Source organism: Bombina bombina, chromosome 4, assembly GCF_027579735.1.
Source record: "Bombina bombina isolate aBomBom1 chromosome 4, aBomBom1.pri, whole genome shotgun sequence".
Classification (NCBI taxonomy): Eukaryota; Metazoa; Chordata; class Amphibia; order Anura; family Bombinatoridae; genus Bombina; species Bombina bombina.
In genome coordinates this window covers 1,238,560,550-1,238,632,638 of record NC_069502.1, presented here as the reverse complement: position 1 = coordinate 1,238,632,638, position 72,089 = coordinate 1,238,560,550, and the positions used below count along the sequence as shown (strand labels likewise).

At 40.9% G+C, this 72,089-nt stretch overlaps 1 protein-coding gene across 1 annotated transcript; it reads left to right on the top strand.

The window, feature by feature from the left end:
- Positions 1 to 16,792: 16,792 nt before the first annotated feature.
- On the top strand, positions 16,793 to 68,339 carry LOC128658294 (olfactory receptor 1361-like). The gene is made up of 2 exons (XM_053712828.1): positions 16,793 to 17,602; positions 67,407 to 68,339. Exons 1-2 carry the CDS (start codon positions 16,793 to 16,795, stop codon positions 68,337 to 68,339), a joined length of 1,743 nt encoding a protein of 580 aa, XP_053568803.1.
- Positions 68,340 to 72,089: the final 3,750 nt, after the last annotated feature.

Below are 72,089 nucleotides of genomic sequence, written 5' to 3'. Positions count from 1 at the left end.
TTAGGTTTTTTTAAGGGGGGATTGGGTGGGTTTTAGAATAGGGTTGGTTGTGTGGGTGGTGGGTTTTAATGTTGGGGGGGGGGGTATTTGTACTTTTTTACAGGTAAAAGACCTGATTACTTTGGGGCAATGCCCCGCAAAAGGCCCTTTTAAGGGCTATTTGTAATTTAGTGTAGGATAGGGCTTTTTTATTTTGGGGGGCTTTTTTATTTTGTTAGGGGGATTAAAGTAGGTGTAATTAGTTTATAAATCTTGTAATTTCTTTATTATTTTCTGTAATTTAGTGTTTTTTTCCGTACTTTAGATAATTTTATTTAATTGGAATTAATTGTATTTAATTTAGGTAATTAATTTAATTGTAGTGTAGTGTTAGGTGTAATTGTAACTTAGGTTAGGTTTTATTTTACAGGTCAATTTGTACTTATTTTAGCTAGGTAGTTATTAAATAGTTAATAACTATTTAATAACTATTCTACCTAGTTAAAATAAATACAAAGTTGCCTGTAAAATAAAAGTAAACCCTAAGCTAGATACATAGTAACTATTAGTTATATTGTAGCTAGTTTAGGGTTTATTTTACAGGTAAGTATTTAGTTTTAAATAGGAATAATTTAGTTAATGATAGTAGTTTTATTTAGATTTATTGTAATTATATTTAAGTTAAGGGGTGTTAGGGTTAGACTTAGGTTTAGGGGTTAATACATTTAATATAGTGGCGGCGACTTTGGGGTTGGCAGATTAGGGGTTAATAAATGTAGGTAGGTGTCGGCGATGTTAGGGCCGGCAGATTAGGTTAATACATTTAATATAGTGGTGGCGACGTTGGAGGTGGCAGATTAGGGGTTAATAAATGTAGGTAGGTGTCGGCGATGTTAGGGCCGGCAGATTAGGTTAATACATTTAATATAGTGGCGGCGACGTTGGGGGTGGCAGATTAGGGGTTAATAAATGTAGGTAGGTGTCGGCGATGTTAGGGCCAGCAGATTAGGGGTTAATAATATTTAACTAGTGTTTGCGATGCGGGAGTATGGCGGTTTAGGGGTTATTATCTTTATTATAGTGGCGGCAATGTCCGGTTCGGCAGATTAGGGGTTAAAATATTTATTTTAGTGTTTGCGATATGGGGGGGGCCTCGGTTTTGGGGTTAATATGTAGTTTGTGGGTGTTAGTGTACTTTTTAGCACTTTAGTTAAGAGTTTTATGCTACGGCATTGTAGTGTAAAACTCTTAACTACTGACTTTAAAATGCGGTACCAGGCTTGACAGGAGAGGGTTTACTGCTCACTTTTGGTCAGACTCATAATACCGGCGCTATGCAAGTCCCATTGAAAATATAGGATATGCAATTGATGTAAGTGGATTTGTGGTATTTCCGAGTCTGGCCAAAAAAGTGAGCGGTACACCTGTACCTGCAAGGATCGTAATACCAGAGGGCATTAAAAAGCAGCGTTAGGACCTCTTAACGCTGCTTTTTAACCCTAACGCACAACTCGTAATCTAGGCCTTTGTTTGCTATTTAGATAAAGGCTGTTCTAATTAAGCACGCTCTGAAAGTTTTGGTACCTGATTGTCTTTTTAAAAAAAAACTCTGAAGCACCTGGGGTTGAATAGTATCTGTTAGATCCAATGGATCGCAATATCCGTTCTGTAAGGAGTTTGGTTATCCATCCTGTATGGTATTAGGATATACCTAAGGAGAAATTTTCTGCTTTCAGCCTTGGGGTCCTTGAAGCTGTACACAAAAGAAAGCTGCCGAGCTTCTCTTTCCTGTCCACCTCTGGATCTGCTCTCTGCTGTCAGCTGTTTGATTCTCAGCTGTTTGATTCTCTGTATATCCAGGAGTATGGTGTCCTTGCTTATACACAAGAAAGATAATAGCAACGCGTTTCGGCTCTCTGCAGAGCCTTTGCCAAGCTTATTTTTCTCTGTCTGCTCCTGCTCCTTAAGTACTTTAGCCAAAGCTATTTTTTAAAGGGGCAACTGCTTTTTTTCTCATCCTGCATTCATCTAATTGAAAAGTCGTTCAATGTAAATTTACACCAAATAAAAAACTTAATGTGCCAGTTTGTTTTAATCATATTAGCCTTAAATAAGACATATCAAATTTATAACAACAAGCAATAATTTATTGGACTTATAAAACATACATTATAATATTAATACATCACTATTAATTTATAAAATCTTTAAAATATTAATAATTTACATATAAATTAAGCTCATACATAACCTCAATTGGATCATAGTTCCTATGGAATATTTCATTAGAAATTAAGCATCTTAAAAACAGTATAACTAAAAGTTTATCTTAAAAAACATGATAAGTACATTTCTAAATTTAAACCATTAGGGGTCAAGGTATCCAAAGTAAAAATCCATTTATATTCTAATTGTAACAACATTTTCTCCATACCCCCCCCCTCTACCCTTATACTTAAATGTAGCTATGCCTATATAATTAAAATCTTTAAGATTGCATCCATTACATATTTTAAAATGTTTAGGAACAGGAAATCCTGGTTCCTTTCTTTATCTGCATTTTAAATAGAAGAAATATGCTCCCTAATACGTTCTCTAAGGGGCCTTGTGGATTTACCCACATACTGTTTCCCACATTTGCACTGTATGAGATATATAATATTTTTGTCAGTGCATCTGATAAGCTAATTGTTTTTCCTGTAAAAGTAGAGGTAAAAGCTAAGGTTTTTGTGGAATATCTACATGATTTTCAGCAATTACATGGAAAGACAACTTTCAAATCATTTCCTAATAGGTCTTTATCTCATTGTTTATTTATTCTGGATACTGTTGGTGCTAGAATATTTTTTAAATTGTCAGTTTTCTTATAAACATAAAATGGATGGTCAGATATTAGCTCCCCTATTCTATTATCTTGCTTAAGAATATCCCAATGTTTATGAAAAATCTTTTCAAGTATTTTATGATTTGAATTATATTTGGGGACAAATGGAAATCAATTTATTACTTGATCTTGTTTCAATGGTTTTTGGAGTAGTGTTTCTCTTTTCACTCTAGAAGTATTTTGTCTTAGCATTTCTATTTTTTCATTTTTATAACCACGTTCAATAAATTTATTTTTTAGAATCTCAGATTGTTCCATAAAATCTTCATGTTTGCTACAATTGTTCTTTATCCTCAGCATCTGTCCCTTAGGGATATTATCCTTCCACTTAGTGTGGTGACAACTCGTTGAATGAATGAAATTATTACAGTCTACAGTTTTAAAAAAGGTTTTTGTGTGTATTTTATTATTTTCTATAAAAATATCAAAATCTAGGAAAGTTAGGCCTTTTTTTACTCATTTCTTTAGTTAACCTGATATTTAAATTATTTGAATTCATTCTTTCAAAGACTTCTAAGAAAGAAAATGCAGATAAAGGGGGTTAGTTATCAACGTGTCAACTTTCCTGCCTTCGCTGGCCCAATACGCCCGTCTAAGCTCGCCTACCATCGCCGCCGCGGACCTGAAAAAATTTGCCTAAGTTATCAATAAATCTGTCAAAAAGCTGCGCACCAAGTACGGGGCGATGAGCAGCGGACTGTGAGAGTTATCACTCATCCGATCTCGCTGCTCTTCGGCTTTTTGACAGATTTATTGCTAGCCTGTCACTAAGCACCCACACTAAACTACACTGTTCTACCCCCTATACCGGCATCCCCGGAGTCCCCCGCAACTCAATAAAGTTACTAACCCCTAAACCGCCGCTCCTAGACCCCGCCGCAAATCTTATAAATGTATTAACCCCTAAACCGCCGCTCCTGGACACCGCCGCAACCTACATTATACCTAGTAACCCCTATCCTGCCCCCCTATACCACCGCCCTCTATAATAAAGTTATTAACCCCTCTCCTGCTGATCCCGCACCTCGCGGCAACTAAATAAATAGTTTAACCCCTAAACCGCCGCTCCCGGACCCTGCCGCAACCTATATTAAATTTATTAACCCCTAATCTGCCCCCCCTACACTGTCGCCACCTATAATACATTTATTAACCCCCTATCCTGCCCCCCACTACACCGCCGCCACTGTAATAAATTTATTAACCCCTAAACCTAAGTCTAACACTAACCCTAACACCCCCCTAACTTAAATATTAATTAAATAAATCTAAATAATATTTCTATTATTAACTAAATGAATCCTATTTAAAACTAAATACTTACCTGTAAAATAAACCCTAATATAGCTACAATATAAATAATAATTATATTGTAGCTATCTTAGGATTTATTTTTATTTTATAGGTAACTTTCAATTTATTTTAACTAGGTACAATAGCTATTAAATAGTTATTAACTATTTAATAGCTACCTAGCTAAAATAAAGAGAAATTTACCTGTAAAATAAAAACTAACCTAAATTACAATTACACCTAACACTACACTATACTTAAATAAATTATTCCTATTTAAAACTAAATACTTACCTGTAAAATAAACCCTAAGATAGCTACAATGTAATTAATAATTACATTGTAGCTATTTTAGGATTTAAATTTATATTACAGGTAACTTTGTATTTATTTTAGCTAGTTAGAATAGTTATTAAATAGTTATTAACTATTTAATAACTACCTAGCTAAAAGAAATACAAAATTACCTGTAAAATAAATCCTAACCTAAGTTACAATTAAACCTAACACTACACTATCATTAAATTAATTAAATAAATTAAATACAAATAACTACAATTAAATACACTTACATAAACTAACTAAAGTACAAAAAATAAAAAAAGCTAAGTTACAAAAAATAAAAAAATAGGTTACAAACATTTGAAAAATATTACAACAATTTTAAGCTAATTAAACCTAATCTAAGCCCCCTAATAAAATAACAAAGCCCCCCAAAATAAAAAAATTCCCTACCCTATTCTACATTAAAAAAGTTCAAAGCTCTTTTACCTTACCAGCCCTTAAAAGGGCCTTTTGCGGGGCATGCCCCAAAGAAAACTACTCTTTTGCCTGTAAAAGAAAAATACAACCCCCCCCAACATTAAAACCCACCACCCACATACCCCTAATCTAACCCAAACCCCCCTTAAAATAACCTAACACTAATCCCCTGAAGATCATCCTACCTTGAGTCGTCTTCACTCAGCCGAGCGAGCCACCGATGGAACTGAAGAGGAGATCCGGAGCGGCAGAAGTGATCCTCCTAGGGGCACTGAAGAAATCTTCCATCCGATGAAGTGATCCTCCAGTCGGCGCTGAAGAAGTCTTCCATCCGGGCGATGTCATCTTCCAAGCAGCGCTGAAGAAGTCTTCTATCCGGGCGATGTCATCTTCCAAGCGGAGTCTTCAATCTTCGATCTTCATCCCACCGACGCGGAACATCCTTCTTTCCCGACGGACTACCGACGAATGAAGGCTCCTTTAAGGGACGTCATCCAAGATGGCGTCCCTTCAATTCCGATTGTCTGATAGGATTCTATCAGCCAATCGGAATTAAGGTAGGAAAAATCTGATTGGCTGATTGAATCAGCCAATCAGATTGAGCTCGCATTCCATTGGCTGATCGAATCAGCCAATAGAATGCAAGCTCAATCTGATTGGCTGATTGGATCAGGCAATCGGATTGAACTTCAATCTGATTGGCTGATTCAATCAGCCAATCAGATTTTTCCTACCTTAATTCCGATTGGCTGATAGAATCCTATCAGACAATCGGAATTGAAGGGACGCCATCTTGGATGACGTCCCTTAAAGGAGCCTTCATTCGTCGGTAGTCCGTCGGGAAAGAAGGATGTTCCGCGTCGGCAGGATGAAGATTGAAGATTGAAGACGCCGCTTGGAAGATGACATTGTCCGGATAGAAGACTTCTTCAGCGTCGCCTGGAGGATCACTTCATTGGATGGAAGACTTCTTCAGCACCCCTTGGAGGATCACTTCTTCCGCTCCAGATCTCCTCTTCAGTTCCATCGGTGGTTCGCTCGGCTGAGTGAAGACGACTCAAGGTAGGATGATCTTCAGGGGGGTAGTGTTAGGTTTATTTAAGGGGTGTTTGGGTTAGATTAGGGGTATGTGGGTGGTGGGTTTTAATGTTGGGGGTGGTTTGTATTTTTCTTTTACAGGCAAAAGAGCAGTTTTCTTTGGGGCATGCCCCCGCAAAAGGCCCTTTTAAGGGCTGTTAAGGTAAAAGAGCTTTGAACTTTTTTAATGTAGAATAGGGTAGGGATTTTTTTTATTTTGGGGGGCTTTGTTATTTTATTAGGGGGCTTAGATTAGGTGTAATTAGCTTAAAATTGTTGTAATATTTTTTAAATGTTTGTAACCTATTATTATTTTTTTGTAACTTAGATTTTTTTATTTTTTGTACTTTAGTTAGTTTATGTAATTGTATTTAATTGTAGTTATGTATATTTAATTTATTTAATTAATTTAATGATAGTGTAGTGTTAGGTTTAATTGTAAGTTAGGTTAGGATTTATTTTACAGGTAATTTTGTATTTCTTTTAGCTAGGTAGTTATTAAATAGTTAATAACTATTTAATAACTATTCTAACTAGCTAAAATAAATACAAAGTTGCCTGTAAAATAAATATAAATCCTAAAATAGCTACAATGTAATTATTAATTACATTGTAGCTATCTTAGGGTTTATTTTACAGGTAAGTATTTAGTTTTAAATAGGAATAATTTATTTAAGTATAGTGTAGTGTTAGGTGTAATTGTAATTTAGGTTAGTTTTTATTTTACAGGTAAATTTCTCTTTATTTTAACTAGGTAGCTATTAAATAGTTATTAACTATTTAATAGCTATTGTACCTAGTTAAAATAAATTGAAAGTTACCTATAAAATAAAAATAAATCCTAAGATAGCTACAATATAATTATTATTTATATTGTAGCTATATTAGGGTTTATTTTAAAGGTATTTAGTTTTAAATAGGATTCATTTAGTTAATAATAGAAATATTATTTAGATTTATTTAATTAATATTTAAGTTAGGGGGGTGTTAGGGTTAGTGTTAGACATAGGTTTAGGGGTTAATAAATTTATTACAGTGGCGGCGGTGTAGTGGGGGGCAGGATAGGGGTTAATAAATGTATTATAGGTGGCGACGGTGTAGGAAGGCAGATTAGGGGTTAATAAATTTAATATAGGTTGCGGCAGGGTCCGGGAGTGGTGGTTTAGGGGTTAAACTATTTATTTAGTTGCGGCGAGGTGCGGGATCAGCAGGATAGGGGTTAATAACTTTATTATAGAGGGCGTCGGTATAGGGGGGGCAGGATAGGGGTTACTAGGTATAATGTAGGTTGCGGCGGTGTCCGGGAGCGGCGGTTTAGGGGTTAATACATTTATTATAGTTGCGGTGGGGTCAGGGAGCGGCGGTTTAGGGGTTAATATGTATAGAGTAGCTTGCGGTGGGCTCCGGGAGCGGCGGTTTAGGGGGTAATAACTTTATTTAGTTGCGGCGGTGTAGGGGGGGACAGATTAGGGGTGTTTAGACTCGGGGTACATGTTAGGGTGTTAGGTGCAGACATCTCCCATAGAAATCAATGGGATGTCTGGCAGCAGCGAACTTGTACTTTCGCTATGGTCAGACTCCCATTGATTCCTATGGGATCCGCCGCCTCCAGGGCGGCGGATTGAAAACCAGGTACGCTGGGCCAGAAAAGTGCCGAGCGTACCTGCTAGTTTTTTGATAACTAGGAAAAGTAGTCAGATTGTGCCGCACTTGTGTGCGGAACATCTGGAGTGACGTAAGAATCGATCTGTATCAGACTGAGTCCGACGGATCGAAGCTTACGTCACAAAATTCTACTTTTGACGGTCTCTAGACTTTGATAACTAAGGCGAATCAGCCTCGCCACAAATACGCTGCGGAATTCCAGCATATTTGAGGTTGACGGCTTGATAACTACCCCCCAAAGAAAGGAACCAGGATTTACCTGTTCCTAAACATTTTAAAATATGTAATGGATGCAATCTTAAAGATTTTAATTATATAGGGATAGCTAAATTTAAGGATAAGGGTAGAGTGGGGGATATGGAGAAAATGTTGTTACAATTAGAATATAAATGGATTTTAATTTGGATACCCTGACCCCTAATGGTTTAAATTTAGAAATGGCTTATCATGTTTTTTAAGATAAACTTTTAGTTATACTGTTTTTAAGATGCTTATTTTCTAATGAAATATTCCATAGGAACTATGATCCAATTGAGGTTATGTATGAGCTTAATTTATATGTAAATGATTAATATTTTAAATATTTTATAAATTAATAGTGATGTACTAATATTATTATATATGTTTTATAAGTCCAATAAATTATTGCTTGTTGTTATAAATTTGATATGTCTTATTTAAGGCTAATATGATTAAAACAAACTGGCACATTAAGTTTCTTGGATCTAACAGATACTATTCCACACCCGGAGCTCCAGAGTTTTTTTTTTTAAAAGACAATCAGGTACCAAAACTTTCAGAGTGTGCTTAATTAGCACAGCCATTAACTAAATAGCAAACACACTTTCTTTCATTATTTAAAGAAATACCTGAGCACTTACAGATACCGGTCAGTTAGGATAATTGGGGGTACTTTACAACTAGTTTATAGGTTATAATCCAATCTTATAACATATTGTTTTATATTGTTATACATCTTTTAATGTTGAATGTGAAAATAATTTAATATAATCCCTATTAGCAATATACCTATATGTGCAATATTTTATTACAGAAGTTGAAGGTTTCTAATATCCCAATATATTGTGAGATAGTGATTTAAGAATCTTCATTTAGATCTATATCTTTAACGGTTTAACCGGATAGCCCTGACTGCAGCAGAGTTATTATCTGGTTATACTGTTACCTGAATTAATATCTGAGTATCATCTATAAGCATTATATTTATTTTTTATATTTATTGTCTCAGCTGAGTTACTTTTGAGTTTTTAAGATTTTAGATATCAATAGATACATTTATGTACCAAATTATATTGTATATCTTTTTGGTTTATATATTGATACATTTATTTATTAGTGTTTGAGTTTAGCTCTAGACCAGCCTACTGTGAGGCGCCCACAGTTTATTTTCGCATTTATTTAATCTTACTTAATAGGTGAAAGGGACCTATTTTTATTGTGGAGCAGGTTTATATATTTACAGGGCAATGGGTGTTAACTTTAGCTTATTAAGTATAGGCCTTGGAATATTATATTGGATACATCGGAATAGATAGGTTATTGCTTTGAGTCCCACTGGGAGAAAGACGCTATAAAAATGCTAGTTATTATTATTATTATTATTAATTTAGGAAGGAGAGGCATCTTGACGGGGGCTATGCTCCCTGTCCATGATATCTCTTTAAACTCCCATGACTTTAACAATTTTTGGAATTCCGTCAGTCTTTCAGAGTAGTTTTTCAAGATGATGACAGAGGAATCTGCACTTAAGAAAATTCCTAGAATTTTAATGGCATGGGTATACCACTGAAAGCCATGGGATCATTGTAGACGAATCAGAACCTGTCAGGAATTTGCTCTGTTTCTTTAAGGGATTGTTAAGCACCTAATCCTGATTGATTGCTCCTCCTATAAAACAGCCTAACACATAGCATTCAGTGCTTGGTATTGAGTTCAGTTACCTTTGTGTACTTCAACGAATACAAGCTCTGGATTACAAATACGCTAACTAAGCTTACTTCTACCTTTATTTTCTAACAGGAGGATCTGCCTTCTAGCGTTCACTTACCGGAACCTTAACTTTCATTTCTGCAAGAAACCTCTGCCTACGAACATCCTCAGTGGGGTAACTAAAATATAATTATCAGTTTCTTTTTGTCACTTCTCCCTGCCGCAGCTGCATCACCATTCTCGGCAGCCCGACACAGCCGCTGACGTCACACTCACACTTCCGGCTCGGATCTCAGCCCTCCACTTTCTGCCAGCCTGTCTAACCACCAGACACCGGACTCCATACTCGTACAAACTTGGCAATCAGGTATTTCCTTCTCAGCCTAACATAAATATGTAATACCGAAACTCACAGCAATAGAGCATCAGTTTTTATGTTATATTTATGTCAAGCCTGTGTAATCAATCCGCTCTGATCCTCAAACAATACAGAGCCAGTGTGTGACTTTATGATAGCGCTCCGTTACCTGAAATTTATGCTGAGCCAGAGTCTGATTTAAAGAGACATTACCTACTGAGTGCTTGACTAATTTCTGCTTCTTTCACTGAAGTTCTTTGTATAATATGTTCCATAAGAGTACCTAACTACAACCATTAAGGGACTTAAAGGAGACAGTTTACCTACTCCAGGAACTTTGATTAACTAACTCCAATGATATTCAGTATGTGTTTTGAATTAGATACAGACTGTTTATCCCAGTTATATAAAAGCACTGCATTTGCAGAATCTACTTGTCAGTAGTTGATTCAATAAATTCAGTGAGACAACAAACAATTTATCTACAGTTGAGTTCCATATATACAGTTACATAATTTGAGTATCCTTATAGAACCTGGGGGGGGGGGGGGCATTGAGAGGTAAGGCTTCTGTTTTTGTAATATTGAGTTTATAGTAACTCATCATTCCAAAGTTGTTTAAGTGTCTATAGACTGCGGATATAGAGATATCTAGGTTTGTTAAGAAAAGAGTGATATCATCAGCGTAAAGGGAGACCTTGTGTGGGGAATTTCCAAGTGTAATGCCAGAAAAATTAGGGTCTAGTCTAATGGCTTGGGCCAGGGGTTCTATGTGTAAGATGAATAGAAGGGGAGAAAGGGGACAGCCCATCCTAGTGCCGTTAGTTATGCTAAAATTATCTGATTGAAAACCCATACCCCTGATTCTAGCATACGGAGAGCAATAAAAGTGTTTGGGATGTGTAAGGCTCTCATGGTGTCCCAAACGCCTTTTCGGCATTAAGGGACAGGGCGAGAAAAGGGGCACCGCAGTTAGATGCAGCAGAAAGGATAGCTAGAATGTGCCTAGTGGCAACAGATCCTTCTCTTTGTGGGATGAAGCCTACCTGGTCCATATGAACCAGGGATGTTATGACTTTAGTTAATCTATTGGCCAAAATTTTAGCATATCATTTTGTGTCGAGATTAAGAAGGGGAATGGGGCGATAGCTGCGACAATGTTCTGAGGGTTTGTTTTTTAAGGTCCTTAACTGCATGGAGAGTGCGGATAAAGGGGCTTCCTGCTTTTTACATCTGTCTGCATCTGCTTTGAGGAGATATCCCCTGAGAAATGCCGTAAGTGTGGCCCATCTCTGCTGAGGTATGGAGGTTGTCATTAATTTGAAGGAATTCAGAGATCTGTTCTTGAGGCTTAATTTTAAGGGTGGGGTCTTAAACTAGCCAGTCTCTAAGGCACCAAGGAGCAGGTGTGGTATTTGTAATGTGTGGGCCTAACAATAGGAGCAGGGCATCATAATCTGACCAGGAGATAGCCGCAATCCTAGTGTACGAGACATTATCGAGAAGTCTAAAGCTAGTAAAGAAATAATCAATACGGGTGTGAGACTTATGAGGGGGGGATTAGAAGGTGAAATCTTTATCATGTGGGTGACATGATCTCCAGGAGTCATATAGATCATATTGACAGATAAGTTTCTGAAAGGCTTTTGATAAGGAGTTGGTTGATCTATCCAAGGAAGAGAGCCTTGGGCCTAGTCTGTCCATGGAATGCTCCCAAATAAGATTACAATCTCCACCTAGTATCAGTTCTCCTTGCTTCATGGCTGACACCGACCTAAGGAGTTTCCCTAAAGATCTAATTTGTTTGTAATTAGGAGCATAGATGTTCACCATAGTAACCAAATTGTCATTGATTTTACAAACCAATATAATAAAGTGAGCTTGTGGATTACACTCCACATAAATGGGGTCATATTTGACATTACTACTGATGAATATGGCTACTCCTCTTGATTTGGTTTGGAAAGAAGCTTCAAGAACTGTAGGGTATTTTTTAATGTGTGTGTTGCACCTGAAGTTGAGGTCCAATGGGTCTCTTGGAAAAATGCTATGTCTGTTTTGGTCGTCTGTAAGTAATTCAGTAAAAGACTCAGTTTCATGGGGGAATTAAGTCCTTGGAGGGAAGAAGAGAAGAAAAGGGAGGGAGGATGGCGTGTAGAGGGGAGAGAATAAAAACAGATGAGGAAGGTCTCCTATTAAGTGGGGGATTCAAAGGTTAGGAACTGAGTGTACCAATCTGTATTGTAAATAACTGTGAATGAATATAACTATATTGCTACATATATAATACCATGAGGGTAAGTCAGCGGTCAAGAGCAACTATAAATTAGTAGGAGGTTAGCAGAGAGGAGGAGTTGTAATAGTATCACCTCCAAGGAGGTTGGGTAAGTAAGGGGGAAAAAATGGTTCGGAGTGGATGGAGTTAGAGGACTATGAATTGTGGTAAAATTCAACATGTAGAGAAAGGTAATATAGAGGGGGTGCCATAAGAGGGTTATCCCCCCAGTTTGGTAAAACTGTGAGAAGGTAAGGAAGTAAAGAGCAAGTGGTCTTCTATCAGGTAAGAAGAGTTAAGTCAGTGACTCCGACCCAGTGTAATTTACCAAAGTGGATTTAGATAGTAGATAGGGGGGCTGCATCATTTTAAGTGTGGGAACAAAGAACGTATCCGTGATCTTACATCTATGATATGGTTCTCCTAGATGTAATTGATTCACTTTATGTAGCAGGAAGACCCACGTGTAGATCAGAGGTATAAGTATATGAAGATGTAGAGTCGGGTGATATTAAGTTTTAAACATGTTTGAGGTAGAAAAACCCTCCAGGTGGTATAACATTATGAAATGTAGTGACATGTTTAGGGGATCTTTGTACATAAGAATACACCAGACTGATTTCTAAAGTAGAGAAGGGGTAAGGCCTCAGCTATAGCTAGGAGTCAATAAGGAGTAGCTTTCATGAGGGGAGTAGTGTCTTGTGTCTGATGAATAGGGGCGTGGTGTACATAACTTGAGATTTAAAACTTCTCAGCACTAAGGGGTGGTGTAACAGGTATGGAGTTATAACTTACACAAGAAACAACAATCAATAACAACAAACAAATGGGAAGAAATAAGAGGAAAGGCAATCAACAATATTAAGCTATACAGACATGTTGTCACAAATTGCAATAACCCTAGTAATCGGTAGGTAATCAGAGGGTAAGATATATATCCATACGTTGATCACTAGTTTCAGCATCAGTTATCTTGATAATCTGTGGAGACAACAAAACAAAAAAGAAAAATAAATAACCACAAAACAAGGTTTTAGTTCGTAGTAGTGTTAGGACCATAAGGGGTGATACATAAGGTCCAGGTTAAACTTGCAAAGTAGTAGCTAGGGAAGACTATCAGCAATCAGGAGGATTGAGGGTAAGATAAGTACCTGTGTGTGTGCTCAAGTTTGACCCCAGTTGGTACAGAGATTAAGACATATTGCCTAGGAGCTGTCATAAGGATTAAGGGTTTGATATGTACCCATGTGTTAGCTCATGTTAGGCTTGATCAAATGTCAGAACCTGTAAAGGGGGCAGGTACATCCTGACTTAGGGTATTTTTTTTCGGTTGAGTTATTTCTTTTCTTTTAGTCTGTTGGACTGGCCTTCTCGGGAGTAGTTGCCACTCAGAAGCTGATGTGTTAAGTTCCTTGGGTCTATCAGATATCTTGAGGCTGAGGTCAGAGGGTTGGGGTAATCCCAAGGGTTGGAGGAGTTTCACACCATGTTCTGGTGAAGATATCATGTAAGAATGGTCTCCAAATTGGAAAAAGATATTTACTGGGAATACACATCTATACTTAACATTGTGGAGCCGTAGAGATTGAGAAAATTGTTGGTAGGTGCTTCTTTTGGCAAGGGTATATGGCAAAAGATCCGGGAATATTTAAATATTGTGAAATAAATCTTTCAGAGATTTGTTGATAAAAGATGCTCGGAGTATTTTTTCCTTGAGAGTATAATAGTGCAATTTGATGATAACATCTCTTGGCGAGTCTGCAGATGAATTTCGGGGGTGTAGGGCTCAGTGAGCTCTGTCAATAATAAGTTCTTGCTCTTGAGGGGTTTCAAGAAGTTCCTTGAATAGACCAGTGAGATATTCAGGTAGATATGTGGTGTTGATATCTTCATGTATACCCCGTATCCATTATTACTGCGTGACCTATCCTCTAGGTCCGTCATTTTAGTTTTATGGTCTGATATTTGTTCAATCTAGATTCTGGGAATAGGATAGAAGGTTTGCATGATCTATATTTAAATATTCATGTTTCCTTTCCAGCGTCTCTGTACATTCACCATGAGAGGAGATATCTTGTTTGAGTTCACTAACTGATTGTCTAAGGTCCTTCTTAAGCGAAATGTAGTGTGAGTCCATTTTGTCAGATAACGCTTTGATGGATTCTGTGCAAGAAACCTCTGTTCCAAAACCATAGAGATAAGGGATTTGAAGAGGATACAGTGATCATATGTGTTTACTAGTGATTTTATTAAGTTTTATTAGTTTTGAAATGCTAATTATATATTTTTAAATTGAATTGATTGAATTGATTGAGTGATTGATTAATTGAGCAGGTAGTGTTTGAATCTAGTTATGTCATCTTATCTTCCATGTGCAAAACCAATGTTTTTTTTTAAAAAAAAATTTGAGTTACTCGATAATAAATAGAAAATTGTTTTCAGCCTTTTATCAAGAATTTATAAAAAAAATCAAAATGGCCACGTTCATATGTTAACACCCTGGTATTTAAAGATACTTTAGCTTGGGGAGAAATTGCAGTTCACACTTCACAAAGTGATATAAAAGATATGTCAAACACAATCTCAGTGAATATTTACAAAAATAATATAATTAAAATGAAAAAAAAAACTATATGAAAATAATCAATGTACATAATATCAATTAAATTTAGCCTAATCTCTTGGTGACAATATCCCTTTAAGTAGACTCAAAGAACTCCAAAATTCTCTCACACAGTAAAAAATGATAAAACTTCACACACAGAAAAAAAGAATTGCACTCAAAAAAGCGCTAAGGAAAACTAATTAAACAAATAGATCTAATAATATTTATCAAATTGTTTTATATCAGAATAAAAGTACATATTTCATCAATATAAAAGTACACAAATCCTAGAAAGACAATAATAAACAGTAACATAAATAGCAACAAATTATTAACCTGTTTAAAACAAAAACAATAATAAATTAAAAACCAAAACAATGTGTTAGTGCTTTAAGGATATATAGAAAATCTGTATTGATCAGTCCCAAAGAAAGGAATTGATGACAGCTTCCAGGGATTACACCTCAAGGAAAAACTCATTGGGGGCTAGGAAATTCTTCAATGACTCGAGAACTTGTAAAAATACTTTCTAATATGTTTGTCTATTAACTTATAATTCCATAATGTTCCTTTAACACAATGGATATAAATACTCGTATCATGCACCCAAAGAGTCACCTTGATAAAGGTTTACTGCCGAAACGTGTAGGAAGAGACTGCTGGGATTAATACTGTTGTTATTCAGACAATACTATCCAAAGAATAAAAGATGCAATTTGTTGAATTAAAGGATTAATCAATTCTGAAATCACAAGCTTTTTTTTAAAATACCAGTTTCCCAATGGGCACACTAAGGTCACATGATCACCCACTAGGAGAAATGATAATGGTTAGGAGACACTGAAATGCTGTTCAGAGTGGAAGATCTAAGCATAATGTATAGAGCTAACATATCAGGGCACTAACCAACAAACATGTGTGAGGTCGGTAAGGCTTACTGATATAAACTGAACACGTATAGGTTTCACTTGGGAAATAATCCTTACTCCTAAATGAAACTTTAAAGGAGATTTCAGGAAGTTTTTTTCTAATATATACATTAAAATCATGTGAGCTGGGGGAGATACGCTGTGACGTCAGAACGTAGCGTAGCACAGCGCGAGCCCAGACAGAAGCGCGGACACGATAGCGGTGGAGAGGAAGCCGCGTCCAGTGCCGAGTCTGGGGTGTGGTGGGCCCTTGGGAGCATCTCTGCCCGGAGTGTTAGGAGGTGTTGTGGCTCAAATTGTGGGCTACACCCGGTCTGGCATATCCGTCGCAGGGGACAGCAAGGGTGAGGCTGTGGCAAGCTGCTATCTACAGCAATATGAGAAGGTTCTAGAGGCCTGGGTACTTTTGGGCCGCCGACCAACCCTGAGGCTTTTTTCTGGTGCAGGAGGAGCGGGTGGAGCACTTGGAAGCCACAGAGTTGCCTCCATAGGGGAGGCCTTTAACCCCCTGAAGTAAGGAGCAAGGAGAGAGGCCCAGGAAGATCTTGGACGAATGCAGAGCTAAGGGAGGAGAAAAGGAGAAAGATGGGAAGGTAGGAACTTGCTTAATGATTTATACAATAGGAGAACTGTTGCTATTTTTGTTCCTCTGTCTGTTCCTCCTAGGTTAAGGAGGGGTGCTGAGCCAGAAAGTATAAGTGCTTAGCTTTTTTTCCTTGGAACTTTCTTTTTCCTTTTTCCTACCTTCCCGAAATACCTCTGCTTAAAATTTGAAATTGACAGGAATTTGACCTCCCCTGGGACTGGTATAAGTGTTTTCTTTACTCCTTAAACCCCTTTTTTTTTTTAAAAGACAAGAAAAGAAGGAAAAAAGAGAACTGGTTGCAGAGTGTAATTGGTGTGAAAGAGGCCTGTGAGATGGTATTCTGGTCTGTGTTGATAACAGGTTTGAGCCAGCAGTTTTGAGCCTGAGTCAATTCAGCAGATATATGGAGAAATATCTCAATCAAGGTAAAATGTCACCAAAAATGAAACAAGTAGATAAAAAAGGTAATAAGACTGCCAATTCAATTAACTCCCCGAATAAATCACTAAGGGAAGAGAGGATTCCTGACACTTCCTATGCTGGGGAAATTGCAACACTGGTTTCGGCTTTAATAGGCCCTAAACTGGAAGAGATTCATATAAGATTGAATATAATTTTGGAGGAGTTAAAAAGCCAGGCAGAGAGAATAAAGGAAATGGAACAACGGATCTCTAATTGTGAAGATACCCAGATTAAGGTACAACTCCAGATGGAGGCCCTGTTGAAACAAAATATATCTCTGTCTAATAAAATTGACGAGATGGAAAATAGGTCTAGGCGGAGCAATCTGCGCCTGATTGGTATCCCTGAATCACTGAGACCCCAGGATCTAAAAAAGTTTGTGGAACGGACTATTCCTGAGTTACTGGGTTTAAATCCAGAGGAGAATATCTTCACAACTGAAAGAGTACACAGAATGGGAAGAGAGAGAGATCATTCAACAACAACCGATAGGAGACCAAGGCCAGTGATGGCGAAGTTTTTAAACTTTCAAGGAAAAAGTGAGATCCTGAGAGCTTATAGGAAACAACAGAATCTATATCACCAAGGAGCAAAGATTCTGCTCTTCCAGGACTTTTCCACTGAGGTTTCATTGAAAAGGAAACAATTCTCGCCCATCTGTTCTCGCCTAGTGGCTGAAAAGAGGTTTTTCTCCCTGTTGTATCCAGCTAGACTCAGGATAAAATCTGGCATGGACTTCCTCTTTTTTGATTCCCCAGAAGCAGCTCTTTCCTTTGTGGCAAACCTTGCCACTTATGAACTATGCAGGAATTGTTATTTAGGCTAATGGTTAAAATGTATGTTAAACTGTATGTTACTGTTTAAACTCCCTGCTGTTTCAGTTGGGAAACCCCTTGTAGGGAAGACTGTTTTTAAAAAGTGTTTGTTTTTTCCAGTTGTTGAATAAGTTGTTGTTGTTGACTCCCAAGCTATGTGTCGTCTAGTTCTTGGTGGAAAGGGGTTATTATTACAATTACCAAGAGTAGTTATTTGCTTGTCTCTGCTTACCAAAAAGATATTACAGATCCTACTGCCTCTCTGCTACAATTACCAAGAGTAGTTACTTGCTTGTCTCTGCCTACCCAAAAGATATTACAGATCCTACTGCCTCTCTGCTACAATTACCAAGAGTAGTTACTTTCTTGTCTCTGCCTACCCAAAAGATATTACAGATCCTACTACCTCTCTGCTACAATTGGTGGCAAGCGACGGGATTCAAACCGCACAGCAAGTCGTAGGACATGTGATGTATATGAACGGACGGTGAATGGGGACAGATTATACCAGACTAAAGAGAACTGCATTGAAGGAATTACTGGAGGTGAGAGGAATTATTGCCAGCAGTAAAACCAAAGCAAGGCTGATTGCAGAGCTCATGGAGGGAGACCGGGTAGCAGGTACGGCTGTACCCATGATGAACAACGAAACCAAATTCCAAAAAGAGATGCGGACCCGGTTGGCTTTTTTTCTGCTACCCCATTCGGAGGAGCTCCTGACACGGACATCAGCAGACGTACAGGAATACTTGATGGTGACCCGACAAACCACCCGGAGACCCGGAGAGGGGCTACCAGTACACTCCAGTGCTGGTACAGGGAAAGCTAAGATTCCCTACCACACATTCAAGGATCATACCGACACAGAGGATATCGATGGGTACCTACAGGACTTTGAGCGATTATGCCAACTGCATAATATTAGTACCGCTGACCAAGTTCCCCTACTGGCTGGCAAGTTATCCGGGCGGGCTGCTGAAGCCTACCGCACCATACCAGATGAGGACAGCAGGGACTACCAGAAGGTAAAACAGGCCATCCTGACTAGGTATGCTATTACCCCAGAGGCATTCCGACAGCGGTTCCGAGACCTGAAGAAGCTGGAGAAAGATACCCACACTGAGTAGGCGCATCTGCTAACCAGGGCCACTAAAGGTTGGTTGCAGGCAGCCCAAGTCACCCAGTTGGAAGACCTTTTACAACTCCTGTTGATGGAGCAATTCTTCCAAGGGGTGTCCACTGAATTGCAAAACTGGCTGAGAGATCGAAAACCGTGCACGGTACATACCGCAGTGACCTTGGCCGATGAATACCAAGACGCTCGGAGAGCTCAACGAACACAGCAACGCTCCAGTATTGGGGTCACCCCAAACCCCACTGCAGCTCCCACACCTCTGCTACCCCGTCCTGGAGGGGGAATCCACCCTCCTCGATACCAGACTCGATCAGCTATCCGTTGCGATCTTTGTAACCAACAAGGGCACATTCAGAGAGACTGTCCCAGGAACAAGAACCGATCCACCTGGAACAACCAGAACAACCGGGCAACTGTACACTGCTACCAGAACGAGCCCCGACTACAGACCCAACCCGCAGTCTTCCACGAGGAACCCTTGGGCATCTTACACGAGGTAAACCCAGTACAGGCCGCTTCGGACAACCTACAAAACCACCGCCAGGTGGTCTATATAGAGGGCCGACGTGTCCAAGGGCTACGTGACTCTGGGGCCACCATAACCTTGCTCCGGCAACATTTAGTTTCCACCAATCAACTCACCGGAGACTGGGTAGCTGTCCGGGTGGCCGGGGGAGCCATTTACAAGATTCCCACGGCCAAAGTACACTTGGATTGGGGAGCAGGGTCGGGGAACATAGAAGTGGGCCTTATGCAAAATTTGCCCGCAGACGTTATTTTGGGCAATGACTTAGGGGAGCTGACTTCAGCGTTTGCACCCCGAACCTCCCCACAAGCAGCACTGCCGTTGTTACCCGACAACAGGCCCGCACCAACACACTGACTGATCACTCTGAGGCTCAGGTAAGCAATCACCCCCCTAATGTCTCTTGGGCCCCTCCACTAGAGTTTGGTAGTGAAGTGGCCACTGACCCCTCATTGCAAGTATATAGGGATAAGGTAAACCAGAATCAGGTGGGGTTGGAAGGAAAGAGGTATGGTTGGAACAAGGGGTTACTGTACAGGTATACTGAGAAGATAGTGGCCGGATCTATTCCCCTGTCCGTTCAGCAGTTAATAGTACCTCAGAGGTATAGACGAGAACTGCTATGGGTTGCCCGCGATATTCCGCTGTCAGGCCACCTAGGAGTTAGTCGGATGAAGCACCGCCTAACTCAGAATTTCTTTTGGCCAGGGATCACCAAAGATATTAGGCAGTATTGCCAGACGTGTGACACCTGCCAACGAGTAGGGAAAAGAGGAGACCGATATAAGGCAAAGCTACACTCCCTCCCCATAATAGAGGAGCCTTTTAGTCGAGTGGCGGTGGACCTCATTGGCCCCCTAGCCAAGCCTAGCCCCTCAGGGAAGAGGTATATACTCACGGTCATGGATTATGCCACCCGATATCCTGAGGCGGTGGCTCTGACTAATATTCATGCCGAGACCGTGGCGGATGCCCTCATCAAAATCTTCTCCCGCATGGGATTTCCCCGGGAGATTATTTCGGACCGGGGCACCCAGTTTACGGCTGAGATTACCCACCAGTTGTGGAGAGCATTTAGGGTGAAACCCATTGTAAATTCCGCTTATCACCCCCAGTCTAATGGGCTCTGTGAACGGTTTAATGGAACACTGAAACAGATGCTCCGCACGTTTATAGATACCCAGAAAAACTGGGAGCGGTTTCTACCCCATTTGCTTTTCGCCTACCGGGAGGTACCTCAGGAGTCCACGGGGTTCTCTCCCTTTGAATTATTATTCGGAAGGAGGGTACGGGGTCCCCTAGACTTAATCCGAGAGCATTGGGAGGGGGAAGTCACTACAGGGAGTGCAGAATTATTAGGCAAGTTGTATTTTTGAGGATTAATTTTATTATTGAACAACAACCATGTTCTCAATGAACCCAAAAAACTCATTAATATCAAAGCTGAATAGTTTTGGAAGTAGTTTTTAGTTTGTTTTAAGTTTTAGCTATTTTAGGGGGATATCTGTGTGTGCAGGTGACTATTACTGTGCATAATTATTAGGCAACTTAACAAAAAACAAATATATACCCATTTCAATTATTTATTTTTACCAGTGAAACCAATATAACATCTCAACATTCACAAATATACATTTCTGACATTCAAAAACAAAACAAAAACAAATCAGTGACCAATATAGCCACCTTTCTTTGCAAGGACACTCAAAAGCCTGCCATCCATGGATTCTGTCAGTGTTTTGATCTGTTCACCATCAACATTGCGTGCAGCAGCAACCACAGCCTCCCAGACACTGTTCAGAGAGGTGTACTGTTTTCCCTCCTTGTAAATCTCACATTTGATGATGGACCACAGGTTCTCAATGGGGTTCAGATCAGGTGAACAAGGAGGCCATGTCATTAGATTTTCTTCTTTTATACCCTTTCTTGCCAGCCACGCTGTGGAGTACTTGGACGCGTGTGATGGAGCATTGTCCTGCATGAAAATCATGTTTTTCTTGAAGGATGCAGACTTCTTCCTGTACCACTGCTTGAAGAAGGTGTCTTCCAGAAACTGGCAGTAGGACTGGGAGTTGAGCTTGACTCCATCCTCAACCCGAAAAGGCCCCACAAGCTCATCTTTGATGATACCAGACCAAACCAGTACTCCACCTCCACCTTGCTGGCGTCTGAGTCGGACTGGAGCTCTCTGCCCTTTACCAATCCAGCCACGGGCCCATCCATCTGGCCCATCAAGACTCACTCTCATTTCATCAGTCCATAAAACCTTAGAAAAATCAGTCTTGAGATATTTCTTGGCCCAGTCTTGACGTTTCAGCTTGTGTGTCTTGTTCAGTGGTGGTCGTCTTTCAGCCTTTCTTACCTTGGCCATGTCTCTGAGTATTGCACACCTTGTGCTTTTGGGCACTCCAGTGATGTTGCAGCTCTGAAATATGGCCAAACTGGTGGCAAGTGGCATCTTGGCAGCTGCACGCTTGACTTTTCTCAGTTCATGGGCAGTTATTTTGCGCCTTGGTTTTTCCACACTCTTCTTGCGACCCTGTTGACTATTTTGAATGAAACGCTTGATTGTTCGATGATCACGCTTCAGAAGCTTTGCAATTTTAAGAGTGCTGCATCCCTCTGCAAGATATCTCACTATTTTTGACTTTTCTGAGCCTGTCAAGTCCTTCTTTTGACCCATTTTGCCAAAGGAAAGGAAGTTGCCTAATAATTATGCACACCTGATATAGGGTGTTGATGTCATTAGACCACACCCCTTCTCATTACAGAGATGCACATCACCTAATATGCTTAATTGGTAGTAGGCTTTCGAGCCTATACAGCTTGGAGTAAGACAACATGCATAAGGAGGATGATATGGTCAAAATACTCATTTGCCTAATAATTCTGCACTCCCTGTAGTGACGGTACTCCTATCGTACCATACGTGCTGGAATTTAGGGAGCGCCTTGAAGCCCTGACTCGGACCGTCCGCTCCAACCTTCAGGCGGCTCAAACCCGTCAGCGCCGTTGGTATGATAGGGGCGCCAGGGACCGCAGTTTTCAGACTGGGCAGAAGGTGCTAATCTTAAAACCGGTCAAAAATGATAAACTGCAGGCCTCCTGGCAGGGCCCATACAAGGTGGTGGAACAAATCTGTGACACCACCTATGTGATCGGCCCATGTACTGGAGCAGGCGGTAGACGCATGCTCCATGTAAATATGTTGAAGCCGTACCATGAACGCGCAGAGGAGGTGAATGCTATTTGTGCCCCTGCCACGGACGACGCAGACAGTTTATCTCTTCCCGACCTCCTAGGAATGAAGAACCGGACCGAAGGTCTGGGAGAGGTACAATTGGGTGAGCGGTTAAGTCCTCAGGAATGAGCTCAAATAGCAGAGCTAATGCAGGAAAAGAGAGACACATTCTCCAACGTGCCTGGATATACCAGACTGGCTACCCATAGGGTAGAAACCCCAGGTCACCTCCCTATGCGTCAACCTCCTTACCGCATACCAGAATCGGTGAGAGAACATATGCGGAAGGAGATTGACAAGATGCTACAGCTAGGAGTGATTGAGCACTCGGACAGCCCCTGGGCCTCGCCGGTAGTTCTAGTGCCGAAGCGGGACGGCACGACCCGCTTCTGCGTAGACTACCGGAAACTTAATGGTAAAACCGTCTCTGACACCTACCCTATGCCCCGGATAGATGAGCTCCTGGATAAAATGGCTCGAGGCACCATAGATCTGTGTAAGGGGTACTGGCAGATCCCACTAGCCGAGGATGCCATTCCCAAATCAGCGTTCGTCACCCCGTTTGGCCTGTACCAATTCAAGGTCATGCCATTCGGGATGAAGAACGCTCCAGCTACTTTCCAGCGAATGGTAGATCGGCTACTGGATGGGTCCCAAGAGTACGCATGTGCCTATTTAGACGACATAGCTATATTTAGAAGCTCCTGGGACGAGCATTTGAACCATATAGGGGTGATCCTAGATCGCATTAGGGAGGCAGGATTAACCCTTAAGCCTAGCAAATGTCACATAGGGATGGCAGAGGTCCAGTACCTAGGTCACCGAGTAGGTAGCGGGCAGCAGAAGCCCGAACCGGCCAAGGTAGAGGCCGTAGCCAAGTGGCCCACTCCCCGTACCAAGACCCAAGTGCTAGCCTTTCTAGGTACCGCAGGCTATTATAGGAAGTTCGTACCTAATTATAGTACCCTAGCCAAACCCCTCACCGACCTCACCCGTAAAAACCTTCCTAAGATTGTTACCTGGAGCCCAGAGTGTGAACAAGCATTCCAAGAACTGAAAAACGCTCTCGTAAATGCCCCTATCCTTGCTGCCCCGGATCCAACTAACCCTAAAACGCTTTCTCGTCCATACAGACGCTTCTATGTTTGGATTGGGAGCCGTGTTGAGCCAAGTCGAAAAGGAATGCCTGGCTGTGGTGTGGGCCCTCAAGAAACTTCCGCCATATCTATATGGACAACAATTTTCCCTGCTCACAGATCACAGCCCGTTGGTGTGGCTGAACAGGGTATCCGGAGACAATGCCCGGCTGTTGCGCTGGAGTTTGGCGCTGCAGCCGTTTGACTTAACAATCCATTACCGACCTGGGAAGCAAAACGGCAACGCAGACGGGTTGTCCAGACAAACTGAACTTGAACCTTGATCTGTGAACACTCCTCCGTACCTCCCCAAGCCAATCCGTTGGGATCAGACTGGGTATGCCGGTTTGGTTCTGGGGGAGCATTGTGGCAAACCTCGCCACTTATGAACTATGCAGGAATTGTTATTTAGGCTAATGGTTAAAATGTATGTTAAACTGTATGTTACTGTTTAAACTCCCTGCTGTTTCAGTTGGGAAACCCCTTGTAGGGGAGACTGTTTTTAAAAAGTGTTTGTTTTTTCCAGTTGTTGAATAAGTTGTTGTTGTTGACTCCCAAGCTATGTGTCGTCTAGTTCTTGGTGGAAAGGGGTTATTATTACAATTACCAAGAGTAGTTATTTGCTTGTCTCTGCTTACCAAAAAGATATTACAGATCCTACTGCCTCTCTGCTACAATTACCAAGAGTAGTTACTTGCTTGTCACTGCCTACCCAAAAGATATTACAGATCCTACTGCCTCTCTGCTACAATTACCAAGAGTAGTTACTTGCTTGTCTCTGCCTACCCAAAAGATATTACAGATCCTACTGCCTCTCTGCTACAATTACCAAGAGTAGTTACTTGCTTGTCTCTGCCTACCCAAAAGATATTACAGATCCTACTGCCTCTCTGCTACAATTACCAAGAGTAGTTATTTGATTGTCTCTGCTTACCAAAAATATATTACAGATCCTACTACCTCTCTGCTACATCCTTCTTAGAGAATGAATCAAAGAAGGGGATGGTTTAATGAGAGTCTTCTTTACATTTTACTGTTTTTGTAATTGTTTATGTGTGTCTAGTATGTTGTTTAACAAGTATTTTTTAGTTTTTTAACTATTTTCTTCTTTTTTTTTGCGGACTGAAAAGTTTTTTTTTTTCTCTTTCTCAATCATGAGGTAATATTTTTTATTTTTTTTTCCCCCTCCTTTGTGAGATTTTAGTTTTATCTATGAGGCTCTTCTCCTTTGTACAGAAGGGGGTCCTTTTTTTTTTTTTAGTTTATATCAAGAGAGTTCCTATTTCTGGGATATAAATAATGTTTATAGAATAATAGAAATAAATTATAGCCATGTGTAAAATTATATATTATTTTGAACACAAGAGGTTAATACACACTTTTTCTGATGTTTTAATATGTTTTGTATCATTGTAGTATTAAGATAAATGATGAACAAGGCTCCTCTTTTAGATAGAGAATTATTGTGCATAAGCTTAAGAGAGTTCTTTTTTTTATCCTGTAATTGTTACGGTACCAACAGGATACCAAGGGTTAACACCAGATGAACAATGTCCTGCATAGGGAATCAGCAATTCACAACCCAGCCAGTTTTCAGGTTTAAAACAGAATGTCATTTATTAAAGGCTAGATGCCTAGTATTTATACAGGTTTGACCCCAGATGGGGGGGTTGAAAGACTCTTGTACATTAGATAAAAGGGGAAGACGCCCTTTGACATGATACAATAGAATTACATTACTTAACACTTTAAACACAAGACACTCTTGGCTTTCCTTATCACTTAGGCGTCTGCTCTCTGAGAGTGATTAAACAATGGAATGCTTATCACTAACTTAATTATATCTGATGCCAGCAAACTTGTATTTAGAAAATAAAGTTAACGCTTTCAGTCCTGACCGAAGGGTCTGTCACATAGCTCCCCCCTTGTGGAACACTCCGGCAGACCCGGCTTGACCCTTTGGCGGGTCAACTTGGGGATGACCGGACTAGGAGGTGGTAGGCATGTCAGTTTGCCGGGACAATCCATCTGCATTCCCGTTTAGCTTACCGGGCCGGTAGCTGATGATGAAGTTATAGGGCTGGAGGGCTAAACTCCACCTCGGCAATCTGTCCGTATAGATAAGGGTTCAACTTCTTCAGTGCCCAGACCAGGGCTAAACATTCCTTCTCTACTGCCGCATAACTCACTTCCTGAGGTAACAACTTTCTGCTTAGGTATGCGACAGGGTGCTCTCCTCCATCCTCCCCGACTTGACTCAGTACAGCCCCCAGTCCATACATGGAAGCATCTGTATGAATAAGAAAACGTTTGTTAGGGACTGGGGCAGCCAAGACAGGGGCATTCACAAGGGCCTGCTTCAGTGCCTGAAACGCGGCTTCACCAGCTGGAGACCACAGGACCTGTTTGGGGAGGTTCTTTTTAGTCAGGGGCTTGGCGATAGTACTGAAGTCTGGGACAAAACATCGGTAATACCCGGCCGTCCCCAGGAAGGCTAGCACTTGGGTCTTAGTGTTAGGTGTGGGCCAGTTAGCCACAGCCTCTACCTTGGCTGGCTCCGGTCTCTGTCTCCAACACCCCACTCGGTGACCCATGTACTGTACTTCAGCCATACCTAGATGGCACTTGTCTGGTTTCAAGGTCAGGCCAGCGGCCCGAATCTTGTCCAGAACCACCCCTACATGGGTAAGGTGTTCTTCCCAGGACTCACTGTAAACCACAATGTCGTCCAGGTATGCACAAGCAAATTCCTGGAAGCCATCGAGGAGTCTATACACCATACGCTGGAAGGTAGCTGGAGCATTCTTCATCCCAAAGGGCATGACCTTAAACTGGTACAGGCCAAATGGTGTGACGAATTCCGACTTGGGGATAGCATCCTCGGCCAGGGGAATCTGCCAATAGCCTTTACACAGGTCTATGGTTGTCAGATAGCGTCCCCTAGCAATACGGTCTAGTAATTCATCTACCCGGGGCATCGGGTAAGCGTCAGTGGTGGTCCTCTCGTTGAGCCGCCTGTAGTCCACACAGAACCGGGTGGTTCCATCTTTCTTAGGTACCAGGACTACAGGTGAAGCCCAAGGACTATCGGAGTGCTTGATCACTCCCATCAGAGCCATCTCCTGTATCTCCTTCCGCATTCCTTCTCGGACTGCTTCGGGTATACGGTAGGGAGGCTGTCGCAGGGTATTCTGTCCAGGGGTCTCTACCTTATGTACAGCTAGGGTAGTGTAGCCGGGCTCTTGGGAGAACGTCGCCTGCTTCTCCCACAGGAGCTGTCTTGCCTGTACCCTCTCGGTAGGGTTTAACCGGTCCCCTAGCTGCACAAGACTAGTGAGGTCAGTCTGGGGGCCCTTCTCTAATAAGTCGGGTAGGGGTAAATTCTCTGGGTCGTCTGCAGCAGGGGCACATACTGCAGCTACATCCTCTGGCCTCTCCTGATACTCCTTCAGCATGTTCACATGAAAGGATCGCTGGATCCTCTCATCTGCACAGCTGGCTATAATATAGGTAGTATCACACACCTGAGATAACACCTTATACGGGCCCTGCCAAGATGCTTGCATCTTGTTGGTCTTCACAGGCTTGAGCACAAAAACCTTCTGTCCAACCTGGAAGACCCGCTGCCGGGCACCCTGATCGTACCACCCCTTCTGTCTCCCCTGGGCCACCTGGAGATTCTCTCTTACCATCAGAGACAGTTTCTCCATGCGGTCCCGGAGTTCCAGAACATATGGCACGATGGGGGTTCCCTCCTGCTCTATCTCTCCCTCCCAGTGTCCTCTAATGAGATCCAGGGGGCCGCGGACCCTTCTCCCATAGAGTAACTCAAAGGGAGAGAACCCAGTAGATTCCTGGGGCACCTCTCTGTACGCAAATAGCAGATGAGGCAGGAATCATTCCCAGTCTCTGCAAGTGTCCATGAAGGTCCTCAGCATCTGCTTGAGGGTGCTATTAAAGCGCTCGCAGAGACCGTTAGTCTGTGGGTGATAAGGTGAACTGAGCAACGGTTTAATGCCGCACACCTTCCACAGCTGCTGGGTGAGCACAGCGGTAAACTGTGTCCCCTGATCAGAGAGAATCTCCTTAGGGAACCCGACCCTAGTAAAAACCTTAACTAGGGCATCAGCGACTGTCTCTGCCTCTATATTCGACAGTGCTACTGCCTCTGGGTAACGAGTGGCATAGTCCACCACAGTGAGAATATACTTCTTACCTGATGGACTAGCCCTGGCCAGTGGACCCACAATGTCAACGGCTATGCGGGAAAAGGGTTCCCCAATGACAGGCATAGACATAAGCCTAGCTTTTGGGTGATCCCCCCGCTTACCCACCCGTTGACAGGTGTCACAAGTACTACAATATACCCGCACATCTCGGTTAAAATTGGGCCAGAAGAAATTCTGGGTGATCCTATGAGCGGTGCGGCGGGACCCTAGATGTCCAGCTAATGGTACATCGTGCCCAATCCGCAGAATCTCTTGCCGGTATTTCGCAGGCACCACCAGCTGCCGATTCTGTGGAGGGGCAGTACTTTTCTGGGCAGGTTTGGGGATTCTATATAGCCGATCCCCCACCCACTCATAACGTTCCCCATCTACCCCCTCTTCTCCAGCATCTGCCCTAGCCCTGTATTTCTGAAGGGTCGGATCCTCCCGGGTTTCCCTCCCTTATGTCTCTGGGGTATCCCAGCTTAAGGGGGTCTGATCTAGGGTACAAGTCAGGGGAGAGAGTCTTACCTGGGTCTCAGCAGCAGGTGGGTCGGTCTCGGTGGCACGGGTCTGGGCACGGGTAGTCACAGGATTAACATCAGCGGGACCCATGGGAGCGTAGGCCAAAACAAGGGGGGCCAAGTCATTTCCAAGGAGAACATCAGCTGGTAAATCCTTCATGACCCCCACATTCACATGTCTAGCGCCCACTCCCCAATCCAAATGTACCCGGGCAACAGGTAGGCGGAACACAGTGCCCCCTGCCACCCTCACAGCCACAGTGTCTCCGGTGTGCTGGTTCTCCGACACCAAGTTCTTTTGGAGCAAGGTCATGGTAGCACCAGTATCCCGTAGACCACTGACCTTCTTCCCATTCACTTTAACCAGTTGCCGGTGCTGTTGCCGGTTATCCCTGTGTACAGCTTGCACGGGGTCTGCTTCATGTAGGATGCCCCAGCATTCTTGTTCCTCTACGCAGTGGGCAGCAGGCTGAGGGTTACGTGGGATTCCGCCGGCAGGTCTCCTCCAGGACTGTGCTTGGTTTGCCGTGTTTAGGGGACACTCTGATCTTTTGTGCCCTAGTTGCTTACATCCAAAGCACCGAATAGGCTGTGAGTAATCCCATGAGGTGAACCGGGCTGTCTGAGGGTAGTCTGTGGCCGGAGGCTGTGTGGTATAGCGGTGCGCTGGGGGTTGGCAACTGGCAGCTGCTGGGGTGACCGGGGGTCTGTACTCCACTCTAGCAGGGGGCTTAGTGGTAGCAGTGTCCAGTTTGCGGGCATCCGTATACTCATCTGCCAGGCGAGCCGCTTCATGCAGGGTGGAGGGTTTACGGTCCCTAACCCACTCTCTAACTCCTGCTGATAACTTGTCAAAGCAATGTTCCAACAGGAATAGCTGCAGCACCTCTTCCCCAGACACGGCTTGGCACCCCGCCATCCAGTGAGATGCTGTGCGGTGCACCTTACATGCCCACTCAACGTAGGAATCACCAGCCAATTTAACAGTGTCTCTGAACCGCCTCCGGTATGCCTCCGGTGTAACCGCATACCTGGAGAGCAAAGCCTCTTTTACAGTATTATAATCCCCGACTTCCTCATCTGGAATGGCCCGAAAAGCCTCTTTGGCCTGGCCGGATAATTTTCCAGATAATATCGTGACCCAGTCCTCTGCGGGTACCTTGTGTAGTGCACATTGCCTCTCAAAATCCGCAAGGTACCCATCAATCTCTCCTTCTGTTTCCAGGAAGTTTTTAAAAGCTGCAAAATTTACTTTTCTCTTTTCCACTGGGTTTGCTGCAGCGCCGCTTTGGCGAAGTAGGTTGGCTTCCACAGCTGCTATGACCCAGTCGATAATTTCCGCAGATGGGTTGGGGCCATAATGTGCCAGTCTTATTTTGACAGCCCGGTCAAAACTTGCTTCTTCGGGGGTTCTGTCTGATATGCTGAGCCCATTGGTTCCTACGGTCCCTGGTACTCTTTCCATCTTTGTCAGTATTGTAGTAATCCCCCTATTCCTGAGGTTACTGGCTTGTGTAGTTGCTCTTCTGGGCGATAAGGTTCATCCCACCGCTGCCACCAACTGTTACGGTACCAACAGGATACCAAGGGTTAACACCAGATTAACAATGTCCTGCATAGGGAATCAGCAATTCACAACCCAGCCAGTTTTCAGGTTTAAAACAGAATGTCATTTATTAAAGGCTAGATGCCTAGTATTTATACAGGTTTGACCCCAGATGGGGGGGTTGAAAGACTCTTGTACATTAGATAAAAGGGGAAGATGCCCTTTGACATGATACAATAGAATTACATTACTTAACACTTTAAACACAAGACACTCTTGGCTTTCCTTATCACTTAGGCGTCTGCTCTCTGAGAGTGATTAAACAATAGAATGCTTATCACTAACTTAATTATAGCTGATGCCAGCAAACTTGTATTTAGAAAATAAAGTTAACGCTTTCAGTCCTGACCGAAGGGTCTGTCACAGATACATTCCCCTATAAAAAGGAAAGCAGTTTTGAATCTGCTGGGGAAAAAAAGACTTTGATATAGTGTGTTTACAGGAAACCCATCTATCAGATAAAGAACATAGGAAGATTAGAGCTCGTTGGTTGGGAGAATCCTTTTTTTCATCTTATATAAAATCGTCTTGAGGAGTGATGGTTCTATTTCATACAAGGTTGGAATATAAAATTCTGAGCACATCTATAGATAGTGAGGGAAGATATTTGATTACTAGATTTTCTATTGAGGAGGAAGAATACTTATTGGTTAATATCTATGGCCCTAATGTCTCTAATGAGAAATTTTGGAACTTGTTAGTAAAGAAAATGTTTAAATTTCCTAAAGCCAAGATTGTACTGGTAGGGGATTTTAATGTTACACCAAACTCATACTTGGACAGAAGGAGAGTGGGGGCTCGGAGTTTGGAGCTTAAATTTAAATCTGCCCAGTTGAACTTTGAAAAGAAAATATTCAATTTACTCCACAATTCATTAAAGTTAGTTGACATATAGAGACTGTTAAATCCTAATAGTCTTGAGTATACGTGTTGCTCCAAGACCCACAATACGCTGTCAAGGTTAGATCTTTTTTTGATTTTGGATGTGTTAGTTCCTAAAGTTGAGAAATGTATTATTGGAGACTTTAGCTTATTGGATCATGCTCCGGTTACTCTATCTATTGCGGCGAAAAGGAGATTCTCATTTAATTCCTTCTTCTTTCCGACATACCTGCTAGATTCTGTTAGCTTTAAAGATTTTTTAAATAAAGCATGGGAAGATTATAGTTCTTTTAATAGTCATTGTATAGATGATGTTCAGCTCTTTTGGGAAGCTGCTAAAGCTTATTTGAAAGCGAAAATTTCTAGCTACCTGGCAAACTTAAAAAAAGAGAACCTTAGGAAGACAAAAACCTCTCATATAAAGTAAGGGAGGCATATATTTTGTTTAGGGAAAGACCTTGTAAGTTGAATACAGACAACTACTTCCAGGCAAAGAAAGAAAGAGAGACATTCCTCCTGGGAGAGGCACAGGTACTCTTACACAAGAATAGTGCCAGATTTGCTAAATATGGAAATAAGGTTGGTAAATATATGGCCTCTTTGTTTAAAAGACAATCTAGGAGGAAACCGGTAGCAGCGATAAGAGAGAAGGATCAAGTATATATAGATCAAGGCCAAATATCGCAAATATTCCAGAGGTTTTACACTGATTTATATGCATCGCAGTGTCCAGACCCAGAGGATATTGAAAAGTTTTTGGAAGAGATCTACTTCCCTAAAATTTCAGTAGAGGATTGTGAGGGTCTGAACCAACCAATAACAGAGAGGGAAATTTAAAGAACCATCAATTCAATGGCTAGAGGAAAAGCCCCTGGCCCAGACTGTCTACCGGTTGAATTCTATCAAATCTTGCGAACAGAGATAGGGCCAGTATTGACTGACCTCTACAATACATACTATGGAACAAAAAAGCAAATTTCGGAGAACTTTAAGAGGGCTAATATAATCTTAATTCCAAAGATTAATAAAGATCCATTAGAGATGACTTCATATAGACCCATCTCGCTGCTTGGCCTTGATTACAAAATATTGATGAAGCTTTTGGCTGAAAGATTGAAACCCTTGTTACCAGCGATTGTGCATCAGGACCAGGCAGGTTTTATCACTGGTAGAGCGACTGAGCTGAATGTAAGGAAAATTTTACAGGTCGTCAGCCGATATGGGGGGGATCGCTCTGTCCTGCCGGAGGCCTTCCTGCTATCCTTGGATGCAGAGAAGGCCTTCGACAGGGTGGAGTGGCCCTTCCTGATCCAGGTATTAGAGAAATTCGGATTTAGGGGTCTTTTTAGGGATTTTGTTGTCAAGGTCTATTCAGATATTAAGGCCTCTTTATTGATTAATAATTCTATGTCAGATTCATTTAAGCTAACTAGAGGCACCCGTCAGGGATGCCCGATGTCTCCACTATTATTTGATCTTATAATGGAACCTTTGGCTATTAGATTAAGAAATGTGTTGATCGGAATTAATATAGATCAGGTAAAATTTAAAACTGCTTTATTCGCAGATGATCTTTTGCTATTTGTTGCCGAGCCAAGGAAGCAGATTGGTGCAATTGTTAGGCTGCTTGAACAGTATGGCAGAGCTTCAGGGTACAAAACAAATCTCTCAAAATCTAAAATTATGTGGCTTAAGCGTAATCCAGAGGAATCGCAACCCTTTCAGTTTATAGAAACCAACACGCTGGAATATCTGGGGTTGAAGATTTCCGCTAACATAGCAGATTGGTATAAAGATAACTTTGTATCAGTACTGAGGGATAGCAGAGAGAAATTAAAATCATGGGTATCACTCCTGGTTTCCTTGACAGGCAAGATAGCCCTTTATAAGATGTTCATTGTTCCTAAGATTTTGTATGCTTTGAGGATGTTTCCTCTTTTGATAAACAAGGCTGAGTTACGGCTCTTTAATCAAGCACTAAGAGTGTTTCTCTGGAGTGGGAGAAAACCGAGATTGAAATTAGCCAAGCTATATCAGCCTTATGTTAAAGGCGGGCTCGCCTTACCCAATTTAGAAAGTTATAACCAGGCCGCTATTCTACGATTCCCTATGGACTGGTTAACAAGGTCCTTTGTATACTCTGATGAGACCCTTGAGAATCAAGTTTGTGCCCCGCTCTCCTTAAACTATGTTCTGTTTGCCTCAAATAAAGAATTAGGAAAGAGACTATTGGAGCATCCTCTGTATAGAGATATAATAACAGTTTGGAGAAGGCTATCTAAATCTGTTGGAATGAGGCAGAATATTTCAAAATGGTTGCCGATAATTGGTAATATACATTTTCCTTTAGGCAATATGGTGGACATTTTTAAAAAATGGTCACCAGAGAGACCATTGATAGTGAAAGACTTCTATGATTTCAATTTAAATAAAGTATATACATTTGATAAATTTCAAGAGATTTTCCCGGAAACACAGAAAAAACATTTATTCTATTTTATACAAGCGAAAAGCTACATTCTTAAATTAGCGAATCTGGATCCTCAGATGTGGGAACAACACCCGCTGGTTGACGTGGTAAAGGTGAGGAAGGGATTGTTTTCTTTTATTTACAAATTCTTATTGTCCTTAGAAGAAACAGCGGTTGTATTAGATTTGACTTCCCAGTGGTCAACAATGGTTGATTTACCTGATCTTGATACAATACTTTTAAAGAGTTTGAAGACTACGCAGAGGTTGTTTTCCTCATCTTACTATAGAGAAATTCAATTCAGAGTGATACACAGAGATTACTTAACCCCACGGAGAGTGGCTAAGTGGAATAAGACTGTGCTTAATATCTGTTCTAAATGCCACTTTCAGGATCCTGAATTGAATCATCTATTCTGGGGGTGCCCCAAGGCAAACCAATTTTGGATGAAGGTGGAATATTTTCTTTCTAATATTATAAAGAAGAAGATCCAGCTAACAAGAGATTCTATCTTTTTTTTAAGATCCCATGTTTCCTGGGACAAAGATGTTAACTTTATATTAGTAGCATTAGTAATTATTAGATCACTTTTCTTCAAATATTGGATCTCTTGTAAGACACCCCCCATTTCAGAAGTGAGGAAAGTATTATTAGACTCATCAATTAAGGCTGCGTATGAATCAAAACTAGGGGGACCCTTAAGAGAAAAATTCTGCAGAAAGTGGAAGGTTTTTGTGTGTTTTCAGGGAAACGACTTTGTACACTATATAGAACAAATTATCAACATCAAACTAGACTAGGGAGGGGTTGAGGGATACATGTGTGGGGGGGGTGAGAGGAGAGAGGGAAAATTCTTTTTTTTTTTTTTTTTTTTTTTTTTGGGACTGTCCGGGAAAGGTTTTGCTATCATACTTGAGATGAGTAGAAGTTTCTGATGTGTATGTTTTGAGCTTTTTTTTTATATATTTCTCTTTTATGCTGTAATCTCCAATGTATGGAGAAGTGTGTGTTATGTTGGGGTTTTTCTTGTTTTTGTACAATAAAATAAAAAAAATTAAAAAAAATCATGTGAGCTTATATTGGGGTCAATTTATCAATGTGCGAGCGGACATGATACGATGTTGCGTATCATGTCTGCTGCACATCGATAAATTCTGACAGCATATGCTGTCGGCATTTATCATTGCATCAGCAGTTCTTTTGAACTACTGATGCAATGCTGCCTCCTAGCAGGGGGTGTCAATCAATCTGATCATATTTGATCGAGTTGATTTCTGTCCGCCACCTCAGAGCAGGCAGACAGGTTATGGAGCAGCGGTTTTTAGACCGCTGCTTCATAACTTCAGTTTCCGACAAGCCTGAAGGCTCGCCGGAAACACGGGGCATCAAGCTCCGTGCGAAGCTTGATAAATTGACCCCATTGGCACAACATGCTAAGATCGTCCTCAAAAACATTTACTATTCAGAGGAAAAGGTTCATATAGAATGCTTATAGGACTATCCTATTGCTACATTTTATAGTGTTGGTACTAGTAACGACAAGTTGGGTCACTGTACAACATTTTACTGGAGATTTTAGTATTTCTTATAGTTGTGGCCACAACTTATTGTTTATTATTGTCTTTCTAAGATTTGTGTGATTTTATATTGATGTTATAGCATAAAATAGGTACTTTTATTCTGATATACAACTATTTGATAAATATTAATAGAACTATTTATTTAATTAGTATCCCTTAGCTCTTCTTGAGCGCAACTCTTTTATCTGTGTGTGCACATAAGGTTCTTCTGTAAATAAATGTAGTTTTAAATGCCGCTGATGTAACGTTCTTAAGTGAGTGTATCCAATAGTTGTAACTTGTTTGTTTAACCTACTGAGGATTGAACTTTTTTCCCAAAATTCCAAACCTATAGTCCAACTAATGTGCCACAACAGGACTAAGTGTAAGAGGAAATGTGTATCCAACTTGCTTGTACCTAACCTCAAAGACAGAAAGCCTCAGTGCAACTGCTGAAACCCACGCCGTCCGTAACTTCACTATATTACGTATGGGCCACAACGCTGCTATTTGACTCATAACGCAAAACTCGTATTCTAGGTGTGAGTTTTCAAAAGAAAAAGGGCTGAACTCTCCAGCACTTTAAGATCTCTTTCATTTCTATACATGAAGACAAGCCCAGTGCAATACAACACTGTGTAATATGAGAGGTTTGTTACACTTTGTGTATTGTATTTTATATTACTTTACACTTTAGAGTGGGTTCTTTCAGTATTATTGTATTTAAGCTTTGCACTTTCTCATTATATTTTAACACAAATTAAATTTAGCTCTAGCAGGGATTTTACACATTCTGATTATGTTTTGAAAGGTTCTGTGTTACTTTAATAAATTAGGATCATACTTTGGGCCAGATTACAAGTGGAGCGCCCCGCTCGAGCATTAATTGCTCTTATTATCTACACTCATATTATAAGTTGAAAGTAAACTGTTTTTACTCTCGTGCGAACCCGACGAGCACAGAAAGTCAAACTTACAATATCCCGTGCACCTTCACATATTACCCCAAAGAAGTCAATGGAAAAAAAAACATAGCACACTATTCTCATGCAAACCCAATTGCAAATCCTCATATGCCATAAGCCGACATGAAAATATAAATATTTCACCCTCCAATGTTCTGCGCATAGCAGAATATGTTCTATGTATTCTTACATATTTCTATATATATCTGATGGTATTTTTGTACAATATATATTTATACCTCTATATATATCTGATGGTATTTTTGTACAATATATATTTATACCTCTATATATATATGATGGTATTTTTGTACAATATATATTTATACCTCTATATATATCTGATGGTATTTTTGTACAATATATATTTATACCTCTATATATATCTGATGGTATTTTTGTACAATATATATTTATACCTCTATATATATCTGATGGTATTTTTGTACAATATATATTTATACCTCTATATATATCTGATGGTATTTTTGTACAATATATATTTATACCTCTATATATATCTGATGGTATTTTTGTACAATATATATTTATACCTCTATATATATCTGATGGTATTTTTGTACAATATATATATTTATACCTCTATATATATCTGATGGTATTTTTGTACAATATATATTTATACCTCTATATATATCTGATGGTATTTTTGTACAATATATATTTATACCTCTATATATATCTGATGGTATTTTTGTACAATATATATTTATACCTCTATATATATCTGATGGTATTTTTGTACAATATATATTTATACCTCTATATATATCTGATGGTATTTTTGTACAATATATATTTATACCTCTATATATATCTGATGGTATTTTTGTACAATATATATTTATACCTCTATATATATCTGATGGTATTTTTGTACAATATATATTTATACCTCTATATATATCTGATGGTATTTTTGTACAATATATATTTATACCTCTATATATATCTGATGGTATTTTTGTACAATATATATTTATACCTCTATATATATCTGATGGTATTTTTGTACAATATATATTTATACCTCTATATATATCTGATGGTATTTTTGTACAATATATATTTATACCTCTATATATATCTGATGGTATTTTTGTACAATATATATTTATACCTCTATATATATCTGATGGTATTTTTGTACAATATATATTTATACCTCTATATATATCTGATGGTATTTTTGTACAATATATATTTATACCTCTATATATATCTGATGGTATTTTTGTACAATATATATTTATACCTCTATATATATCTGATGGTATTTTTGTACAATATATATTTATACCTCTATATATATCTGATGGTATTTTTGTACAATATATATTTATACCTCTATATATATATATATAAATCCCAGACAATGTGCACTAAAGATTTGGGATACACCAGCCTTGGGTGCTTCATAAGATAAATGTAGAGCCAGAGAGATGAGCACTCCAAAGGTCTTGAGTAAACAAGTAAAAACCGACCTGTCCTCGGACAAACAGTGCACATTTGCACTTACCCACCACCCAAAATATAACAGGATCACAACAGGACGTTGCATTCTCCTTAGTATGTGAAAGAATGAAAAAAAGGAGAAGCGCTAATAAAAGCTAAAGGTGCTAAATTGAGAACAGATTAAAATAATTGCTATGCAAATGAATTGAGATAAAATAAGATAAATTTACTTGCTTTGCAAATATAATTAAAACAAACAATCATAGAAGTACATGTCCTGCAAAAAAATGAAAAAATTAAAAAACATAGAAAATTTAAGAATCGGACGTCTCCGATGTATAAAAAACACAGAATTAAAATAAATACTACTGTTGCCAATATAAACCTTGTCTCAGTATTATGTAGAGGAAGTCGGCATCAAAACTAAAGTCCTCAGATGATTTCAAAAGAGAACCGAAGCCGGGTAAATGCAAACCCGTTTTTACCTTTAGGTGTACCGTCCGTGTATTAAGAATCACCTCCGTGAGGCGTATGCGTATCCCGTGACGTCACTGATCGGGAGGCGTCGTCTCTGTAGGGAAATCCTATTGGTCAGGATAACTTGACAGATGAACTATAGCGGCCGCTATATTGTAGATGGTGAACCCCGCTCTTAGTGCAGGATCGCACGCAGGGTCACAGTATATCCAGATTTCTTTTGTAGATCTTATAGTGAACGGACTTTGATGTGTGACATGAAACCGGCTTTAACTTAAGCACATGGCCCTTCACAATGTAGTACTCGTGTTCTCCGTGGGTAGCTGAAAAATCTTTCACTCCAATAAAGTCCTTATAGACAATATATGAAGTGTAAGATGAAAGTTACAGCTGCCTTACACTTCATATATTGTCTATAAGGACTTTAATTCTTTATTGGAGTGAAAGATTTTTCAGCTACCCACACTTTAACACACTTGCACACACCATTCTCCTTAGTAGATACGCCCCCAGCATGGGCGTCATCATCCAAGGCAGCGTGAGTCTGCATATACATAACCTGTATAGATAAACATTAAAAACATTAAGCATCATGATACTAATAACAACATGTTAAAACCGTAGGAACAGAATTTTTTTAGTAATGCCTGTGCGTGTGCTCTCACTGTCCAATTAACAACTCCAAAAGGTTACCATGGTAACTGATGCTCCAAATCCCACTGCCATATCTGCAAGTGGTGGATATGTATGAGCAGACGTTCAGATATCGCAGCTAAAACTCCTCAGTATATATATGCTTATACTGCAAAAACTGTGGAGTAAATATAGGGGGGCAAAAGTCTGAGTCGTGTATTCCCACTGGCCAATTACGGACTCAAAGCGGTTACCATAGTAAATAACGCTCCCAAAAACACTGCCGTATCTGCAAGTGGTGGATATGTATGAGCAGACGTTCAGATATCGTAGCTAAAACTCCTCAGTATATATATGCTTATACTGCGAAAACTGTGAAGTAAGTATAGATGGGCAAAAGTCTGAGTCGTGTATTCCCACTGGCCAATTACGGACTCAAAGCGGTTACCATAGTAAATAACGCTCCCAAAAACACTGCCATATCTGCAAGTGTCGGGTGTGTGAGAATAAGTGCCCAGTCATCATAGTAAAGCCTACTTGAAAATGATCAAAGGCAAGTCAAATATAATCAACCACAGGGGCAATGAGATGAACAATAAAGTCCATAATAAAAGCCAGAGACGCCATAGGTGCGCTATGTGTGTGATTATAATGGCAACAAAAGTGAGCACGAAAGTAAGCAAATCGACGGACTATATATTTTTATTACAAAAAAAACATAGATAGAGGAAATGCAAGATATCAATATAGGGGTTGATCCTAAGTAATAGGCACTGTTGCAGTGTAATACACAGTCTAAAGAAACAGTAACACAAGACCAGGGCAAACCTAGATCCTGGAACAACATATATATATATAAATATATATATATATATATATATCCCCAAGATAATAGATATTATTGATAGTACAATCAAGAAACTGTTATAAGCACTACTGTATGAATCGTTGATCTCACACAAATTAATTGAGCCAATTACAGAGAGAGCTGCCAATCTAAGTGGGTATTAAGACCCTTTGGCATGATTGTATCGAGATGGAAAGTCCATTTAGCCTCTCTCTGTAGCAATGTTTTATTGTGATCACCCCCTCTATTCATACGGGGGACATGATCGATGATTGTGTACTTGAGATCAGTTATTTCATGCTGGAGTTCCTAAAAGTGCCAAGCCACAGGCTGTTTCGATGTACCCTTCTTTAATGCTGTGCAGATAGCTGCACGATGGTTCGCCATCCTCATCTGAGGTCTTCCCCACATAATAAAGTTTGCATATGCAGTATAATAAATACACAATATAAGTTGTGGTACATGTTAAATGATACCTATGCTTGTGACAGACCCACTCCTTTATCCCAATTTTAGATTGATGTTAGTTAGTAAAATCAATTTTTTCAATAAAGTGTTACTTTTTAACATAATTTTGTGCTGTAGGAATACTCATTCTGTAGGAAAACTTGTGCTGTAGGAATACTCATATTGTAGGAATACTCATGCTGTAGGAATACTTGTGCTGTAGGAATACTCATATTGTAGGAATACTCATATCGTAGGAATACTCATGCTGTAGGAATACTTGTGCTGTAGGAATAGCTGTGCTGTAGGAATACTTGTGCTGTAGGAATACTCATTCTGTAGGAATACCTATGCTGCAGAAATACTCATGCTGTAGGAAGACTTGTGCTGTAGGAATACTCATATTGTAGGAATACTCATGCTGCAGGAATACTCATTCTGTAGGAAGACTTGTGCTGTAGGAATACTCATATAGTAGGAATACTCATGCTGTAGGAATACTTGTGCTGTAGGAATACTCATTCTGTAGGAATACCTATGCTGCAGAAATACTCATGCTGTAGGAAGACTTGTGCTGTAGGAATACTCATATTGTAGGAATACTCATGCTGTAGGAATACTCATTCTGTAGGAAGATTTGTGCTGTAGGAATACTCATATTGTAGGAATACTCATGCTGTAGGAATACTTGTGCTGCAGGAATAACTGTGCTGTAGGGATACTTGTGCTGTAGGAATACTAATTCTGCAGGAATACCTATGCTGCAGAAATACTCATGCTGTAGGAAGACTTCTGCTGTAGGAATATTCATATTGTAGGAATACTCATGCTGTAGGAATACTTGTACTGTAGGAATAACTGTGCTGTATGAATACCTGTGCTGTAGGAATACTCATGCTGTAGGAATACTTGTGCTGTAGGGATACCTGTGCTGTAGGAATACTCATTCTGTAGGAATACCTGTGCTGTAGGAATACCTGTGCTGTAGGAATACTCATGCTGTAGGAATACTTGTGCTGTAGGGATACCTGTGCTGTAGGAATAACTGTGCTGTAGGAATACATGTGCTGTAGGAATAACTGTGCTGTAGGAATAACTGTACTGTAGGAATAACTGTGCTGTAGGAATAACTGTGCTGTAGGAATAACTGGGCTGTAGGAATAACTGTGCTGTAGGAATACCTGTGCTGTAGGAATAACTGTGCTGTAGGAATAACTGTGCTGTAGGAATACCTGTGCTGTAGGAATACCTGTGCTATAGGAATAACTGTGCTGTAGGAATAACTGTGCTGTAGGAATACCTGTGCTGTAGGAATAAATGTGCTGTAGGAATAACTGTGCTGTAGGAATACCTGTGCTGTAGGAATAACTGTGCTGTAGGAATAACTGTGCTGTAGGAATAACTGTGCTGTAGGAATACCTGTGCTGTAGGAATACCTGTGCTGTAGGAATAACTATGCTGTAGGAATAACTGTGCTGTAGGAATAACTGTGCTGTAGGAATAACTATACTGTAGGAATAACTGTGCTGTAGGAATAACTGTGCTGTAGGAATAACTATGCTGTAGGAATAACTATACTGTAGGAATAACTGTGCTGTAGGAATAACTGTGCTGTAGGAATAACTGTGCTGTAGGAATAACTGTGCTGTAAGAATAACTGTGCTGTAGGAATAACTGTGCTGTAGGAACACCTGTGCTGTAGGGATAACTGTGCTGTAGGATTAACTGTGCTGTAGGAATAACTGTGCTGTAGGAATAACTATGCTGTAGGAATAACTGTGCTGTAGGAATAACTGTGCTGTAGGAATAACTGTACTGTAGGGATAACTGTGCTGTAGGAATAACTGTGCTGTAGGAATACCTGTGCTGTAGGAACATCTGTGCTGTAGGAATAACTGTGCTGTAGGAATAACTGTGCTGTAGGGATAACTGTGCTGTAGGAATAACTGTGCTATAGGAAAAACTGTGCTGTAGGAATAACTGTGCTGTAGGAATAACTGTGCTGTAGGAATACCTGTGCTGTAGGAATACCTGTGCTATAGGAATAACTGTGCTGTAGGAATAACTGTGCTGTAGGAATAACTGTGCTGTAAGAATACCTGTGCTGTAGGAATAACTGTGCTGTAAGAATAACTGTGCTGTAAGAATAACTGTGCTGTAGGAATTCCTGTGCTGTAGGAATAACTGTGCTGTAGGAATACCTGTGCTGTAGGAATAACTGTGCTGTAAGAATAACTGTGCTGTAGGAATGCCTGTGCTATAGGAATACCTGTGCTGTAGGAATACCTGTGCTGTAGGAATACTCATGCTGTAGGAATACCTGTGCTGTAGGAATAACTGTGCTGTAGGAATACCTATGCTGTAGGAAAACTTGTGCTGTAGGAATATTCATATTGTAGGAATACCTGTGCTGTAGGAATACCTGTGCTGTAGGGATACCTGTGCTGTAGGAATACTCATTCTGTAGGAATACCTGTGCTGTTGAAATTCCTGTGCTGTAGGAATACTCATGCTGTAGGAATACTTGTGCTGTAGGGATACCTGTGCTGTAGGAATACTCATGCTGTAGGAATTCCTGTGCTGTAGGAAAACCTGTGCTGTAGGAATAACTGTGCTGTAGGAATACCTGTGCTGTAGGAATACCTGTGCTGTAGGAATAACTGTGCTGTAGCAATAAATGTGTTGTAGGAATAACTGTGCTGTAGGAATACCTGTGCTGTAGGAATACCTGTGCTCTAGGAATAACTGTGCTGTAGCAATAACTGTGCTGTAAGAATACCTGTGCTGTAGCAATAACTGTACTGTAGGAATAACTGTGCTATAGGAATACCTGTGCTGTAGGAATAACTGTGCTGTAGGAATATCTGTGCTGTAGGAATACCCGTGCTGTAGGAATAACTGTGCTATAGGAATAACTGTGCTGTAGGAATACCTGTGCTGTAGGAATAACTGTGCTGTAGGAATACCTGTGCTGTAGCAATAACTGTACTGTAGGAATAACTGTGCTATAGGAATACCTGTGCTGTAGGAATAACTGTGCTGTAGGAATACCTGTGCTGTAGGAATACCCGTGCTGTAGGAATAACTGTGCTATAGGAATTACTGTGCTGTAGGAATAACTGTGCTGTAGGAATAACTGTGCTGTAGGAACACCTGTGCTGTAGGAATACCTGTGCAGTAGGAATAACTGTGCTGTAGGAATACCTGTGCAGTAGGAATAACTGTGCTGTAGGAACACCTGTGCTGTAGGAATACCTGTGCAGTAGGAATAACTGTGCTGTAGGAATACCTGTGCTGTAGGAATACCTGTGCTGTAGGAATAAATGTGCTGTAGGAATACCTGTGCTGTAGGAACACCTGTGCTGTAGGAATAACTGTGCTGTAGGAATACCTGTGCTGTAGGAATAACTGTGCTGTAAGAATAACTGTGCTGTAGGAATACCTGTGCTGTAGGAATAACTGTGCTGTAGGAATAACTGTGCTGTAGGGATAACTGTGCTGTAGGAATACCTGTGCTGTAGGAATAACTGTGCTGTAGGGATAACTGTGCTGTAGGAATACCTGTGCTGTAGGAATAACTGTGCTGTAGGAATAACTGTGCTGTAGGAATACCTGTGCTGTAGGAATACCTGTGCTGTAGGAATAACTGTGCTGTAGGAATAACTGTGCTGTAGGAATAACTGTGCTGTAGGAATAACTGTACTGTAGGAATAACTGTGCTGTAGGAATAACTGTGCTGTAGGAACACCTGTGCTGTAGGGATAACTGTGCTGTAGGATTAACTGTGCTGTAGGGATACCTTTATTGTGATCACCCCCTTTATTCATACGGGGGACATGATCGATGATTGTGTACTTGAGATCAGTTATTTCATGCTGGAGTTCCTAAAAGTGCCAAGCCACAGGCTGTTTCGATGTACCCTTCTTTAATGCTGTGCAGATAGCTGCACGATGGTTCGCCATCCTCATCTGAGGTCTACCCCACATAATAAAGTTTGCATATGCAGTATAATAAATACACAATATAAGTTGTGGTACATGTTAAATGATACCTATGCTTGTGACAGACCCACTCCTTTGTCCCAATTTTAGATTGATGTTAGTTAGTAAAATCAATTTTTTCAATAAAGTGTTACTTTTAAACATAATTTTGTGCTGTAGGAATACTCATTCTGTAGGAAAACTTGTGCTGTAGGAATACTCATAGTGTAGGAATACTCATGCTGTAGGAATACTTGTGCTGTAGGAATACTTGTGCTGTAGGAATACTCATATTGTAGGAATACTCATATTGTAGGAATACTCATGCTGTTGGAATACTTGTGCTGTAGGAATAACTGTGCTGTAGGAATACTTGTGCTGTAGGAATACTCATTCTGTAGGAATACCTATGCTGCAGAAATACTCATGCTGTAGGAAGACTTGTGCTGTAGGAATACTCATATTGTAGGAATACTCATGCTGTAGGAATACTCATTCTGTAGGAAGACTTGTGCTGTAGGAATACTCATATTGTAGGAATACTCATGCTGTAGGAAAACTTGTGCTGTAGGAATGCTCATTCTGTAGGAATACCTATGCTGCGAAAATACTCATGTTGTGTAGGAAGACATGTGCTGTAGGAATACTCATATTGTAGGAATACTCATGCTGTAGGAATACTCATATTGTAGGAATACTCATGCTGTAGGAATACTTGTGCTGTAGGAATAACTGTGCTGTAGGAAAACTTGTGCTGTAGGAATACTCATTCTGCAGGAATACCTATGCTGCAGAAATACTCATGCTGTAGGAAGACTTCTGCTGTAGGAATACTCATATTGTAGGAATACTCATGCTGTAGGAATACTTGTGCTGTAGGAATAACTGTGCTGTAGGAATACCTGTGCTGTAGGAATACCTGTGCTGTAGGAATAACTGTGCTGTAAGAATAACTGTGCTGTAAGAATAACTGTGCTGTAGGAATTCCTGTGCTGTAGGAATAACTGTGCTGTAGGAATACCTGTGCTGTAGGAATAACTGTGCTGTAAGAATAACTGTGCTGTAGGAATACCTGTACTGTAGGAATATCTGTGCTGTAGGAATACCTGTGCTGTAGGAATAACTGTGCTGTAGGAATACTCATGCTGTAGGAATACTTGTGCTGTAGGGATACCTGTGCTGTAGGAATACTCATTCTGTAGGAATACCTGTGCTGTAGGAATACCTGTGCTGTAGGAATACTCATGCTGTAGGAATACTTGTGCTGTAGGGATACCTGTGCTGTAGGAATAACTGTGCTGTAGGAATACATGTGCTGTAGGAATAACTGTGCTGTAGGAATACATGTGCTGTAGGAATAACTGTACTGTAGGAATAACTGTGCTGTAGGAATAACTGTACTGTAGGAATAACTGTGCTGTAGGAATACCTGTGCTGTAGGAATACCTGTGCTGTATGAATAACTGTGCTGTAGGAACAACTGTGCTGTAGGAATAACTGTGCTGTAAGAATAACTGTGCTGTAGGGATAACTGTGCTGTAGGAATAACTGTGCTGTAGGAATAACTGTACTGTAGGAATACCTGTGCTGTAGGAATACCTGTGCTGTAGGAATACCTGTGCCGTAGGAATAACTGTGCTGTAGGAATAACTATGATGTAGGAATACCTGTGCTGTTGGAATAACTGTGCTGTAGGAATAACTGTGATGTAGGGATACCTGTGCTGTTGGAATAACTGTGCTGTAGGAAAACCTGTGCTGTAGGAATACCTGTGCTGTAGGAATACCTGTGCTGTAGGAATAACTGTTCTGTAGGAATAACTGTGCTGTAGGAATACTTGTGCTGTAGGAATACTCATTCTGTAGGAATACCTATGCTGCAGAAATACTCATGCTGTAGGAAGACTTGTGCTGTAGGAATACTCATATTGTAGGAATACTCATGCTGTAGGAATACTCATTCTGTAGGAAGACTTGTGCTGTAGGAATACTCATATTGTAGGAATACTCATGCTGTAGGAAAACTTGTGCTGTAGGAATGCTCATTCTGTAGGAATACCTATGCTGCGAAAATACTCATGTTGTGTAGGAAGACATGTGCTGTAGGAATACTCATATTGTAGGAATACCCATGCTGTAGGAATACTCATACTGTAGGAATACTCATGCTGTAGGAATACTTGTGCTGTAGGAATAACTGTGCTGTAGGAAAACTTGTGCTGTAGGAATACTCATTCTGCAGGAATACCTATGCTGCAGAAATACTCATGCTGTAGGAAGACTTCTGCTGTAGGAATACTCATATTGTAGGAATACTCATGCTGTAGGAATACTTGTGCTGTAGGAATAACTGTGCTGTAGGAATACCTGTGCTGTAGGAATACCTGTGCTGTAGGAATAACTGTGCTGTAAGAATAACTGTGCTGTAAGAATAACTGTGCTGTAGGAATTCCTGTGCTGTAGGAATAACTGTGCTGTAGGAATACCTGTGCTGTAGGAATAACTGTGCTGTAAGAATAACTGTGCTGTAGGAATACCTGTACTGTAGGAATATCTGTGCTGTAGGAATACCTGTGCTGTAGGAATAACTGTGCTGTAGGAATACTCATGCTGTAGGAATACTTGTGCTGTAGGGATACCTGTGCTGTAGGAATACTCATTCTGTAGGAATACCTGTGCTGTAGGAATACCTGTGCTGTAGGAATACTCATGCTGTAGGAATACTTGTGCTGTAGGGATACCTGTGCTGTAGGAATAACTGTGCTGTAGGAATACATGTGCTGTAGGAATAACTGTGCTGTAGGAATACCTGTACTGTAGGAATAACTGTGCTGTAGGAATACCTGTGCTGTAGGAATACCTGTGCTGTATGAATAACTGTGCTGTAGGAACAACTGTGCTGTAGGAATAACTGTGCTGTAAGAATAACTGTGCTGTAGGGATAACTGTGCTGTAGGAATAACTGTGCTGTAGGAATAACTGTACTGTAGGAATACCTGTGCTGTAGGAATACCTGTGCTGTAGGAATACCTGTGCCGTAGGAATAACTGTGCTGTAGGAATAACTATGATGTAGGAATAACTGTGCTGTAGGAATACCTGTGCCGTAGGAATAACTGTGCTGTAGGAATAACTATGATGTAGGAATACCTGTGCTGTTGGAATAACTGTGCTGTAGGAATAACTGTGATGTAGGGATACCTGTGCTGTTGGAATAACTGTGCTGTAGGAAAACCTGTGCTGTAGGAATACCTGTGCTGTAGGAATACCTGTGCTGTAGGAATAACTGTTCTGTAGGAATAACTGTGCTGTAGGAATAACTGTACTGTAGGAATACCTGTGCTGTAGGAATACCTGTGCTGTAGGAATACCTGTGCTATAGGAATAACTGTGCTGTAGGAATAACTGGGCTGTAGGAATAACTGTGCTGTAGGAATAACTGTACTGTAGGAATAACTGTGCTGTAGGAATACCCGTGCTGTAGGAATACCTGTGCTGTAGGAGTAACTGTGCTGTAGGAATAACTGTGCTGTAGGAATACCTGTGCTGTAGGAATACCTGTGCTGTAGGAATAACTGTGCTGTAGGAATAACTGTGCTGTAGGAATACCTGTGCTGTAGGAATACCTGTGCTGTAGGAATAAATGTGCTGTAGGAATACCTGTGCTGTAGCAATAACTGTACTGTAGGAATAACTGTGCTATAGGAATACCTGTGCTGTAGGAATAAATGTGCTGTAGGAATACCTGTGCTGTAGGAATACCTGTGCTGTAGGAATAACTGTACTGTAGGAATATCTGTGCTGTAGGAATAACTGTGCTGTAGGAATACCTGTGCTGTAGGAATACATGTGCTGTAGGAATGACTGTGCTGTAGGAATAACTGTGCTGTAGGAATACCTGTGCTGTAGGAATAACTGTGCTGTAGGAATAAATGTGCTGTAGGAATACCTGTGCTGTAGGAATACCTGTGCTGTAGGAATAACTGTACTGTAGGAATATCTGTGCTGTAGGAATACCTGTGCTGTAGGAATACCTGTGCTGTAGGAATAACTGTGCTGTAGGAATACCTGTGCTGTAGGAATAAATGTGCTGTAGGAATACCTGTGCTGTAGGAATACCTGTGCTGTAGGAATAACTGTACTGTAGGAATATCTGTGCTGTAGGAATAACTGTGCTGTAGGAATACCTGTGCTGTAGGAATACATGTGCTGTAGGAATGACTGTGCTGTAGGAATAACTGTGCTGTAGGAATACCTGTGCTGTAGGAATAACTGTGCTGTAGGAATAAATGTGCTGTAGGAATACCTGTGCTGTAGGAATACCTGTGCTGTAGGAATAACTGTACTGTAGGAATATCTGTGCTGTAGGAATAACTGTGCTGTAGGAATACCTGTGCTGTAGGAATACCTGTGCTGTAGGAATGACTGTGCTGTAGGAATAACTGTGCTGTAGGAATACCTGTGCTGTAGGAATAACTGTGCTGTAGGAATAAATGTGCTGTAGGAATACCTGTGCTGTAGGAATAACTGTGCTGTAGGAATACCTGTGCTGTAGGAATAACTGTGCTGTAGGGATAACTGTGCTGTAGGAATAACTGTGCTGTAGGAATACCTGTGCTGTAGGAATAACTGTGCTGTAGGAATACCTGTGCTGTAGGAATAACTGTGCTGTAGGAATAACTGTGCTGTAGAAATACCTGTACTGTAGGAATAACTGTGCTGTAGGAACACCTGTGCTGTAGGAATACCTGTGCTGTAGGAATACCTGTGCTGTAGGAATAACTGTGCTGTAGGAATAACTGTGCTGTAGGAATAACTGTACTGTAGGAATACCTGTGCTGTAGGAATACCTGTGCTGTAGGAATACCTGTGCTGTAGGAATAACTGTGCTGTAGGAATACCTATGCTGTAGGAAAACTTGTGCTGTAGGAATACTCATATTGTAGGAATACCTGTGCTGTAGGAATACTTATGCTGTAGGAATACTTGTGCTGTTGGGATACCTGTGCTGTAGGAATACTCATTCTGTAGGAATACCTGTGCTGTAGAAATACCTGTGCTGTAGGAATACTCATGCTGTAGGAATACTTGTGCTGTAGGGATACCTGTGCTGTAGGAATACTCATGCTGTAGGAATACCTGTGCTGTAGGAAAACCTGTGCTGTAGGAATAAATGTGCTGTAGGAATAACTGTGCTGTAGGAATAACTGTGCTGTAGCAATAAATGTGCTATAGGAATACCTGTGCTGTAGGAATAACTGTGCTGTAGCAATAAATGTGCTATAGGAATACCTGTGCTGTAGGAATACCTGTGCTGTAGGAATAACTGTGCTGTAGCAATAAATGTGCTGTAGGAATACCTGTGCTGTAGGAATAACTGTGCTGTAGGAATACCTGTGCTGTAGGAATAACTGTGCTCTAGGAATATTTGTGCTGTAGGAATACCTGTGCTGTAGGAATACCTGTGCTGTAGGAATAACTGTACTGTAGAAATACCTGTGCTGTTTGAATACCTGTGCTGTAGGAATAACTGTGCTTTAGAAATACATGTGCTGTTTGAATACCTGTGCTGTAGGAATAACTGTGCTGTAGGAATAACTGTGCTATAGGAATACCTGTGCTGTAGGAATAACTGTGCTGTAGGAATACCTGTGCTGTATGAATACCTGTGCTGTAGGAATAACTGTGCTGTAGAAATACCTGTGCTGTTTGAATACCTGTGCTGTAGGAATAACTGTGCTGTAGGAATAACTGTGCTGTAGGAATAACTGTGCTATAGGAATACCTGTGCTGTAGGAATACCTGTGCTGTAGGAATACCTGTGCTGTAGGAATAACTGGGCTGTAGGAATAACTGTGCTGTAGGAATAACTGTGCTGTAGGAATAACTGTGCTGTAGGAATAACTGTGCTATAGGAATACCTGTGCTGTAGGAATACCTGTGCTGTAGGAATACCTGTGCTGTAGGAATAACTGGGCTGTAGGAATAACTGTGCTGTAGGAATAACTGTGCTGTAGAAATACCTGTGCTGTAGGAATACATGTGTTGTAGGGATAACTGTGCTGTAGGAACACCTGTGCTGTAGGAATAACTGTGCTATAGGAACACCGGTGCTGTAGGAATAACTGTGCTGTAGGAACACCTGTGCTGTAGGAATAACTGTGCTGTAGGAATAACTGTGCTGTAGGAATACCTGTGCTGTAGGAATACCTGTGCTGTAGGAATAACTGTGCTGTAGGAATACCTGTGCTGTAGGAATACCTGTGCTGTAGGAATAACTGTGCTGTAGAAATACCTGTGCTGTAGGAATAACTGTGCTGTAGGAATAACTGTTCTGTAGGAATAACTGTACTGTAGGGATAACTGTGCTGTAGGAATAACTGTGCTGTAGGAATAACTGTGCTGTAGGAATACCTGTGCTGTAGGAATACCTGCTGTGCTGTAGGAATAACTGTGCTGTAGGAATAACTGTACTGTAGAAATACCTGTGCTGTAGGAATACCTGTGCTGTAGGAATAACTGTACTGTAGGAATACCTGTGCTGTAGGAATAACTGTGCTGTAGGAATAACTGTGCTGTGGGAATAACTGTACTGTAGGAATAACTGTGCTTTAGAAATACCTGTGCTGTAGGAATACCTGTGCTGTAGGATTAACTGTGCTGTAAGAATACCTGTGCTCTAGGAATAACTGTGCTGTAGGAATACCTGTGCTGTAGGCATACCTGTGCTTTAGGAATAACTGTGCTGTAGGAACACCTGTGCTGTAGGAATACCTGTGCTGTGGGAAAAACTGTGCTGTAGGAATACCTGTGCTGCAGGAATACCTGTGCTGTAGGAATACTCATATTGTAGGGAAACTCATGCTGTAGGAATAACTGTGCTGTAGGAATAACTGTGCTGTAGGAATACTTGTGCTGTAGGAATACTCATTCTGTAGGAATACCTATGCTGCAGAAATACTCATGCTGTAGGAAGACTTGTGCTGTAGGAATACTCATATTGTAGGAATACTCATGCTGTAGGAATACTTGTGCTGTAGGAATAACTGTGCTGTAGGAATACCTGTGCTGTAGAAATACTTGTGCTGTAGGAATACCTATGCTGTAGGAAAACTTGTGCTGTAGGAATACTCATATTGTAGGAATACCTGTGCTGAAGGAATACTCATGCTGTAGGAATACTTGTGCAGTAGGATACCTGTGCTGTAGGAATACTCATTCTGTAGGAATACCTGTGCTGTAGGAATACCTGTGCTGTAGGAATACATGTGCTGTAGGAATAACTGTGCTGTAGGAATTCCTGTGCTGTAGGAATACTCATGCTGTAGGAATACCTGTGCTGTAGGAATAACTGTGCTGTAGGAATACCTATGCTGTAGGAAAACTTGTGCTGTAGGAATACTCATATTGTAGGAATACCTGTGCTGTAGGAATACTTATGCTGTAGGAATACTTGTGCTGTAGGGATACCTGTGCTGTAGGAATACTCATGCTGTAGGAATAACTGTGCTGTAGGAATTCCTGTGCTGTAGGAATACTCATGCTGTAGGAATACCTGTGCTGTAGGAATAACTGTGCTGTAGGAATACCTATGCTGTAGGAAAACTTGTGCTGTAGGAATACTCATATTGTAGGAATACCTGTGCTGTAGGAATACTTATGCTGTAGGAATACTTGTGCTGTTGGGATACCTGTGCTGTAGGAATACGCATTCTGTAGGAATACCTGTGCTGTAGAAATACCTGTGCTGTAGGAATACTCATGCTGTAGGAATACTTGTGCTGTAGGGATACCTGTGCTGTAGGAATACTCATGCTGTAGGAATACCTGTGCTGTAGGAAAACCTGTGCTGTAGGAATAACTGTGCTGTAGGAATAACTGTGCTGTAGGAATAACTGTGCTGTAGCAATAAATGTGCTATAGGAATACCTGTGCTGTAGGAATAACTGTCCTGTAGCAATAAATGTGCTATAGGAATACCTGTGCTGTAGGAATACCTGTGCTGTAGGAATAACTGTGCTGTAGCAATAAATGTGCTGTAGGAATACCTGTGCTGTAGGAATAACTGTGCTGTAGGAATACCTGTGCTGTAGGAATAACTGTGCTCTAGGAATATTTGTGCTGTAGGAATACCTGTGCTGTAGGAATACCTGTGCTGTAGGAATAACTGTACTGTAGAAATACCTGTGCTGTTTGAATACCTGTGCTGTAGGAATAACTGTGCTTTAGAAATACCTGTGCTGTTTGAATACCTGTGCTGTAGGAATAACTGTGCTGTAGGAATAACTGTGCTATAGGAATACCTGTGCTGTAGGAATAACTGTGCTGTAGGAATACCTGTGCTGTAGGAATACCTGTGCTGTAGGAATAACTGTGCTATAGGAATAACTGTGCTGTAGGAATAACTGTGCTGTAGGAATAACTGTGCTGTAGGAATAACTGTGCTGTAGAAATACCTGTGCTGTTTGAATACCTGTGCTGTAGGAATAACTGTGCTGTAGGAATAACTGTGCTGTAGGAATAACTGTGCTGTAGGAATAACTGTGCTATATGAACACCAGTGCTGTAGGAATAACTGTGCTATATGAACACCAGTGCTGTAGGAATAAATGTGCTGTAGGAACACCTGTGCTGTAGGAATAACTGTGCTGTAGGAATAACTGTGCTGTAGGAATACCTGTGCTGTAGGAATACCTGTGCTGTAGGAATAACTGTGCTGTAGGAATAACTGTACTGTAGGAATACCTGTGCTGTAGGAATACCTGTACTGTAGGAATATCTGTGCTGTAGGAATACCTGTGCTGTAGGAATAACTGTGCTGTAGGAATAACTGTGCTGTAGGAACATCTGTGCTGTAGGAATAACTGTGCTGTAGGAATACTTGTGCTGTAGGAATACCTGTGCTGTAGGAATACCTGTGCTGTAGGAATAACTGTGCTGTAGGAATAACTGTGCTGTAGGAATAACTGTGCTGTAGGAATAACTGTGCTGTAGGAATACCTGTGCTGTAGGAATAACTGTGCTGTAGGAATACCTGTGCTGTAGGAATACCTGTGCTGTAGGAATAACTGTACTGTAGGAATAACTGTGCTGTAGGAATAACTGTGCTGTAGGAATACCTGTGCTGTAGGAATAACTGTGCTGTAGGAATAACTGTGCTGTAGGAATACCTTTGCTGTAGGAATAACTGTACTGTAGGAATAACTGTGCTATAGGAATACCTGTGCTGTAGGAATAACTGTGCTGTAGAAATACCTGTGCTGTAGGAATAACTGTGCTGTAGGAATAACCGTGCTGTAGGAATACCTGTGCTATAGGAATACCTGTGCTGTAGGAATAACTGTGCTGTAGGAATACCTGTGCTGTAGGAATACCCGTGCTGTAGGAATAAATGTGCTGTAGGAATGCCTGTGCTGTAGGAATACCTGTGCTGTAGGAATACCTGTGCTGTAGGAATAACTGTGCTGTAGGAATAACTGTGCTGTAGGAATAACTGTGCTGTAGGAATAACTGTGCTGTAGGAATACCTGTGCTGTAGGAATAACTGTACTGTAGGAATAACTGTGCTGTAGGAATAACTGTGCTGTAGGAATACCTGTGCTGTAGGAATAACTGTGCTGTAGGAATAACTGTGCTGTAGGAATACCTTTGCTGTAGGAATAACTGTGCTGTAGGAATAACTGTGCTTTAGGAATAACTGTGCTGTAAGAATACCTGTGCTGTAGGAATAACTGTGCTGTAGGAATACCTGTGCTGTAGGAATAACTGTGCTGTAGGAATAACTGTGCTGTAGGAATAACTGTGCTGTAGAAATACCTGTGCTGTAGGAATACCTGTGCTGTAGGAATAACTGTGCTGTAGGAATACCTGTGCTGTAGGAATAACTGTGCTGTAGGAATAACTGTGCTGTAGGAATACCTGTGCTGTAGGAATACCTGTGCTGTAGGAATAACTGTACTGTAGGAATAACTGTGCTGTAGGAATAACTGTGCTGTAGGAATACCTGTGCTGTAGGAATAACTGTGCTGTAGGAATAACTGTGCTGTAGGAATACCTTTGCTGTAGGAATAACTGTACTGTAGGAATAACTGTGCTATAGGAATACCTGTGCTGTAGGAATAACTGTGCTGTAGAAATACCTGTGCTGTAGGAATAACTGTGCTGTAGGAATAACCGTGCTGTAGGAATACCTGTGCTATAGGAATACCTGTGCTGTAGGAATAACTGTGCTGTAGGAATACCTGTGCTGTAGGAATACCCGTGCTGGAGGAATAAATGTGCTGTAGGAATGCCTGTGCTGTAGGAATACCTGTGCTGTAGGAATAACTGTGCTGTAGGAATAACTGTGCTGTAGGAATAACTGTGCTGTAGGAATAACTGTGCTGTAAGAATAACTGTGCTGTAGGAATACCTGTGCTGTAGGAATAACTGTGCTGTAGGAATAACTGTGCTGTAGGGATAACTGTGCTGTAGGAACACCTGTGCTGTAGGAATAACTGTGCTGTAGGAACATCTGTGCTGTAGGAATACCTGTGCTGTAGGAATAACTGTGCTGTAGGAATAACTGTGCTGTAGGAATAACTGTGCTGTAGGAATAACTGTGCTGTAGGAATACCTGTGCTGTAGGAATAACTGTACTGTAGGAATAACTGTGCTGTAGGAATAACTGTGCTGTAGGAATACCTGTGCTGTAGGAATAACTGTGCTGTAGGAATAACTGTGCTGTAGGAATACCTTTGCTGTAGGAATAACTGTGCTGTAGGAATAACTGTGCTTTAGGAATAACTGTGCTGTAAGAATACCTGTGCTGTAGGAATAACTGTGCTGTAGGAATAACTGTGCTATAGGAATACCTGTGCTGTAGGAATAACTGTGCTGTAGGAATACCTTTGCTGTAGGAATAACTGTGCTGTAGGAATAACTGTGCTGTAGGAATACCTTTGCTGTAGGAATAACTGTGCTGTAGGAATAACTGTGCTTTAGGAATAACTGTGCTGTAAGAATACCTGTGCTGTAGGAATAACTGTGCTGTAGGAATAACTGTGCTGTAGCAATAAATGTGCTATAGGAATACCTGTGCTGTAGGAATAACTGTCCTGTAGCAATAAATGTGCTATAGGAATACCTGTGCTGTAGGAATACCTGTGCTGTAGGAATAACTGTGCTGTAGCAATAAATGTGCTGTAGGAATACCTGTGCTGTAGGAATAACTGTGCTGTAGGAATACCTGTGCTGTAGGAATAACTGTGCTCTAGGAATATTTGTGCTGTAGGAATACCTGTGCTGTAGGAATACCTGTGCTGTAGGAATAACTGTACTGTAGAAATACCTGTGCTGTTTGAATACCTGTGCTGTAGGAATAACTGTGCTTTAGAAATACCTGTGCTGTTTGAATACCTGTGCTGTAGGAATAACTGTGCTGTAGGAATAACTGTGCTATAGGAATACCTGTGCTGTAGGAATAACTGTGCTGTAGGAATACCTGTGCTGTAGGAATACCTGTGCTGTAGGAATAACTGTGCTATAGGAATAACTGTGCTGTAGGAATAACTGTGCTGTAGGAATAACTGTGCTGTAGGAATAACTGTGCTGTAGGAATAACTGTGCTGTAGGAATACCTGTGCTGTAGGAATAACTGTGCTGTAGGAATAACTGTGCTGTAGGAATAACTGTGCTGTAGGAATAACTGTGCTATATGAACACCTGTGCTGTAGGAATAACTGTGCTGTAGGAATAACTGTGCTGTAGGAATAACTGTGCTGTAGGAATAACTGTGCTGTAGGAATACCTGTGCTGTAGGAATACCTGTGCTGTAGGAATAACTGTGCTGTAGGAATAACTGTACTGTAGGAATACCTGTGCTGTAGGAATACCTGTACTGTAGGAATATCTGTGCTGTAGGAATATCTGTGCTGTAGGAATAACTGTGCTGTAGGAATAACTGTGCTGTAGGAACATCTGTGCTGTAGGAATAACTGTGCTGTAGGAATACTTGTGCTGTAGGAATACCTGTGCTGTAGGAATACCTGTGCTGTAGGAATAACTGTGCTGTAGGAATAACTGTGCTGTAGGAATAACTGTGCTGTAGGAATAACTGTGCTGTAGGAATACCTGTGCTGTAGGAATAACTGTGCTGTAGGAATACCTGTGCTGTAGGAATACCTGTGCTGTAGGAATAACTGTGCTGTAGGAATAACTGTGCTGTAGGAATAACTGTGCTGTAGGAATACCTGTGCTGTAGGAATAACTGTGCTGTAGGAATAACTGTGCTGTAGGAATACCTTTGCTGTAGGAATAACTGTACTGTAGGAATAACTGTGCTATAGGAATAACTGTGCTGTAGGAATAACTGTGCTGTAGAAATACCTGTGCTGTAGGAATAACTGTGCTGTAGGAATAACCGTGCTGTAGGAATACCTGTGCTATAGGAATACCTGTGCTGTAGGAATAACTGTGCTGTAGGAATACCTGTGCTGTAGGAATACCCGTGCTGTAGGAATAAATGTGCTGTAGGAATACCTGTGCTGTAGGAATACCTGTGCTGTAGGAATACCTGTGCTGTAGGAATAACTGTGCTGTAGGAATAACTGTGCTGTAGGAATAACTGTGCTGTAGGAATAACTGTGCTGTAGGAATACCTGTGCTGTAGGAATAACTGTACTGTAGGAATAACTGTGGCTGTAGGAATTAACTGTGCTGTAGGGAATACCTGTGCTGTAGGAATAACTGTGCTGTAGGAATAAACTGTGCTAGTAGGGAATACCTTTGCTGTAGGAATAACTGTGCTGTAGGAATAACTGTGCTTTAGGAATAACTGTGCTGTTAAGAATACCTGTGCGTGAGGAATAACTTGTGGCTGTAGGAATACACTGTGCTGTAGGAATAGATCCTGTGCTGTAGGAACTGATCCTGTGCTGTGTAGGAATAACTGTACTGTAGGATAATTGTGCTGTAGGAATAACTGTGCTTGTAGGAATACCTTTTGCTAGTAGGAATAACTGTGCTGTAGGAATTAACTTGCTGTAGGAATACCTTTTGCTGTTAGGAATAACTGTAACTGTAGGAATAAACATGTGCTATATGAATATCCTGTGCTGTAGGAATAACTGTGCTGTAGAAATACCTGTGCTGTAGGAATAACTGTGCTGTAGGAATAACCGTGCTGTAGGAATACCTGTGCTATAGGAATACCTGTGCTGTAGGAATAACTGTGCTGTAGGAATACCTGTGCTGTAGGAATACCCGTGCTGTAGGAATAAATGTGCTGTAGGAATGCCTGTGCTGTAGGAATACCTGTGCTGTAGGAATACCTGTGCTGTAGGAATAACTGTGCTGTAGGAATAACTGTGCTGTAGGAATAACTGTGCTGTAGGAATAACTGTGCTGTAGGAATACCTGTGCTGTAGGAATAACTGTACTGTAGGAATAACTGTGCTGTAGGAATAACTGTGCTGTAGGAATACCTGTGCTGTAGGAATAACTGTGCTGTAGGAATAACTGTGCTGTAGGAATACCTTTGCTGTAGGAATAACTGTGCTGTAGGAATACCTTTGCTGTAGGAATAACTGTGCTGTAGGAATAACTGTGCTGTAGGAATACCTTTGCTGTAGGAATAACTGTGCTGTAGGAATAACTGTGCTTTAGGAATAACTGTGCTGTAAGAATACCTGTGCTGTAGGAATAACTGTGCTGTAGGAATACCTGTGCTATAGGAATAACTGTGCTGTAGGAATAACTGTGCTTTAGGAATAACTGTGCTGTAAGAATACCTGTGCTGTAGGAATAACTGTGCTGTAGGAATAACTGTGCTGTAGGAATAACTGTGCTGTAGGAATAACTGTGCTGTAGGAATAACTGTGCTGTAGGAATACCTTTGCTGTAGGAATAACTGTGCTGTAGGAATAACTGTGCTGTAGGAATACCTTTGCTGTAGGAATAACTGTGCTGTAGGAATAACTGTGCTTTAGGAATAACTGTGCTGTAAGAATACCTGTGCTGTAGGAATAACTGTGCTGTAGGAATACCTGTGCTGTAGGAATACCTGTGCTGTAGGAATACCTGTGCTGTAGGAATAACTGTGCTGTAGGGATAACTGTGCTGTAGGAATACCTGTGCTGTAGGAATACCTGTGCTGTAGGAACATCTGTGCTGTAGGAATAACTGTGCTGTAGGAATAACTGTGCTGTAGGGATAACTGTGCTGTAGGAATAACTGTGCTATAGGAAAAACTGTGCTGTAGGAATAACTGTGCTGTAGGAATAACTGTGCTGTAGGAATACCTGTGATGTAGGAATACCTGTGCTATAGGAATAACTGTGCTGTAGGAATAACTGTGCTGTAGGAATAACTGTGCTGTAAGAATACCTGTGCTGTAGGAATAACTGTGCTGTAAGAATAACTGTGCTGTAAGAATAACTGTGCTGTAGGAATTCCTGTGCTGTAGGAATAACTGTGCTGTAGGAATACCTGTGCTGTAGGAATAACTGTGCTGTAAGAATAACTGTGCTGTAGGAATACCTGTGCTGTAGGAATACCTGTGCTATAGGAATAACTGTGCTGTAGGAATACCTGTGCTGTAGGAATACCTGTGGTTTAGGAATAACTGTGCTGTAGGAATAACTGTGCTGTAGGAATAACTGTGCTGTAGGAATACCTGTGCTGTAGGAATACCTGTGCTGTAGGAATACCTGTGCTGTAGGAATAACTGTGGCTGTAAGAATAGCTGTGGCTTGTAGGAATACCTTTGCTGTAGAGAATACCTGTGCTATAGGAATAACTGTGCTGTAGGAATACCCTTGCTGTAGGAATACCTGTGCTGTAGGAATAACTGTGCTGTAGGAATAACCTGTGCTGTAGGAATAACTGTGCTGTAGGAATACCTGTGCTGTAGGAATACCTGTGCTGTAGGAATACCTGTGCTGTAGGAATAGACTGTGCTGTAGGAATAACTGTGCTATAGGAATAACGGTGCTATAGGAATAACTGTGCCTATAAGAATAACAGTGCTGTAGGAATAACTGAGGCTGTAGGAATTAGACTGTGCTGTAGGAACACCTGTGCTGTAGGAATAACTGTGCTGTAGGAACACACTGTTCTGTAGGAATAACTGTGCTGTAGGAATACCTGTGCTGTAGGAATAACTGTGCTGTAGGAATAACTGGTGCGTAGGAATAACTGTGCTGTAGGAGTACCTTTGCTAGAGGAATACCTGTGCAGTAGGAATAACTGTGCTGTAGGAACACCTGTGCTGTAGGAATATTTGTGCTGTAGGAATACCTGTGCTGTAGGAATAACTGTGCTGTAGGAATAACTGTGCTGTATAAATACTTGTGCTGTAGGAATACACATGCTGTGTGAATACCTGTGTTGTATTATTACTTGTGCTGTAGGAATAACTGTGCTGTAGGAACACCTGTGCTGTAGGAATACCTGTACTGTAGGAATATCTGTGCTGTTTAAATACCTGTGCTGTATAAATACTAGTGCTGCATAAATACTTGTGCTGTAGGAATACACATGCTGTGTGAATACCTGTGTTGTATATACCTGTGCTGTAGGAATACCTGTACTGTAGGAATATATGTGCTGTATAAATACCTGTGCTGTATAAATACTAGTGCTGCATAAATACTTGTGCTGTAGGAATAACTGTGCTGTAGGAATACCTGTGCTGTAGGAATAACTGTACTGTAGAAATACCTGTGCTGTAGGAATAACTGTACTGTAGGAATAACTGTGCTGTAGGAATAACTGTACTGTAGGGATAACTGTGCTGTAGGAATAACTGTGCTGTAGGAATACCTGTGCTGTAGGAACATCTGTTCTGTAGGAATAACTGTGCTGTAGGAATAACTGTGCTGTAGGGATAACTGTGCTGTAGGAATAACTGTGCTATAGGAAAAACTGTGCTGTAGGAATAACTGTGCTGTAGGAATAACTGTGCTGTAGGAATACCTGTGCTGTAGGAATACCTGTGCTATAGGAATAACTGTGCTGTAGGAATAACTGTGCTGTAGGAATAACTGTGCTGTAGGAATACCTGTGCTGTAGGAATAACTGTGCTGTAGGAATAACTGTGCTGTAAGAATAACTGTGCTGTAGGAATTCCTGTGCTGTAGGAATAACTGTGCTGTAGGAATACCTGTGCTGTAGGAATAACTGTGCTGTAAGAATAACTGTGCTGTAGGAATACCTGTGCTGTAGGAATACCTGTGCTGTAGGAATACCTGTGCTGTATGAATACCTGTGCTGTAGGAATACTCATGCTGTAGGAATACCTGTGCTGTAGGAATAACTGTGCTGTAGGAATACCTATGCTGTAGGAAAACTTGTGCTGTAGGAATATTCATATTGTAGGAATACCTGTGCTGTAGGAATACTTGTGCTGTAGGGATACCTGTGCTGTAGGAATACTCATTCTGTAGGAATACCTGTGCTGTTGAAATTCCTGTGCTGTAGGAATACTCATGCTGTAGGAATACTTGTGCTGTAGGGATACCTGTGCTGTAGGAATACTCATGCTGTAGGAATACCTGTGCTGTAGGAATAACTGTGCTGTAGGAATACCTGTGCTGTAGGAATACCTGTGCTGTAGGAATAACTGTGCTGTAGCAATAAATGTGTTGTAGGAATAACTGTGCTGTAGGAATACCTGTGCTGCAGGAATACATGTGCTCTAGGAATAACTGTGCTGTAGCAATAACTGTGCTGTAAGAATACCTGTGCTGTAGCAATAACTGTACTGTAGGAATAACTGTGCTATAGGAATACCTGTGCTGTAGGAATAACTGTGCTGTAGGAATATCTGTGCTGTAGGAATACCCGTGCTGTAGGAATAACTGTGCTATAGGAATAACTGTGCTGTAGGAATACCTGTGCTGTAGGAATAACTGTGCTGTAGGAATACCTGTGCTGTAGCAATAACTGTACTGTAGGAATAACTGTGCTATAGGAATACCTGTGCTGTAGGAATAACTGTGCTGTAGGAATACCTGTGCTGTAGGAATACCCGTGCTGTAGGAATAACTGTGCTATAGGAATTACTGTGCTGTAGGAATAACTGTGCTGTAGGAATAACTGTGCTGTAGCAATACCTGTGCTGTAGGAATAACTGTGCTGTAAGAATAACTGTGCTGTAGGAATACCTGTGCTGTAGGAATAACTGTGCTGTAGGAATAACTGTGCTGTAGGGATAACTGTGCTGTAGGAACACCTGTGCTGTAGGAATAACTGTGCTGTAGGAACATCTGTGCTGTAGGAATAACTGTGCTGTAGGATAAACTGTGCTGTAGGAATACCTGTGCTATAGGAATACCTGTGCAGTAGGAATAACTGTGCTGTAGGAACACCTGTGCTGTAGGAATATTTGTGCTGTAGGAATAACTGTGCTGTAGGAATAACTGTGGTGTAGGAATAACTGTGCTGTAGGAATAACTGTGCTGTAGGAATACCTGTGCTGTAGGAATACCTGTGCTGTAGGAATACCTGTGCTGTAGGAATAACTGTGCTAGTTAATGGCGAGGATAACTGTGCTGTAGGAATAACTGCGCTGTAGGAATACCTGTGCTGTAGGAATAACTGTGCTGTAGGAATACCTGTGCTGTAGGAATACCTGTGCTGTAGGAATAACTGTGCTGTAAGAATAACTGTGCTGTAGGAATACCTGTGCTGTAGGAATAACTGTGCTGTAGGAATAACTGTGCTGTAGGAACACCTGTGCTGTAGGGATAACTGTGCTGTAGGAACACCTATGCTGTAGGAACATCTGTGCTGTAGGAATAACTGTGCTGTAGGAATAACTGTGCTGTAGGAACACCTGTGCTGTAGGAATATTTGTGCTGTAGGAATTGCTGTGCTGTAGAAATAACTATGCTGTAGGAATAACTATGCTGTAGGAATACTAGTGCTGTATAAATACTTGTGCTGTAGAAATAACTATGCTGTAGGAATAACTATGCTGTAGGAATACTAGTGCTGTATAAATACTTGTGCTGTAGGAATACACATGTTGTGTGTATACCTGTGTTGTATTATTACCTGTGCTGTAGGAATAACTGTGCTGTAGGAACACCTGTGCTGTAGGAATACCTGTACTGTAGGAATATCTGTGCTGTATAAATACCTGTGCTGTATAAATACTAGTGCTGCATAAATACTTGTGCTGTAGGAATGCACATGCAGTGAATACCTGTGTTGTATTATTACCTGTGCTGTAGGAATATTTGTGCTGTAGGAATAACTGTGCTGTAGGAATAACTGTGCTGTAGGAATAACTGTGGTGTAGGAATAACTGTGCTGTAGGAATAACTGTGCTGTAGGAATACCTGTGCTGTAGGAATACCTGTGCTGTAGGAATAACTGTGCTGTAGGAATAACTGTGCTGTAGGAATAACTGTGCTGTAGGAATAACTGTGCTGTAGGAATACCTGTGCTGTAGGAATAACTGTGCTGTAGGAATACCTGTGCTGTAGGAATACCTGTGCTGTAGGAATACCTGTGCTGTAGGAATAACTGTGCTGTAAGAATAACTGTGCTGTAGGAATACCTGTGCTGTAGGAATACCTGTGCTATAGGAATAACTGTGCTGTAGGAATACCTGTGCTGTAGGAATACCTGTGGTTTAGGAATAACTGTGCTGTAAGAATACCTGTGCTGTAGGAATAACTGTGCTGTAGGAATACCTGTGCTGTAGGAATACCTGTGCTGTAGGAATACCTGTGCTGTAGGAATAACTGTGCTGTAGGAATAACTGTGCTATAGGAATAACTGTGCTATAGGAATAACTGTGCTATAAGAATAACTGTGCTGTAGGAATAACTGAGCTGTAGGAATAACTGTGCTGTAGGAACACCTGTGCTGTAGGAATAACTGTGCTGTAGGAACACCTGTGCTGTAGGAATAACTGTGCTGTAGGAACACCTGTGCTGTAGGAATAACTGTGCTGTAGGAATAACTGTGCTGTAGGAATAACTGTGCTGTAGGAGTACCTTTGCTATAGGAATACCTGTGCAGTAGGAATAACTGTGCTGTAGGAACACCTGTGCTGTAGGAATATTTGTGCTGTAGGAATACCTGTGCTGTAGGAATAACTATGCTGTAGGAATAACTGTGCTGTAGGAATACTTGTGCTGTAGGAATACACATTCTGTGTGAATACCTGTGTTGTATTATTACTTGTGCTTTAGGAATAACTGTGTTGTAGGAACACCTGTGCTGTAGGAATACCTGTACTGTAGGAATATCTGTGCTGTTTAAATACCTGTGCTGTATAAATACTAGTGCTGCATAAATACTTGTGCTGTAGGAATACACATGCTGTGTGAATACCTGTGTTGTATTATTACCTGTGCTATAGGAATACCTGTACTGTAGGAATATATGTGCTGTATAAATACCTGTGCTGTATAAATACTAGTGCTGCATAAATACTTGTGCTGTAGGAATAACTGTGCTGTAGGAATACCTGTGCTGTAGGAATAACTGTACTGTAGAAATACCTGTGCTGTAGGAATAACTGTACTGTAGGAATAACTGTGCTGTAGGAATAACTGTACTGTAGGGATAACTGTGCTGTAGGAATAACTGTGCTGTAGGAATACCTGTGCTGTAGGAACATCTGTGCCGTAGGAATAACTGTGCTGTAGGAATAACTGTGCTGTAGGGATAACTGTGCTGTAGGAATAACTGTGCTATAGGAAAAACTGTGCTGTAGGAATAACTGTGCTGTAGGAATAACTGTGCTGTAGGAATACCTGTGCTGTAGGAATACCTGTGCTATAGGAATAACTGTGCTGTAGGAATAACTGTGCTGTAGGAATAACTGTGCTGTAAGAATACCTGTGCTGTAGGAATAACTGTGCTGTAAGAATAACTGTGCTGTAAGAATAACTGTGCTGTAGGAATTCCTGTGCTGTAGGAATAACTGTGCTGTAGGAATACCTGTGCTGTAGGAATAACTGTGCTGTAAGAATAACTGTGCTGTAGGAATACCTGTGCTGTAGGAATACCTGTGCTATAGGAATAACTGTGCTGTAGGAATACCTGTGCTGTAGGAATACTCATGCTGTAGGAATACCTGTGCTGTAGGAATAACTGTGCTGTAGGAATACCTATGCTGTAGGAAAACTTGTGCTGTAGGAATATTCATATTGTAGGAATACCTGTGCTGTAGGAATACTTGTGCTGTAGGGATACCTGTGCTGTAGGAATACTCATTCTGTAGGAATACCTGTGCTGTTGAAATTCCTGTGCTGTAGGAATACTCATGCTGTAGGAATACTTGTGCTGTAGGGATACCTGTGCTGTAGGAATACTCATGCTGTAGGAATTCCTGTGCTGTAGGAAAACCTGTGCTGTAGGAATAACTGTGCTGTAGGAATACCTGTGCTGTATGAATTCCTGTGCTGTAGGAATAACTCTGCTGTAGCAATAAATGTGCTGTAGGAATAACTGTGCTGTAGGAATACCTGTGCTCTAGGAATAACTGTGCTGTAGCAATAACTGTGCTGTAGGAATACCTGTGCTGTAGCAATAACTGTACTGTAGGAATAACTGTGCTATAGGAATACCTGTGCTGTAGGAATAACTGTGCTGTAGGAATATCTGTGCTGTAGGAATACCCGTGCTGTAGGAATAACTGTGCTATAGGAATAACTGTGCTGTAGGAATACCTGTGCTGTAGGAATAACTGTGCTGTAGGAATACCTGTGCTGTAGCAATAACTGTACTGTAGGAATAACTGTGCTATAGGAATACCTGTGCTGTAGGAATAACTGTGCTGTAGGAATACCTGTGCTGTAGGAATAACTGTGCTGTAGGAATAACTGTACTGTAGGAATAACTGTGCTGTAGGAATAACTGTGCTGTAGGAATACCTGTGCTGTAGCAATAACTGTACTGTAGGAATAACTGTGCTATAGGAATACCTGTGCTGTAGGAATAACTGTGCTGTAGGAATACCTGTGCTGTAGGAATAACTGTGCTGTAGGAATATCTGTGCTGTAGGAATACCCGTGCTGTAGGAATAACTGTGCTATAGGAATAACTGTGCTGTAGGAATACCTGTGCTGTAGGAATAACTGTGCTGTAGGAATACCTGTGCTGTAGCAATAACTGTACTGTAGGAATAACTGTGCTATAGGAATACCTGTGCTGTAGGAATAACTGTGCTATAGGAATAACTGTGCTGTAGGAATAACTGTGCTGTAGGAATACCCGTGCTGTAGGAATAACTGTGCTATAGGAATAACTGTGCTGTAGGAATACCTGTGCTGTAGGAATAACTGTGCTGTAGGAATACCTATGCTGTAGCAATAACTGTACTGTAGGAATAACTGTGCTATAGGAATACCTGTGCTGTAGGAATAACTGTGCTGTAGGAATACCTGTGCTGTAGGAATACCCGTGCTGTAGGAATAACTGTGCTATAGGAATAACTGTGCTGTAGGAATAACTGTGCTGTAGGAATACCTGTGCTGTAGCAATACCTGTGCTGTAGGAATAACTGTGCTGTAAGAATAACTGTGCTGTAGGAATACCTGTGCTGTAGGAATAACTGTGCTGTAGGAATAACTGTGCTGTAGGGATAACTGTGCTGTAGGAACACCTGTGCTGTAGGAATAACTGTGCTGTAGGAACATCTGTGCTGTAGGAATAACTGTGCTGTAGGATAAACTGTGCTGTAGGAATACCTGTGCTATAGGAATACCTGTGCAGTAGGAATAACTGTGCTGTAGGAACACCTGTGCTGTAGGAATATTTGTGCTGTAGGAATAACTGTGCTGTAGGAATAACTGTGGTGTAGGAATAACTGTGCTGTAGGAATAACTGTGCTGTAGGAATACCTGTGCTGTAGGAATACCTGTGAAGTAGGAATACCTGTGCTGTAGGAATACCTGTGCTGTAGGAATAACTGTGCTGTAGTTATAATTGTGCTGTAGGAATAACTGTGCTGTAGGAATAACTGTGCTGTAGGAATACCTGTGCTGTAGGAATAACTGTGCTGTAGGAATACCTGTGCTGTAGGAATACCTGTGCTGTAGGAATAACTGTGCTGTAAGAATAACTGTGCTGTAGGAATACCTGTGCTGTAGGAATAACTGTGCTGTAGGAATAACTGTGCTGTAGGAACACCTGTGCTGTAGGGATAACTGTGCTGTAGGAACACCTATGCTGTAGGAACATCTGTGCTGTAGGAATAACTGTGCTGTAGGAATAACTGTGCTGTAGGAACACCTGTGCTGTAGGAATATTTGTGCTGTAGGAATTGCTGTGCTGTAGAAATAACTATGCTGTAGGAATAACTATGCTGTAGGAATACTAGTGCTGTATAAATACTTGTGCTGTAGAAATAACTATGCTGTAGGAATAACTATGCTGTAGGAATACTAGTGCTGTATAAATACTTGTGCTGTAGGAATACACATGTTGTGTGTATACCTGTGTTGTATTATTACCTGTGCTGTAGGAATAACTGTGCTGTAGGAACACCTGTGCTGTAGGAATACCTGTACTGTAGGAATATCTGTGCTGTATAAATACCTGTGCTGTATAAATACTAGTGCTGCATAAATACTTGTGCTGTAGGAATGCACATGCTGTGTGAATACCTGTGTTGTATTATTACCTGTGCTGTAGGAATATTTGTGCTGTAGGAATAACTGTGCTGTAGGAATAACTGTGCTGTAGGAATAACTGTGGTGTAGGAATAACTGTGCTGTAGGAATAACTGTGCTGTAGGAATACCTGTGCTGTAGGAATACCTGTGCTGTAGGAATAACTGTGCTGTAGGAATAACTGTGCTGTAGGAATAACTGTGCTGTAGGAATACCTGTGCTGTAGGAATAACTGTGCTGTAGGAATACCTGTGCTGTAGGAATAACTGTGCTGTAGGAATACCTGTGCTGTAGGAATACCTGTGCTGTAGGAATAACTGTGCTGTAAGAATAACTGTGCTGTAGGAATACCTGTGCTGTAGGAATAACTGTGCTGTAGGAATAACTGTGCTGTAGGAACACCTGTGCTGTAGGGATAACTGTGCTGTAGGAATAACTGTGCTGTAGGAACACCTGTGCTGTAGGAATAACTGTGCTGTAGGAATAACTGTGCTGTAGGAACATCTGTGCTGTAGGAATAACTGTGCTGTAGGAATAACTGTGCTGTAGGAACACCTGTGCTGTATGAATATTTGTGCTGTAGGAATTGCTGTGCTGTAGAAATAACTATGCTGTAGGAATAACTATGCTGTAGGAATACTAGTGCTGTATAAATACTTGTGCTATAGAAATAACTATGCTGTAGGAATAACTATGCTGTAGGAATACTAGTGCTGTATAAATATTTGTGCTGTAGGAATACACATGCTGTGTGTATACCTGTGTTGTATTATTACCTGTGCTGTAGGAATAACTGTGCTGTAGGAACACCTGTGCTGTAGGAATACCTGTACTGTAGGAATATCTGTGCTGTATAAATACCTGTGCTGTATAAATACAAGTACTGTAGGAATAACTTTGCTGTATAAATACTAGTGCTGCATAAATACTTGTGCTGTAGGAATGCACATGCTGTGTGAATACCTGTGTTGTATTATTACCTGTGCTGTAGTAGTAGCAGTAATTTATGCTAATAATTTTACTTCCTTTTTCTTCTCTATGCAGATCACAAGAGTAGGAATGAACCAAAGCGATATCACACACTTTGTCCTGTCAGGTTTTTCAGAACTATCAGACAAACAGTTAATGCTCGCTATTTTATTCCTTATTTTCTATCTAATTGCACTGACTGGAAATGTAATAATTATCTTACTGGTAAAATTTGACTCTAATCTACATAACCCAATGTACTTTTTCTTGGGAAACTTGTCCTTTATTGACATCTGTTTTATCTCTACTACACTCCCAAAGTTGTTAGTCAACCATTTATTTGGTTCAAACAGCATTTCTCTACATGGATGTATTATGCAAATGTATTTCTTTTTCTTTATTGGAAATACAGAGAGTCTCCTTATGGCTGTGATGGCTCTGGATCGGTATGTCGCCATCTGCAGGCCACTGCATTACACTGTTGTTATGAGCTGGAAGACTTGCTACATGCTGCTGATCTCTTGTTGGGCGACATCTTCTCTTCATTCACTCATTTATAGTCTTATGACATCAAGGTTATCATTTTGTGGCTCCAACATTGTAAGACATTTCTTCTGTGATATTCCTCCAATTCTTCAGATAACTTGCTCAGATACCTTTGTTTACCAACTTGTACTTTACACAGAAGGATCACTAATGGTAGGTGGACCCTTCATAGTGATCTTGATGTCCTATGTCTATATCTTTATATCCATACTAGGTGTGTCCTCTTTGGTTCATCGTAGAAAATTGTTCTCCACTTGTTCTTCTCATCTGGCTGTAGTATCTCTGTTTTATGGCACTGATTTGTTCACCTACATGAGACCTTCACTAAGTCCTACCTCATTATATAACCAAATTGTGAGTGTCATGTACACAGCTATAACACCTATGCTTAACCCCTTCATTTACAGCCTTAGAAACAATGATGTTATGCAAGCCTTCAAAAGGCTCATGGGTAGAAAATAACAAAAAGATACAATAAAAATACGTATGTGTCACTCTCTAGCTATGAAATAGGGTTGTGAAACACAACTGCTGGGATTGTTTTTCAATAATATACAGCTAGATTACGAGTTATGCACGCTTTAGGGAAATTAACGAACACTACAAAAGTTGCGTTATTTAACCACTTATAGCGCAGCCATTACAAGTTTAGAAAAACCCGGGTTGTGCGGGCGATATGGTTGCGTTGAGCTCCATACCGCACCAAAAACAAGCTCTGTTTTGACGTGCTCGTGCATGCTTTCCCCATAGACATTAATGGAGAGAGCGTGCTAAAAGAAAAACGAACACCTGCGATCGCGGAATGAAAAGCTCCTTAACGCAGCCCCATTGATGTCTATGGGGAAAATAAAAGTTACGTTTAAACCTAACACCCTAACATAAACCCCAAGTCTAAACACTCCTAATCTGCTGCCCCCAACATCGCTGCCACCTACATAATGTTATTAACCCCTAATCTGCCGCTCCCGATATCGCTGCCACCTAAATAAAACTATTCACCCTAATCTGCTGCTCCCGATGTTGCCACCACTATACTAAAGTTATTAACCCCTATTCCCTTGCACCCCAACATCGCCCACACTCTAATAAATCTATTAACCCCTATTCCGCCGCTCCCCGACATTGCTGCAACTAAATACAGTTATTAACCCCTAAACCTCTGGTCTCCAACATCACTACCTCTAAATAAATATATTAACCCCTAAACCGAACCCTAACATAATCCTAACCTTAACACCCCCTAACTTTAACATAATTAAAATAGAGCTAAATTAAACTTACAATTATTAACTAACGGCTAAATTACGAGTTTTTGTCGGTAAGGCTGAGCGGTGCTAACGAGCCTTTTTTTCTTACCGCTCACTTAAGCCAACGCTGGTATTACGAGTTTTCTTCAAGCCGGCATTAGCCTCAGAAAAGTGAGCGTTGAGCAAAATTTAGCTCCACATCTCACTGTAATACCAGCGTTGCTTACGGTAGGGGTAAACTGGCAAAACCTGCTTGTGCACAATTTCCCCATAGGAAACAATGGGGCTGAGCTGGCTGAAAAAAAAACTAACACCTGCAAAAAAGCAGCGTTCAGCTCCTGACGCAGCCCCATTGTTTCCTATGGGGAAATGAATTTTCTGTCTGCACCTAACACCCTAACATGAACCCAGAGTCTAAAAACTTATTAACCCCTAATCTGCCTCCCCTGCTATCGCTGACACCCACATTATATTATTAACCCGTAATCTGCCCCCCCCAACGTCGCCGCAACTATATTAAATTTATTAACCCCTAATCTGCTGCCGCCAACGTCGCCGCCACTATAATACATTTATTAACCCCTAAACCTAAGTCTAACCCTAACCCTAACACCCCCCTAACTTAAATATAATTTAAATACATTAAAATAAATGTACTACAATTAAATAACTTATTCCTATTTAAAACTAAATACTTATCTATAAAATAAACCCTTATCTAGCTACTATATAACTAATAGTTACATTTGTAGCTAGCTTAGGATTTATATTTATTTTACAGGCAACTTTGTATTTATTTTAACTAGGTACAATAGCTATTAAATAGTTAACTATTTAATAACTTCCTAGTAAAATTAAATACAAATTTACCTGTAAAATAAACTCTAACCTAAGTTACAATTACACCTAACACTACACTATAATTAAACTATTTACCTAAACTACCTACAATTAATTACAATTAAATTAAATAAACTAAATTACGGGAAAAAAACACTAAATTACAGAAAATAAAAAAGAATTAAATTTTTTTTAAACTAATTACACCTAATCTAATCCCCCTAATAAAATAAAAAGCCCCCCAAAATAATAAAATTCCCTACCCTATACTAAATTACAAATAGCCCTTAAAATGGCCTTTTGCGGGGCATTGCCCCAAAGTAATCAGCTCTTTCACCTGTAAAAAAAAATACAATACTCCCCCCAACATTAAAACCCACCACCCACACACCCAACCCTACTCTAAAACCCACCCAACCCCCCTTAAAAAAACCTAACACTACCCCCTTGAAGATCACCCTACTTTGAGACGTCTTCACCCAGCCGGGCACAGGAGGTCCTCCAGAGGGGCAGAAGTCTTCATCCTATCCGGCCAGAAGAGGACATCCAGACCGGCAGAAGTCTTCATCCAGGCGGCATCTTCTATCTTCATCCTTCCGGAGCGGAGCGGGTCCATCTTCAAGACATCCGACAATGAGCATCCTCTTTATCCTACGGCCGACGACTGAATGACTGGTCCTTTAAGTGACGTCATCCAATATTTACATTGTAGCTAGCTTAGGTTTTATTTTTATTTCACAGGTAAGTTTGTATTTTTTTAAACTAGGTTATTAACTATTTACTAACTATCTAGTTAAAAGAAATACAACCTTACCTGTGAAATAAAACCTAATCTGCCTTGCACTAAATCCTAACATTACAAAAAATAAAAAACACTAAAATTACAAAAAAAAACAAAAAACATTATAAAACATAACAAACAAAATTATACAAAATTATAAAAAATAATTCCTATTCTAATACCATTTAAAAAAAAAAAAACATCCCAAAATAAAAAATCATAATCTAGAATAAACTACAAGGGCCCTTAAAAGGGCCTTTTGTGGGCCATTGCCCTAAGTTAACCCCTTAATGACCACAGCACTAGTGATGTCCCGAATAATTCGCCGGCGAATAGTTCCCAGCGAACATAGCTTGTTTGCGTTTGCCGCGGCGGGCTAACATATGCGATGTTCGGTCCGCCCCCTATTCGTCATCATTGAGTAAAGTTTGACCCTGTACCTCACAGTCAGCAGACACATTCCAGCCAATCAGCAGCAGACCCTCCCTCCCAGACCCTCCCACCTCCTGGACAGCATCCATTTTAGATTCATTCGGAAGCTGCATTCTTAGTGAGAGGAGGGACAGTGTAGCTGCTGCTGATTTAATAGGGAAATCGATAGCTAGGCTAGTGTATTCAGTGTCCACTACAGTCCTGAAGGACTCATCTGATCTCTGCTGTAAGGACAGCACCCCAAAAAGCCCTTTTTATGGCTAGAACATCAGTCTGTTTTTGTTTTTTTTCCTGTGTAATCTAATTGCAGTTCCCTGCCTGCCAACGTGTGTGTCAGGCTCACAGCGTATACTGTGCCCACTTGCCCAGTGCCACCACTCATATCTGGTGTAACAGTAGTGTACATTTAAAAAAAAACAACACTTTTTTGACTGTGTTAAATAATAGCAGTCAGTTTCCTTCACACGTGTACGTTTCAGGGCCTGCCAGGGCACAGTGTCACACCAGTGCAACTCATATCTGGTGTAACAGTAGTGTACATTAACCCCTTAACGACCGAGGACGTGCAGGGTACGTCCTCAAAAAAAGGCAGTTAACGCTTGAGGACGTACCCTGCACGTCCTCGGTGTGGAAAGCAGCTGGAAGCGATCCTGCTCGCTTCCAGCTGCTTTCCGGTTATTGCAGTGATGCCTTGATATGGAGGCATCCTGCAATAACTTTTGGTAGCCATCCGATGCAGAGAGAGCCACTCTGTGGCCCTCTCTGCACTGGAGATTGGTGGCTTTCCTCGTTGGTGGGTGGGAGCAGACTAGGGAGGTGGGTGGCGGCCATCGATGGCCCTGGTCATGTGGAGGGGGGCGGGATCGTGGGGGGGGATGGCCGGGGCGTGCATGGATGTGCGCACGTGCATGG

Coding starts and splice junctions, on each gene's coding strand:
- LOC128658294 (XM_053712828.1), top strand. CDS start 16,793: ATGTCACCAAAAATGAAACAAGTAGATAAAAAAGGTAATAAGACTGCC. Junction 17,603..67,406: donor AAGCAGCTCTTTCCTTTGTG/GCAAACCTTGCC, acceptor TTCTCTATGCAG/ATCACAAGAGTAGGAATGAA.